This window comes from Narcine bancroftii, chromosome 11 (genome assembly GCF_036971445.1).
Source record: "Narcine bancroftii isolate sNarBan1 chromosome 11, sNarBan1.hap1, whole genome shotgun sequence".
In the NCBI taxonomy this organism is placed as follows: Eukaryota; Metazoa; Chordata; class Chondrichthyes; order Torpediniformes; family Narcinidae; genus Narcine; species Narcine bancroftii.
Window position 1 is genome coordinate 48,367,740 of NC_091479.1, and position 72,089 is coordinate 48,439,828.

Genomic DNA, 72,089 nt, shown 5'->3' on the forward strand with positions numbered 1-72,089 from the left:
AGACAATAGTCTATTCAACCTTAACGTCAATTCAGTTAACACCAACTTGTGAAATCTCCAGTGGTGTTCTTCACAACTTCTGCAAAGTCACTGTGGATATAAATTCTTCAGTATTTCAAATAAGATCTGCTTTAAAGTGTGTGTGTATGTACATAACCTGCTCTATGTTTCCCAATTTTTCTCCCAAAAATATTTCTATATATTCTGTCACATGCCCAACAGGAGATCTCTCTCTGACCAATAGGTGACCACCATATGCAGGCCATTTGAGTCCACGTTGGTCGCCAGGGTTAACTGGCCCAACCTGTCCCCCATCCCTTTTAGTCACTGCCTGAAGGTACTGGGGATCTGGTTTGGAGGGGTTGAGGCATGCACTAAGAATTGAACAGAGCAATCATTAAGGTCCTCCAAAAATGGTCATTGTGACTTTTGACCAACAGGTGACTTCTCTCTGACCAATATGTGACCCTTGACCAACAGATAACCCTTGACCAAGTGACCCACTGCATATCCAAGCGAAAACCTTTCCCTCACCCAAAGGGGGCCCCTGACCAACAGGTGACTATGACCTGCCAACAGGTGACCCCGGATCCACCTTTGAGCCTGCCCTGACCGACAGGTGGCCCATAACCAACAGGTGACTCCTGATCCACAGAAGACACCTTGCTAACCCACAGGTGGCCCCTGACCCACAGGTGATTCCTTCCTGATCAATAGATGAATCCTTCCTGACTAACACGTGACTTTTCACCAAACAGAACTCTCCCTGGCCAAAAGGTGACACCTGACCTGCAGGTCACCTCTTCCTGACCAGCAGGTAACCCTTGACCAACAGGTAACTAACTACTCCTTGACCAACACATGCCCTGTCCTGACCTAGATGACCACTTGACCAACAGATGACCTCTCCCTAACCAATTCGTGACCATTGTCCAGCAGGTGACAACCTGACCAACTGACAACCACTCTCTGAATAACAGGTTACCCCTGATGAACAGATCACCTCTCCCTGACCAACAGGTGACCACGGAACAACGGGTGACCCCTGAACAACACATGACTTCTGAAGAACACGTACCCTTCAAAAACATACTGGGATGTAGGTCAATGGGGTGTAAGGACTTGTAGGACCGAATTGGTGGCCTGTTACAATTCTGTTTGTCTAATTATATAAATTAAAGAAAAACAGGTGACCCCCTCCCCAAGAGTTAACTCTCCCTGAGCAACAGAGTGAGGAGTCTGAGGAGATTTGAGATGTCACCAAAGACTTGTCAATTTCTACCGGTTGCATCACCTGAGCTGCCAATACACAAGACAAGAAAAGGCAACAGAATGTTGTGAACTCAGCCAGTGCCACCATGGGCATTAGTCCCCACTGCATCGAGGACATCTACAAGAGGCGGTGTCTGCAGAAACCAGACTCTATCCTCAAGGACCCCACCCCAGCCTGTGTCAACTTCTCACTGCTACCATTGGGATGGAGGTACAGAAGCCTGATGAACAGCCAACAGCACAAGGACAGCTTCTTCTCCTCTGTCCACAATAGCCCGATAGCTGTTTCATGAACACTGTTCTTGAAGCTTGGGTTGGGGGGAGGGGGTGTCAGGCAGAAGGTTTGTGAACTACGACCACCTGCAACCTTGAGGCATGGCCTTGTGACCCTCGCTCTGCCAGTGCTGTCAGGCGTGGGGTTGCCCGTGGTTGGAGCATGCTGGGAGCAGCACCGTGCATGCTGGGAGCAGTGTCAGGCATTCTAAGGGCAACAAAGTGCCGACTGTGATGTCTATTTTTGTGAGAATAGCCTTCTACTCAAAACAGAGATGCTGCATGAGGGAGAGTTGACTGTTGAAGTGGTCTGTCAGTTGTCACCTCAGTGGCTGGCATATTCAAAGTGTTTTATTCTGTGTAACAAGGCAATAAACTGATAACATCTATGAAGAGGCCAACAGTATTGTGAGCCAGCATCATTTCAAAGCCTCTGGTTCCTTCTGGTTGCCTTGCCGACTCCTGATAAATATTTTTACAGGATGCAACTTCATCCACTTCTGAGTGGTTCCCTCAATTCCAGATCTCTCAAGGTTGCCCTTGCAGGTTGATAGGATCGTTCAGAAGGCTTATGGTATTCTGGCCTTCATTAGTTGGAGATTGAGATCAAGAGTTGAGAGGTCACGTTACAGCTCGAGAAAACTGGTTAGACCACAATTAGAATATTGTGTTCAGTTCTGGTTTCCTTATTACTGGAAGCTTTGGAGAGGGTAAATGTAAATGTTTCACTATCATCATGTAACACTACATTTAGAATGTAAAATACATGAAATTCTTTAACTTTTTTCTACCGGAAGGCGGACAGAGTGTTGCCCATTTCTCCAGCGCCCCTCAGAATCCTACAGCACCGGGTGTCCCTAGGCAGTCTCCCCTCCAAGTCCTGACCAGTCCTGAGCCTGCTTCGCTTCCAAGATCAGGCAATATCAGGCGTATTCAGGTTATTAGGGTGCAGAGAAGATTTATAGGAGGTTGCCTGAACTGAAAAATGAGGCAAGCTTAACAGAGCTAGGGCTTTTCCCTTTGGAGTGAAGAAGGATAAGTGGTGACAATAGAGTCCTACAAGATTATGAGGGCATTGGTAGGGTGGACAGGCGGCAACATTTTCCTGGGGTGAGAGGAGCAAATACCAGAAGACAGAGAGGTGTTAATGAGACTCTTTCTCAGAAAGGATGTGATGTTGTTGGAGATGGTGCAGAGATTTACTACGATGATTCCTGGAATGCAGGGGCTGGCGTATGAGGAACATTTGGCACCACAAGGGTTGTATATGTTGCAGTATAGGTGAATCTCATAGAGATCTTTTGAATATTGAAAGATTTTAATAGAGAGAATGCAGATTAGATGTTTTCCTTGATAGGTGAATTGAGGACAAGGGTCATCGTCTTAAAATTAGAAATTATTCATAGAGGAGGAACTTCTTTCGTCAGAGGGTCGTGGATCTGTGGAACTCACAGCCGCACAAGGCAGTGGAGGCCAGATCACGAGGAGAATTTAAATAGGAAATAGATAAGTATCTCATTAGTAAGGGTATCAGGGACCTGGGAAAAAGGCTGGAAATCAGGTGTTCAGCTGAGTGTAGAGTCATGGAACAGACTGGATGGGCCTAGTGACCTGCTTCTGTCCCTTGTGATCAGATTTCCGAATGTTCAACGAACCATAGACACGATCTCATATTCTCTTCTTTTGAAAATGTAATTTATAGCAATATTTGCGCCTATGATACTGCTGTGGAACAATAAATTGCGTGAAATGTTCATGAGAATAAATTCGGATCTGGATTCTGCATTGTTCCAAAACAAGGTCTAATTAATAGAGTAGAGATACATGCTCCATTTGTGTCTGGTGGACTTTGCTTATTGTTGTACACTACTCTGATCTGGAATGATGGATGCCAGTGTAAGTTTGTTGTCTGTCTCAGTTGCTATTGTATGTGTGTGTCGTCAACTTCCAAAATGGCTATCCCCATGGTTTGCACGCAGTCGCCGTCAGAGTTGACGTTAACCATATCCATCGTGCTCGGGCCCCCACTATGGTATTTTCCACGACGAGAAATGGGGCCAAAGGTGACACAATCCAAGTTGGCGATGGCCGTTGTTCACATGAAGCACTGGAAGGGTAAGATCTGGCCCTACGCACTTATGCTTAGTGTCCCTTTCTTCCGCAGCTGAAACTGGCTGCGCTTCTGGCATGTCATCTCTTTCATGGATGCTTTATCTGGGAGTGAGATGGGTAGAAGTTGGGGAATATCTTTGATAGGGTTAGACCATAAGATTTAATGCATGCAGTTACCAGCTTCTGGAGTTCTGTTTTGATTTTCAGAGAGATTTTGTGACCCTTTAGGCTGTGAAGTTTCTGCTGCATTTCAGTCAATGGAAATCATTTCTAGACTGGACTGGGGCTGTGCCAACAGAGAGGCTGGGTCGAGAGGAACTGTTCGCCCTGGAATGACAGAGGCTGGGGGGTGATTTGAGAGAGGCTTGGAAAATAGAAAGGACATGTGCCAAGCATAGAGAAATGTAATGTATTAATATGAACGTTACAGTCTGGTGTCCCATGACACACTTGACTCCAATCACACCCAATTAACCTGCCAACGCTGTATGTTTCGGAGGGTGGGAGGAAACCGGAGCACCTGGCAAAAACTCACGCAGGTCATGGGGAGAAAGTACAAACCCTTCACACCCCAACCAGGGAACACAACACAAACTCTGCCCACGTCACTCTTCACTCTGTCCTTTCATTTACACTTGTGGCTGCTCTCACTCAATCCCTCTGCTCATTAAACAGTTCTCCTGTCCCATTTCAGATTCAAGATTCCTTTGTTGTAATATGGCACGAGATTTGCTTTAATCTGTCCTAATTCGCACCACCCAGCACACACTCTTTTCTCGCTGCTACCATCAGGAAAGAGGTATTGGTGCCACAAGCCCTGCACCACCAGGTTCAGGAACAGCTGCTCCCCCTCCACCATCAGACTCTTCAACCACAAACTCAATCAGGGATTCATTTAAGGTCTCTCAATTGTGCACTTTATTGAGTTTTTCTTTTATTCTCTCTGTATTGCAGTTTGTTTACATTTATTATTTGCTTACAGTTAGAACCATAGAACACTGCAGCACAGAAAACAGGCTGTTCAGCCCTTCTAGTCTGTTCCAAAATATTATTCTGCTGGTCCCATTGACCTGCACTGAGTCCATAACCCTCCAGACCTCTCCCATCTGTGAATCTATTCAATTTATTCAAGAGTGAGCAGGCATTCACCTTATCAGTTGGCAGTTCGTTCCACACTCCCACCACTTTCTGAGTTCCCCCTAATGTTCCCCAAATTCCTTTCTCCTTTCACCCTAAAGCCATGTCCTCTCGTAATCTGTGGAAAGAGCCGACTCTCATTTACTGTCTATTCCCCAGAATTTTGTAAACCTCGATCAAATCTCTCCTCATTCTTCGACGCTACAAGGAATAAAGTCCTAACCTGTTTAATCTTTCCCTATAACTCAACTCCTGAAGACCTGGCAACGTCCTAGAAAATCTTCTCTGCCCTCTATCAATCTTACTGATATCCTTCCTGTAGTTAGACGACCCAGAACTGCACACAATACTCCAAATTTGACCTCTCCAACATCTGATACAACCTCATCATAACTTCCCAACTCCTCGATCAATACTTTGATTTATGAAGGCCAAGATGCCAAAGCTTTCTTTACAACCTTTAGTTCTTTATATGAGAACATTGAGTCCAGTTGTGTTTGCAGGACCAATAAGTGGTAATTCTGCCTGACCCACAACAAAAATGATCTGAGGGTTGTATGTGATGTCATGTATGTACTCGGACAATAATTCTGAAATCTGAATGTTCCGGAGACTGGGGCTTTGAATTAAAGGAGAGGTTGGATAGACTGGGACTGTTCTCCTTCGAGTGTAGGAGGCTGAGGGGGACCTCAAAGATCTTGAAATCTTATGTTAATTCGCCTTTTTTCCCCAACAGGTAAAATCAGAGGACATAGATTTAAATTGAGAGGGGAAAGATTTAAAAAGGACCTGAGGGGCATCATTTTCACCCAGAGGGCGGCGGGGCAAGTGGAACGAGCTGTCAGAGGAAGTGGTAAAGCCGGGGACTATTGTAATGTTTTAAGGACATTTACCCAGGTACAGATTCACAGGGATATGGGCCAAATGCAGGTGAATGGGACCAGTTGAAGAGGACAACTTGGGTTTCAGGGTCGAGCTGGTCTGAAGGGTCGGTCTCTGTGGATTACAATTCCATGAGTCTCTGATATCAGTGACTGCACAATCTCTTCCATAGAAAACTCCAGCAGAACAACAGGCCTTTTGGCCCTTTTAGTCTGTGCTGAACTATTATTTTATACAGATCAAACTGACCTGCACCTAGCCTAGAACATAGCCTTCTCATCAAGGTACAAGCCCTAAGTTTTATTAACTATTAAAATCAAGCCGGCATTCACCACTTCAGCTGGCAGTTGGTTCCATTCTCCCACCACTCTCTGTGTGAAGAAGTTCCCCCCAAATGTTCCCTTTCAACATTTCACCTTTCATACTTGATCCATGCCCTCTGGTTCTTATCTCACCTTAATTCAGTGGATAAAAAGCCTGCTTGCATTTGTTCCATCTACATCGCTCAGAATTCTGTGTCCATGTAAGTAGAACAGTGCAGCGGAAGCGTGCTGGGCCCACAACCCAGAGGGCGATGGATCTAGATATTCTTTGGGTGCCATGGTTGGCTTAGCAGTTATCACAACTCTTTTCATCGCCAGCGATTGGGCCCAGGGTTCAAATCACGTGCTATCTGCAAAAAGTTTATACTGTGAGAGATTATGCTATATTTTATATTGGTTATGGATAATCATGTTGAGGAACTTTGGGGGACATCCGATGCGCTCTAGTATTTGCCAAAGCCCTTTCCTGCTCACGGTGTCGAAGGCTTTGGTGAGGTCAACAAAGGTGATGTAGAGTCCTTTGTTTTGTTCTCTGCACTTTTCTTGGAGCTGTCTGAGGGCAAAGACCATGTCAGTGGTTCCTCTGTTAGCGCGAAAGCCGCACTGTGATTCTGGGAGAATATTCTCAGCGACACTAGGTATTATTCTATTTAGTAGAATCCTAGCGAAGATTTTGCCTGCAATGGAGAGCAACGTGATTCCCCTGTAGTTTGAGCAGTCTGATTTCTCGCCTTTGTTTTTGTACAGGGTGATGATGGTGGCATCACGAAGATCCTGAGGCAGTTTACCTTGGTCCCAACAAAGCTTGAAAAACTCATGCAGTTTGGCATGCAGAGTTTTGCCGCCAGCCTTCCAGACTTCTGGGGGGATTCCATCCATACCTGCTGCTTTGCCACTTTTCAGTTGTTCGATTGCCTTATATGTCTCATCCAGGGTGGGAACCTCATCCAGCTCTAGCCTTAGGGGCTGTTGAGGGAGCTGGAGCAGGGCGGAATCTTGGACTGAGCGGTTGGTACTGAAAAGAGATTGGAAGTGTTCTGACCATCGGTTGAGGATGGAGATCTTGTCGCTGAGGAGGACTTTGCCGTCTGAGCTGCGCAGCGGGCTTTGGACTTGGGGTGAGGGGCCGTACACAGCCTTTAGAGCCTCGTAGAAACCCCTGAAGTCGCCAATGTCCGCGCTGAGCTGTGTTCGTTTGGCGAGGCTAGTCCACCACTCATTTTGGATCTCCCGGAGTTTGCGCTGAAGATGGCTGCATGCGCGACGGAAGGCTTGTTTCTTCTCTGGACAGGACGGCTTTGTAAGGTGAGCCTGGTGGGCAGCTCGCTTCTTTGCCAGCAGCTCCTGGATTTCCTGGCTGTTTTCGTCAAACCAGTCCTTGTTTTTCCTGGAGGAGAAGCCCAGTACCTCTTCAGTGGATTGCAGTATGGTAGTCTTCAACTGATCCCAGAGGGTTTCAGGGGACGGGTCCGTGAGGCGGGTTGCAACGTCGAGCTTTGCTTTGAGGTTTGCCTGGAAGTTTCCTCTCGCTTCGTCTGACTGCAGTTTTCCAACATTGAACCTCTTTCTGGGGGCTTTATTGTTCCTGGGCTTTGGCTTGAAGTGAAGGTTGAGCTTGCAGCGAACCAGCCGGTGGTCAGTGCACGAAAACCAACAAGGTCGGGTCAGATACAGCAATGAGCTCTCTGAACCCTTCTCCATTAACAATGGCGTGAAGCAAGGCTGTGTTCTCGCACCAACCCTCTTTTCTATCTTCTTCAGCATGATGCTGAACCAAGCCATGAAAGACCCCAACAATGAAGACGCTGTTTACATCCGGTACCGCACGGATGGCAGTCTCTTCAATCTGAGGCGCCTGCAAGCTCACACCAAGACACAAGAGAAACTTGTCCGTGAACTACTCTTTGCAGATGATGCCGCTTTAGTTGCCCATTCAGAGCCAGCTCTTCAGCGCTTGACGTCCTGCTTTGCGGAAACTGCCAAAATGTTTGGCCTGGAAGTCAGCCTGAAGAAAACTGAGGTCCTCCATCAGCCAGCTCCCCACCATGACTACCAGCCCCCCCACATCTCCATCGGGCACACAAAACTCAAAACGGTCAACCAGTTTACCTATCTCGGCTGCACCATTTCATCAGATGCAAGGATCGACAATGAGATAGACAACAGACTCGCCAAGGCAAATAGCGCCTTTGGAAGACTACACAAAAGAGTCTGGAAAAACAACCAACTGAAAAACCTCACAAAGATAAGCGTATACAGAGCCGTTGTCATACCCACACTCCTGTTCGGCTCCGAATCATGGGTCCTCTACCGGCACCACCTACGGCTCCTAGAACGCTTCCACCAGCGTTGTCTCCGCTCCATCCTCAACATCCATTGGAGCGCTCACACCCCTAACGTCGAGGTACTCGAGATGGCAGAGGTCGACAGCATCGAGTCCACGCTGCTGAAGATCCAGCTGCGCTGGATGGGTCACGTCTCCAGAATGGAGGACCATCGCCTTCCCAAGATCGTATTATATGGCGAGCTCTCCACTGGCCACCGTGACAGAGGTGCACCAAAGAAAAGGTACAAGGACTGCCTAAAGAAATCTCTTGGTGCCTGCCACATTGACCACCGCCAGTGGGCTGATAACGCCTCAAACCGTGCATCTTGGCGCCTCACAGTTTGGCGGGCAGCAGCCTCCTTTGAAGAAGACCGCAGAGCCCACCTCACTGACAAAAGGCAAAGGAGGAAAAACCCAACACCCAACCCCAACCAACCAATTTTCCCTTGCAACCGCTGCAATCGTGTCTGCCTGTCCCGCATCGGACTGGTCAGCCACAAACGAGCCTGCAGCTGACGTGGACTTTTTACCCCCTCCATAAATCTTCGTCCGCGAAGCCAAGCCAAAGAAAGAAAAAAAGATATTGGTTATAGATATGTTTTAAAATGAGATAAATTGTGGCAGGTTTTTTAGTGGAGGTCACATACAAACACTTCAAAACAGACCTCATTTAAAATGCCAGAGCTCTCCTCAAGGCAGACAGTCCAGGCTCCGGGTGCCTTTGCAAAACTTTGAAGAATGACTATAAGGATTTCACAAGTACGGGTTAATTCGAACTGCTGTGGAGTGATGGATTATTGTTTTGGAAAGCAGCAGATGAACAAACTCAGAGGATTAGCTCTGGTGCCGCAGTCTGAGTGCAGTTGGCTGTTCTCAGATGTGGTTTTTTCTCTGTGAGAGAGTAAGGGGGAGAGAGAGAGAGAGAGAGAGAGAGAGAGAGAGAGAGAGAGAGAGAGAGAGAGAGAGAGAGTGATTGGAAGATGGGTTGGGAGTCCTGACTTCAGCCTGGTCAAAGCCCTTGTGGTCCACACAAGAGGAGATGTCTGGCTGTATAATGTTTCACTTGAAATAAGGGAAACATAAAAGGAACAGTGTGGTGACCTGTCTGATGATACGCTGCAGTACCTAACTCGGCCACTAGGTGGCGTAGAGACTCGGCACCCGGCCTAATGACATCCATCTCTCTCTCTCTCTCTCTCTCTCTCTCTCCCCCTCCCTCTCTCTCACGACCCCCGGGACCACTGTAAACACAGCAAGCAGCCAACTAGATCTTTATGTGAGTGAAATCAAGCTGTGTGGCCCCAAACACTATTGTGCCTGTGTTTTCCTTTGGTGCATCCTGCCACAATTTTTTCCACTCACATAAAATTTGGGTGATCACACCCAAGCACGACGAGGAGATCGAGGAGGAGGTCAAGCCTTTCATGGTTCAGATGTGTGCGAGCCCCCCTCCCCCAAACCTGGTGGAGTTTGGCTCAGACACAGGGATGAGAGTGAGGACGCCAGACCCTCAGTGGACATCTACCAGGTAACGCCAGTCACCAGGGAGTCCCACATCCATCAGTGGAAGCGACAGTCCCCAGCCCCAGCACAATCGGGGCACTTAGAAATGAATCAACGGCAGCACTGGATGCTATGGCCGGAAAGCCTGGAACTAGACCCCTGAGACCCTTGCATACGCACGCATTTCAGTCACTGCAGACATTGTTTCCTGAATCACAGTCACGTGCTGATGCCCACTGCCCACCCAGAAGACCTTTTCATGCAGCTGGTGGCCCAGCTGGGAGACCTCCTGTACACATTAGTCCAGAACTGCGCCTCATACAGGGAGGCTATGGACATGCTCCAGTCCCACTATCTCCAAGGGGGAGGTGAAGTTCACACGAGACACTGTCTCCTAACCAGAAGACAGCAACCAGGGGAGTCCTTCCGGGATTTCATGCTCTCAGTAAGAGCCCCAGCACGGGCATACAACTTCTGTGCTAGAATACCACAGCAAATAGCACAGGACCTGATGAGGGACACTCTGGTGGCAGGAGTCCGGTCAAACAAAATCCGCCAGCGGCTATTAGAACAAAGCACGGTGTCCCTGGAAGAGACTGTTAGGGTGGCAAAGGCAATGGGAGACGGCTAGAAACAACCTTGGGGAATACCTTCCCAACCACAGCGCCAAGCACATCATTCCAACTCTGCTAGATTCGCTGACACCCCGCCAAGATCGGGCCAAGAATATGGAGATGACAACGGCTCCAGTTCTGTGGCCAAAACCCCCACCCCTAGGACGCTGCCCAGCAATAGACGCGGACTGCTCGAAATGTAGAAAACAAAGGCATTATGCTCGGGTCTGCAGGAGCCCATGGGCGACCACCAAGACACAATGTCATGTAAATAGGCAGCAGGATAGCTCTGGTTCTTCCCCAGGTCAGCCAGGAAGGAATGTCATGTGCACCCAGAGGGAGCAGCTACCTTGAACCTTGGATCCAGAGGAGGAACGCCACCATGACGGAGATCTCGAGGAGACTGAGGAGAGCACAATGGATTCCCTGCGGATCAATCAGATGAGTCCACACAATTTGTCAGAGGCTACAGTCTCTGTGCAGCAGTGACTGTGACACGAGGTACAAAATGGGAAGATGGACTTCAGACTGAGTCTGATACTGTGACACGAGGTTCAGAGTGGGGAGAAGGGTCAACGGTGATGTATGGTAGAATGAGGCAGACACTGTGAAACCGGGTAAACAGTGGGGGGAGGATTTAGCAGTGATATACGGTAGACTGAGGTAGATATTGTGACACCGTGTTCGGGAGAAGGTTTATCAGTGATGTAAGATAAACAGGGGCAGATACTGTGACAACAGGTTCACAGTTGGAAAGAGTTTTAACGGTGATACACAGGAGACTGAGGCAGATACTGTGAGACAGGATTCACAGTAGTGTGAAGGTTTAACAGTGATATACAATAAACTGTAAACCGAACACCCAACCCCAACCAACCAATTTTCCCCTGCAACCGCTGCAACCGTGTCTGCCTGTCCCGCATCGGACTTGTCAGCCACAAACGAGCCTGCAGCTGACGTGGACATTTACCCCCTCCATAAATCTTCGTCCGCGAAGCCAAGCCAAAGACAATAAACTGTGACATATACTGTAACACCAGGTTCGTAGAGGGTAGAAGTTTTATTTTTGATGTGACAGTCGATTGAGGCAAATAGTGTGACATCGGGTTCACAGTCATGAGAAGGTATAACATTGCAGTTTGAGACACTATATCAGATATTGTGAAAACAGGTACACAGTGGAGAGAAGGTTTAATGGTGATATACGGTAAATTGAGACAGGTAATGTGACCCTGGGTTCACAGTAATGAAAGGTTTAATAGTAATTGACGAAAAACAGTGTCAGATACCATACACCCAGGTTCATGGTGGGGAGATGGTTAAATGGTGATGTATGGCAGACTGAGGCAGATACTGTTACACTGTGTTCACAGTGGGGAGAAGGTTTATCAGTGATGTGCAGTGGAGTGAGACAGAAACTGTGACACCGGGTTCAGAGCAATACAAAGGTTAAACAGTGATGAACATAAAACTTTGGCATATACTGTGACACCAGGATCAAAGTGGGGACTAAGTTTAATGGTGATACACAGGAGACTGAGGCTGAAAGAGTTACATCAGGTTCACAGTGGGGAGAGGGTTTAACGTTGTGTGCTGAGACAAATACTGTGACACCGGGTTCAGTGCAAAGAAAAGGTTTAACAGTGATGTACGATAAACTGTGGCAGATACTGTGAAACCAGTTTAAAATGGAGAGAAGGTTTATCAGTGATACAAAATAAACTCTGGCATATATACTTATATATGGGTCACAGTGAGTAGAAGCTTTAACAGTGATGTACGGTGGACTGTGACGGATACTGTGAAACCGGGTTCACATTTGTGAGACGGTTTAACAGTGAGGTTCAATGAACTGTGGCAGGTACTGTGACACCGGGTTCACAGTGCGGAGGAGGTTTCAAGGTGACACGTGATACATTGTTGCAGATACAGAGACACAGACTTAACAGTGGGGAGAGATTTTAATGGTGATTTTCGGGAGATTGAGGCAGATATTATTTCACCGGGTTCACAGTAGGGAGAAGTTTTAACGTGGTGTATGGTTGACTGAGGTAGATACTGTGACACCAGGTTCACAGTCGGGTGAAGGTTTAACGGTGATGTGCGGTAGAAAGAGGCAGATACTGTGAAACTGGGTAAACAGTGGGGAGAGGATTTAGCGGTGATATACAGTAGACTGAGGTAGATATTGTGACACCTTGTTCGGGAGAAGGTTTATCAGTAATGTAAGATAAACAGTGGCAGATACTGTGACAACAGGTTCACAGTGGGAAGGGTTTAACAGTGATACACAGGAGAGTGAGACAGATACTGATACACAGGGTTCACAGTAGGGAGACAGTTTAAAGGTGATTTTCGGTAGTTTGAGACTGATACTATGACACAGGATTCACACTAGTGAGAAGGTTTAACAGTGATGTACGGTAAATGTTGGCAGATACCATGAAAATGAGTTCACAGAAGTGAGAAGGTTTAATAGTGATGTATGATTAACTGTGGCTGATACTGTGACAGCAGTTTCAGAGTTGGGAGAAGGTTTAATGGTGATGTATGGCAGACTGAGGCAGAAAGAGTTACATTGGGATCTCAGTGGGGTGAAGGTTTACCAGTGATGAATGATAAACTGTGGCAGAAACTCTGAAAACAAGTTTCCGGTGGAGATAAGGTTTAACGGTGATGTGAGATAAAGTGTGGCAGATCCTGAGACACCAGGTTAACAGAGGTGAGAATGTTTAATGGTGATGTATTATTGACTTAGGCAGGTACTCAGACTCCAGGCTTACAGTAGTGAGAAGGTTTAATGGTGATGTACGGCAGACTGAGGAAGATACTGATACACCAGGTTCACAAGGCTGCACCATTTCATCGGATGCAAGGATCGACAACGAGATAGACAACAGACTCACCAAGGCAAATAGTGCCTTTGGAAGACTACACAAAAGAGTCTGGAAAAACAACCAACTGAAAAACCTCACAAAGATTAGTGTATACAGAGTCGTGGTCATACCCACACTCCTGTTTGGCTCTGAATCATGGGTCTTCTACCGGCATCACCTATGGCTCCTAGAACGCTTCCACCAGCGTTGTCTCCGCTCCATCCTCAACATTTATTGGAGCAACTTCATCTCCAACATCGAAGTACTCGAGATGGCAGAGGCCGACATCATCGAATCCACACTGCTGAAGATCAAACTGCGCTGGGTAGGTCACGTCTCCAGAATGGAGGACCATCGCCTTCCCAAGATCTTGTTATATGGCGAGCTCTCCACTGGCCACCAAGACAGAGGTGCACCAAACAAGAGGTACAAGGACTTCCTAAAGAAATCTCTTGGTGCCTGCCACATTGACCACCGCCAGTGGGCTGATATCGCCTCAAACCATGCATCTTGGTGCCCCACAGTTCGGCGGGCAGCAACCTTCTTTGAAGAAGACCGCAGAGCCCACCTCACTGACAAAAGACAAAGGAGGAAAAACCCAACACCCAACCCCAACCAACCAATTTTCCCTTGCAACCGCTGCAATCGTGTCTGCCTGTCCCGCATCGGACTTGTCAGCCACAAACGAGCCTGCAGCTGACGTGGACATTACCCCTTCATAAATCTTCATCCGCGAAGCCAAGCCAAAGAAGAAGACAATAAACTACAACAGATGCTGTGGCATCAGGTCAACAGTGGGGAAAAGGTTTAACAGTGATGTACGATATAATGTGGCAAATGTGGATTCACAGTTGAGAGATAGATCAACGATGATATACGGTAGACTGAGGCAGATACTGTGATGCAGTGTTCACAGTGGAGAGGTGGTTCATCAGTGATGTACGATATACTGTGGCAGATACTGTAACACTGGGTTCACAGCCATGAGAAAGGTTAACAGTGATGTAAAATAAACGACAGCAGATGCTGTGGCATCAGGTCAACAATGGGGAAAAGGTTTAATGGTGATGTACGATATAATGTGGCAAATACTGTGTCACTGGATTAACAGTTGAGAGATAGATCAACGGTGATGTACGGTAGACTGAGCCAGATACTGTGACACCAGTTACACAGTGGGGAGAAAGTTTAACAGTAATATACAGTAGACAGAGGCAGGTACTGTGACACCGAGTTCACAGTAGTGAGAAGGTTTAAGAGTGATGTACAATAAACTGTGGCAGATACTGTGACACCAGGTTCACAGTGCGGAGGCGGTTTAATGGTGTCACGCAATACGTTGTTGCAGGTACAGTGACACAGAGTTCACAGTGGAGAGAAATTTTAATGGTGATTTTCTGGAGACTGAGGCAGATATTATTTCACTGGGTTCACAGTAGGGAGAAGGTTTATCAGTGATGTATGATTGACTGAGGTAGATACTGTGATACCAGGTTTACGGTGGGGAGAAGGTTTAATGGTGCTGCACAGTCGACTGAGGCAGATACTGTGAGACAGGATTCACAGTAGTGCGAAGGTTTAACAGTGATATACAATAAACTGTGTCATATACTGTGACACCAGTTTCATGGAGTGGAGAAGGTTTAATAGTTGTGTAAGAAAAACTGCAACAGATACAGTGACACCGGGTTCATCGAGGGTAGAATTTTATTTTTGATGTGACAGTAGACCACAGTGGGGAGAAAACAGTGATGAACTGTGTCAGATACTGTGACACCAGGTTCACAGTAGGGAGAAGTTTTAACAGTGATGAACTGTGTCAGATACTGTGACACCAGGTTCACAGTGGGGAGAAGGTTTAACAGTGATGAACTGTGTCAGATACTGTGACACCAGGTTCACAGAGGGGAGAAGGTTTAACAGTGATGAACTGTGTCAGATACTGTGACACCAGGTTCACAGAGGGGAGAAGGTTTAACAGTGATGAACTGTGTCAGATACTGTGACACCAGGTTCACAGTGGGGAGAAGGTTTAACAGTGATGAACTGTGTCAGATACTGTGACACAAGGTTCACAGTGGGGAGAAGGTTTAACAGTGATGAACTGTGTCAGATACTGTGACACCAGGTTCACAGTGAGGAGAAGGATTAACGGTGATGTACAGTTGACTGAGGCAGATAATGTCACAGTGGGGAGAATGTTTAACAGTAATGTATGTTAGACTTTGGCAGATAATGTGACATTGAATTAACACTAGTGAGAAGGTTTAACAGTGATTTACGATAAGCTGTGACAGATACTGTGACACCATGTTCACCACTGTAGGAAGAAGGTTTAACGATGATGTGAAATGAACTGTGGTAGATAAATTGACACCAGGTTCACAGTGGGGAGAGGTTTAAAAGTGATGTATGGAAGAATGAGGCAGATACTGTGACCCCAATTTCACAGTGGGGATCAGGTTTAACAGTGATGAACGATAAACTGTGTCAGATATTGTGACATTTGAACAGTCAAATACGATAAACTGTTTGATACTGTGACACCAGGTTTAGTGGTTTAAAGGGGGAGAAGGTTTAACAATGATGTATGGTAGACTGAGGCAGATACTAAGATTATGGCTTCACAACAGTGAGAAGTTTTAACAGTAATGTACAATAAACTGTGGAAGATACTGTGACACTGGGTACACAGCACTGAGAAGGTTTAACAGTAATGTACAATCCTTGGGTCGTAGGTTTTATATCAGAGTATCCTTCTCCTATGCAGGTTGCTTAACCGGGCTGGAGAGGCCTGCCTCCCTTCTTAGGCCGAACGATACCTGGGGATCCACGGCCGCTGTCCTCAGTCATGGGGTGGAGCGCCCTGGGCTCAGCCTGATTGCTCTATGCTTCCAATCTATATTGGCTCTGCTTCGTGTTCCAGGCATTAAATGAGCAAGATGGCAGGGCCGGGGCCGCCGCCTCCTTCTCTCTGCCCGGACCGGGGCCTCCGCCTGCTTCTCTCTGCCGAGGCCGGGGCCACCGCCTCCACCTCCATTCTGCCTGGACCGGGGCCGCCACCTTCCCTCTGCCCGGACTGGGGCTGCCGCCTTTCCCTGTGCCTGGACCAGGGCCGCCGCTTTGCACTGCACCCGGACCAGGGCCTCTGCCTGTTTCCTCTCTGCCGAGGCCGGGGCCGTTGCCTCCTCCTCCCCTCTACCCGGACTGGGGCCACCTTCTTCTCTCTGCCCGGACCGGGGCCTCTGCCTGCTTCTCTCTGCCGAGGCCGGGGCCACCACCTCCACCTCCCCTCTGCCTGGACTGGGGCCGCCACCTTCCCTCTGCCCGGACCGGGGCCGCCGCCTTTCCCAGCGCCTGGACCAGGGCCGCCGCCTTTCATTACACTCGGACCGGGGCCTCCTCCTGTTTCCTCTCTGCCGAGACCGGGGCTGTCGCCTCCTCCTCCCCTCTTCCCGGACTGGGGCCGCCGCCTTCCCTCAGCCCGGACTGGGGCCGCCGCCTTTCCTCTGCCCTGACCGAGGCTCCCGCCTCTTTACCTCTGCCTGAACCGGGGCCTCTGCCAGCTTTCCCTCTGCCAAGGCCAGGGCCGCCGCCTCCTCCTCCCCTCTTCCCAGACTGGGGCCGCCGCCTTCCCTGTGCCCGGACCGGGGCCGTTACCTCCTTCCCGGCACAGGGAAGGTTTTAAGGCCAAACAAACTGCTTTACCTGCACGGACAGCCGCACGGGCGCCGCCATCGAACCATGGGTGTAAAGGGTGGGGCCAGTACTGCACACACTGCACTCCACCTAAAAGCTCCTTTGCGCAGGCCCGAGGACATGTCCACGGACTCCCACTCAAAAGATGCACACAAGCTCAAGCTAGCATGCTGGAACATCAGAACCATGCTAGACAAGGCTGACAGCCACCGACCTGAACGTCGGTCTGCCCTCATCGCTCAAGAACTCCTCAGACTTGGCATTGACATAGCCGCTCTCAGCGAAGTCCGCCTTGCAGATGCAGGCAGCCTCCAAGAATGTGGCGCAGGCTACACACTCTACTGGTCAGGCAAGCCTATGGCTGAATGACGCCTATCTGGTGTAGGCTTCATGGTCAAGAACTCCATTACCTCCAAACTCAGAAACCTCCTAACAGGCCACTCTGACTGGATCGGGTCCATGCGACTCCCCCTTCAAAACAAGCGACGCATCACCCTCATCGGGGTCTATGCTCCAACCCTCCAGGCGGAGCCAGCAGAAAAGGACAAGTTCGACACTGATCTGCGCAACCTCATCCAACACACCCCTACAGCCGACAAGGTTGTCATCCTTGGCGACTTCAACGCTCGCATCGGCAAAGACTCAGAAACCTGGCCAGGAATCCTGGGCAAGCATGGTGTCGGCAAGTGCCATGACAATGAGCACCTCCTGTTGGAGCTCTGCTCAGAACAGTGGCTTGTCATTACGAACACCCTTTTCCAGCAGAGGGACAGCCTGAAGTCTACCTGGATGGATCCCGGATCCAAACACTGGCACCTCCTGGACTACGTCTTGGTGCGAGAAAGAGACAAACAAGATGTGCTCCACACCAGGGTCATGCCCAGCACGGTATGCCACACTGACCACCGGCTTGTCCGCTGCAAGTTCAACCTTCGCTTCAAGCCAAAGTTCAGGAAGAGTAGAGCTCCCAAAAAGAGGTTCAATGTTGGAAACCTGCAGTGAGACGAGGTGAGAGGAAACTTCCAGGCAAACCTACAAGCAAAGCTTGAGGGTGCAAACTGCCTAATGGACACATCCCCTGAAACCCTCTGGGATCAGCTGAAAACGGCCATACTGCAATCCACTGAAGAGGTACTGGGCTTCTCCTCCAGGAAAAAACAAGGACTGGTTTGATGAAAACAACCAGGAAATCCTGGAGCTGCTGGCAAAGAAGCGAGCTGCCCACCAGGCTCACCTTGCAAAGCCATCCTGGCCAGGAAAAAAATGAGCCTTCTGTCTCACATGCAGCCATCTTCAGCGCAAACTCCGGGAGATCCAAATTGAGTGGTGGACTTGCCTCGCCAAACAAACCCAGCTTTGCGCTGACATTGGTGACATCAGGGGTTTTTATGAGGCTCTAAAGGCTGTGTACGGCCCCTCACCCCAAGTCCAAAGCCCACTGTGCAGTTCAGACAGCAAAGTCCTCCTCAGCGACAAGATCTCCATCCTCAACCGATGGTCAGAACATTTCCAATCTCTTTTCAGTGCCAACCGCTCAGTCCAAGAATCTGCCCTGCTCCAGCTCCCTCAACTGCCCTTAAGGCTGGAGCTAGATGAATTCCCTACCCAGGAAGAGACATGTAAGACAATTAAACAACTGAAAAATGGCAAAGGAGCAGGTATTGACGGAATCCCCCCAGAGGTCTTGAAGGCTGGCGGCAAAACCCTGCATGCCAAACTGCATGAGTTTTTCAAGCTCTGCTGGGATCAAGGAAAGCTTCCCCAGGACCTTCGTGATGCCATCATCATCACCCTGTACAAAAACAAAGGCGAGAAATCAGACTGCTCAAACTACAGGGGAATCACGCTGCTCTCCATTGCAGGCAAAATCTTCGCTAGGATTCTCCTTAATAGAATAATACCCAGTCTCGCCAAAAATGTCCTCCCAGAATCACAGTGTGGCTTTTGCACAAACAGAGGAACTACTGACATGGTCTTTGCCCTCAGACAGCTCCAAGAAAAGTGCAGAGAACAAAACAAAGGACTCTACATCACCTTCATTGACCTCACCAAAGCATTCAACACCATGAGTAGGAAAGGGCTTTGGCAAATACTAGAGCGCCTCGGATGCCCCCCTAAGTTCATCAACATGGTTATCCAACTGCACGAAAACCAACAAGGTTGGGTCAGATACAGCAATGAGCTCTCCGAACCCTTCTCCATTGACATCGGCTTGAAGCAAGGCTGCGTCCTTGCACCAACCCTCTTTACTATCTTCTTCAACATGATGCTGAAACAAGCCATGAAAGAACTCAACAACGAAGACGCTGATTACATCCGGTACCGCACAGATGGCAGTCCCTTCAATCTGAGGCGCCTGCAAGCTCACATCAAGATACAAGAGCAACTTTTCCGTGAACTACTGTTTGCAGACGATGCTGCTTTAGTTGCCCATTCAGAGCCAGCTCTCCAGCGCATGACGTCCTGTTTTGCGGAAACTGCCAAAATGTTTGGCCTGGAAGTCAGCCTGAAGAAAACTGAGGTCCTCCATCACCCAGCTCCCCACCATGACTACCAGCACCCCACCCCACATCTCCATCGGGTACACAGAACTCAAAACGATCAACCAGTTTACCTATCTCGGCTGCATCATTTCATCTGATGCAAGGATTGACAATGAGATAGACAACAGACTCGCCAAGGCAAATAGCGCCTTTAGAAGACTACACAAAAGAGTCTGGAAAAACAACCACCTGAAAAACCCCACAAAGATTAGCGTATACAGAGCCGTTGTCATACCCACACTCCTGTTCGGCTCTGAATCATGGGTCTTCTACCGGCATTACCTACGGCTCCTTGAATGTTTCCACCAGCGTTATCTCCACACCATCCTCAACATTCATTGGAGTGACTTCATCACCAACATCTAAGTACTCAAGATAGCAGCGTCCGAAAGCATCGAATCCACGCTGCTGAATATCCAACTGCGCTGGGTAGGTCACGTCTCCAGAATGGAGGACCATCGCCTTCCCAAGATCGTGTTATATGGTGAGCTCTCCACTGGCCACCGAAACAGAGGTGCACCAAAGAAGAGGTACAAGGACTGCCTAAAGAAATCTCTTGGTACCTGCCACATGGACCACCGCCAGTGGGCTGATATCGCCTCAAACCGTGCATCTTGGTGCCTCACAGTTTGGCGGGCAGCAACCTCCGTTGAAGAAGACCGCAGAGCCCACCTCACTGTCAAAAGAAAAAGGAGGAAAAACCCAACACCCAACCCCAACCAACCAATTTTTCATTGCAACCGCTGCAACCGTGTCTGCCTGTCCCGCTTCGGACTTGTCAGTTACAATAAACTGTGGCAGGTACTGTAACACCAGGATCACTGTGGGGAGAATATTTAACATTGATGTACAAAGACTGAGGCAGATACTGTGACACTTGATTCACAAGGGGGAGAAAGTTTATCAGTGGTGTACGCTAAACTGTGGAAGATACTGTGACACCGAGTTCACATTAGTGAGAAGGTTTAACAGTGATGTACAATAAACTGTGGCAGGTACTGTTACACCAGGTTCACAGTGCGTAGAAAGTTTAATGGTGATGTACAGTAGACTCAGGCAGATACTGTGACCCTGGGTTTACAGTACAGGGAATGTTTAAAAGTGATGTACAATAAAATGTGGCAGATATTGTGAAACCAGGTTCACAGGGGGAAGAATGTTTAAAAGTGATCCACATTACACTATTGCAGATACATTTACCCTGGGTTCAGAGTAGGGAGGAGATTTAAGGGTGATGTATGGGAGACTGAGGTAGATACTGTGACACTAGGTTTACAGTGGGGAGAATGTTAAACAGTGCTGGACGGTAGACTGAAGCAAATACTATTACACCAGGTTCACAGTGGGGAGAAGGTTTAACGCTGATGTACTATAGACTGAGGCAGAAACTATGAGACAGGATTCACATTCGTGAGAAGGTTTAACAGTGATGTATGATTAACTGTGTCAGATACTTTGACATCAGGTTCATATTGGGGAGAACGTTTAACGATGATATATGTTGGAGGGAGGCAGATACTGTGACACCAGGCTCATTGTTTTGTTCATTTATCTTAATTATAACATTTAAGATTTATTATTAATTATAACAGCCATCTTCAGCGCAAACTCCGGGAGATCCAAAATGAGTGGTGGACTAGCCTCGCCAAACGAACCCAGCTCAGTGCGGACATTGGCGACTTCAGGGGTTTCTACGAGGCTCTAAAGGCTATGTACGGCCCCTCACCCCAAGTCCAAAGCCCGCTGCGCAGCTCAGACGGCAAAGTCCTCCTCAGTGACAAGATCTCCATCCTCAACTGATGGTCAGAACACTTCCAAACTCTTTTCAGTGCCAACCGCTCAGTCCAAGATTCCGCCCTGCTCCAGCTCCCTCAACAGCCCCTAAGGCTAGAGCTGGATGAGGTTCCCACCCTGGATGAGACATATAAGGCAATCGAACAACTGAAAAGTGGCAAAGCAGCAGGTATGGATGGAATCCCCCGAGAAGTCTGGAAGGCTGGCGGCAAAACTCTGCATGCCAAACTGCATGAGTTTTTCAAGCTTTGTTGGGACCAAGGTAAACTGCCTCAGGATCTTCGTGATGCCACCATCATCACCCTGTACAAAAACAAAGGCGAGAAATCAGACTGCTCAGACTACAGGGGAATCACGTTGCTCTCCATTGCAGGCAAAATCTTCGCTAGGATTCTACTAAATAGAATAATACCTAGTGTCGCCGAGAATATTCTCCCAGAATCACAGTGCGGCTTTCGCACAAACAGAGGAACTACTGACATGGTCTTTGCCCTCAGACAGCTCCAAGAAAAGTGCAGAGAACAAAACAAAGGACTCTACATCACCTTTGTTGACCTCACCAAAGCCTTCGACACCGTGAGCAGGAAAGGGCTTTGGCAAATACTAGAGCGCATCGGATGTCCCCCAAAGTTCCTCAACATGATTATCCAACTGCACGAAAACCAACAAGGTCGGATCAGATACAGCAATGAGCTCTCTGAACCCTTCTCCATTAACAATGGCGTGAAGCAAGGCTGTGTTCTCGCACCAACCCTCTTTTCAATCTTCTTCAGCATGATGCTGAACCATGCCATGAAAGACCCCAACAATGAAGACGCTGTTTACATCCAGTACCGCACGGATGGCAGTCTCTTCAATCTGAGGCGCCTGCAAGCTCACACCAAGACACAAGAGAAACTTGTCCGTGAACTACTCTTTGCAGACGATGCCGCTTTAGTTGCCCATTCAGAGCCAGCTCTTCAGCGCTTGACGTCCTGCTTTGCGGAAACTGCCAAAATGTTTGGCCTGGAAGTCAGCCTGAAGAAAACTGAGGTCCTCCATCAGCCAGCTCCCCACCATGACTACCAGCTCCCCCACATCTCCATCGGGCACACAAAACTCAAAACGGTCAACCAGTTTACCTATCTCGGCTGCACCATTTCATCAGATGCAAGGATCGACAATGAGATAGACAACAGACTCGCCAAGGCAAATAGCGCCTTTGGAAGACTACACAAAAGAGTCTGGAAAAACAACCAACTGAAAAACCTCACAAAGATAAGCGTATACAGAGCCGTTGTCATACCCACACTCCTGTTCGGCTCCGAATCATGGGTCCTCTACCGGCACCACCTACGGCTCCTAGAACTCTTCCACCAGCGTTGTCTCCGCTCCATCCTCAACATCCATTGCAGCGCTTACATCCCTAACGTCGAAGTACTCGAGATGGCAGAGGTCGACAGCATCGAGTCCACGCTGCTGAAGATCCACCTGCGCTGGATGGGTCACGTCTCCAGAATGGAGGACCATCGCCTTCCCAAGATCGTGTTATATGGTGAGCTCTCCACTGGCCACCGTGACAGAGGTGCACCAAAGAAAAGGTACAAGGACTGCCTAAAGAAATCTCTTGGTGCCTGCCACATTGACCACCGCCAGTGGGGTGATAACGCCTCAAACCGTGCATCTTGGCGCATCACAGTTTGGCGGGCAGCAACCTCCTTTGAAGAAGACCGCAGAGCCCACCTCACTGACAAAAGGCAAAGGAGGAAAAACCCAACACCCAACCCCAACCAACCAATTTTCCCCTGCAACCGCTGCAATCGTGTCTGCCTGTCCCACATCGGACTTGTCAGCCACAAACGAGCCTGCAGCTGACGTGGACTTTTTACCCCCTCCATAAATCTTCGTCCGCGAAGCCAAGCCAAAAAAGATAGACTGAGGCAGAAACTATGAGACAGGATTCATTTTCGTGAGAAGGTTTAACAGTGATGTACGATTAACTGTGTCAGATACTTTGACATCAGGTTCATATTGGGGAGAAGGTTTAACGATGATATATGTTAGAGGGAGGCAGATACTGTGACACCAGGCTCATTGTTTTGTTCATTTATCTTAATTATAACATTTAATTTATATCTCCATTTTTTTTGTGGCAACTTCCAAACATTCCATAAACTTCAATTCTAATCAGATTTTGTTCATTTAATAGGTCACCACTAATAGCCCAAATCATTTGGTCTCTTAAGTACACAGCACAAAATTAAATTCTTTACCTGGGTTTGGTTCAACGGCACTTCAGTCTCCTTCATTATTTTTTCAGTCCCTCGTTTTGTGCTTTCTGCTTTGCCCAGCCGATTCGCCAAATGAGCTTCCAACTCTGTCTTCTCAGCTTGACCCAACATCTCCTCTGTAAACTTAAGCAAACCAAGAAGATCAAAGTTAAAATTTTCATATTTGCATTTTCAAAAACAAAATGCTGTGAGTTGCAGTTTCACATCATAATCCCACTTGCTAAACTTGCAAGCAACTACACCACATCTTACAGCTGGAAAATTGCAAGAAAACTGCTTGGTTAAAGCAAAGATTCCACCCAATCACCCCATTAAAGGCCTCCAAGTTAACAACAGATAGCAACCTGAAAGTTAAATACAAAGATCTGTAGCAGGAATATTAACAGGGTTTTAAAAAAAATCATGTACATTATTGAAAGAAAACTCCTGAGGGAACACCAGGCTCTTGTTGAACAATTCCTGTTGTATTCCTCAAAATGGTTTGAATCTTGATTTCAAGCAGAGTCATTTGGTGAGATTGTTGGTCATGAAAAAACCCTGCCCACACATTCCCTTAAATACCTGCAAAGTCCTGGCTCAGTTCTGCTCCATGCTAAAGCTATCAGAGCTTTTCTGAAGAGATAACGGACTTCAGATCCTGGTACATTGAGTCAAAAACACCCTAATGTTTCCCTGAACAACACACCTCTCTCTGAAAAACGACAAGAACCTTCCTGAGCAGTGCTCATTTACCTTTCAAGAACCAAAACCTGGTGAACTTTATGCATATATTTTATATATATAATATATAATATATATATAAATATATATATATATATATATATATGTTAAATTCTGTACACAGTATAAGAATGGCCTGCAACCAGTGAACTTGGAGGAATGAGAAGTGATATTGGACTGTGAACCAAAGAACTTTTCTGAACTTACACACACATTACACACACGTGCACTGAGAATTAGAAGGGGTGTAAGTTAAGTAAATTAAGTTAAAGTATTAAAATAGTGATCAGTTAAAGTGTAAATCGTGTTCATGTTTAAAGATAATTAAAATCAGCTTTTGTTTAAGTCACCATTCTTGGTGAATATCTATTGCTGCTGTGTTTTGGGATCCTTTGGTCATCTTTTGAAAATTATTAATTGACTTTTCAATAATTATTGTAAATATTAACAAGACATAATATCATTTAACTGTTGTGTTTGTGTCGTTGGAGAATTCCCTTTCCATTCAATCAAAATTAGAGTTTTGGGTGCCGTATTTGAGAAAAGATGTGCTGGTGTTGGAGAAGGTCAGCGATGATTTACTGGAATGATATCAGGAATGAAAGGGTTAGTGTATGAGGAACAATTGTCGACTCTTCGACTGTACTAGTTGGAGTACAGAAGGATAAGAAGGACCTCAGCGGCATTTCAAATGCTGGAAGGCCTCGACATAGTACATATGACAAAGATATTTCCCATGGTAGGAGATTCTAGAACAAGGGACATAATTTCAGGATAAAAGGGTGTCAATTTAAAACAGATGTGGAAACATTTATTTTGTCAGTGGGTCGTGAATCTGTGGAACTGAGGTCATTGGGTGTATTTCAGGCAGAGATTGACAGGTATTTGATTCGTCAAGGAATCAAGGGTTAAGGGGAGAGAGCTGGGCAGTGGGGGCTGAGTGGAAGAATGGTTGAACAGACTCAATGGGCCTACCTGCCCTTGTATCTTGTGATCTATATCCTGCGGAAGACCAAGACAACCCTCCTCTTGTATTCCATTATCAGAAAACAGTCTGCATCATGAGCTTATGTCATGTGAACCCATTTATTATTGAATCCCATGATACAAGTGACCCAATGCAAATTCTGCATTGAGAGGACTACAGCTTCCTCATTTTAAAAATTGTTTTCAAGTAGCTCAAATGAGATTTCTTGCTTCTTTTTTTGAAAGGGATAAATTGCCATCAAATAAAATAGGAGAGAGAAAGCAGATGAATTTCTATACGTGGGATTCAAAATTAAAGGTTGGTGATAAAAATACACTATTGTTGAAACATATGATTAATATATGGAATAAAATAAATGATGAAATTGGTGTAAGTGGATGTACATCACCCAGAATGGCTTTGATTCAAAATCCTCCTATCTTTTTCCAAGGATCATCAATTTCTGGACAGCTGGTTTCGAAAGGGAATTATAAATGTTGAAGATTGTTATGAAAGGGGTCAATTAATGTCATTTGAACAACTGAGAAATAAATATCGCATAACCCATCGCAATCTTTTTTGCTATTTCCAACTAAGAGCATATTTGAACGATAAGATAGGATCAACCATGTGGTACTGAAATAGAAATTCCTTATAAAGGAATTTACTTCGATGATGTCCTCTTTATTACAAGTAGGAACTTTTAAACGAGGAGTTCATAAGTCGAGACAAAGGTGGGAAGTGGATCTGAATATTTTAATTGATTGGCAAATAAGGGAAGGTCCATATCAGGATCTCAATGTAAGATATAAATTAGTTCAGTATAATTCTTTTTACACCCGTAACGTAGCATATGTCAGAAAGGATTTTATCTGAAAGCTGCACCTGGAGTCAGGTGACTCAGGCAGTTGGATTTAAAAAGCTCAACAGGAAGCTGATTTGGGAATAGAGATCACGTGATCCAGAGGAGTTGTATTAATTCACTTCAACTCAGCATTTTGGATCGATTGACCAGAGTTCCACACTGCAACAGCAGTGAGGAAGGAATTCGCAACTAGATTTTCTTCTGCAGTTACTTCTTACACCAGAGAAATTGAATAGAAAAAAAAATGAAATCAGAATTATCAGATCAATGTTTGAGGTGTGGTGAAGATGTAGCAACTTTCTTGCATACAACTTAGCTTTGTCTTAATGCAAGATCTTTTTGGGGAGAATTACAAATTTTTTGGAACAAGTTATAGGAGCTGTTTTTCCACAAAATCCAACCTTATTTTTATTAGGAAATATTGAAGGAACAAGGCCCAAATTAAAACTATTAAAGTATCAATTGAAATTTGTTTAATTAATGTTAGCGGTGATGAGGAAATGTATTGCATTTATTGGATATCAGATATAATTTTAGGGATGCCAAGATGACATGCAAAAATTCAAAGTTGTATCCTTTAGAAAAAATTACTTAAAGCTTGAGAAATATATACTCTATGCTTTTGCAAATTTGGCACCTGAATATTCAAATATTAGGCTTCAATTTGTAAAAATGCCCTTTCAATCCCTCTAGACATGCGAGATTCTCCTCTAAGTTGTAAAATTTTTATTTAGATGTGTTAGATTTCCTCGCCACCACGAACTCTGGAGAAGCGGAGGACCAACACAGGGGACCAGAAAACAGGAAGACCACACACCATCAACATCTGAGAAGCAGAGGATTCATTCCACGGGGCAGTGACCATGGAAGCAGAACAGTGAGGGGTCCTGCATCTGTAGGACCAACATATCTGTCAGGCTGTTGGTAATTTGAGGAGAGAAACCCACGCAGGCTATGGGCTTCTGGAGAAAGCAGTCAAGGAACTCACACTAGGCTGTGGATTGCTAGAGACGGTTTCTAAACCGGCTAAAAGGGTATCAGGTATCAGACTTGGGATACGAGTTGGTGCTAAATGGTTCCTAATTGTGTCAGAGGTTCAAAACTGGAGCTTGCATTGCCAATGACTTGGATGGTCTGTGACCATTGAAAGAGAATCCACAGACCCTCAGTGACTTGGCCCAGGGCTTGGGATAGTGGGGTGGTGGGGTGGGGAGAGAGAGAGCACGACTATCTTTTGCTTCTTTCTCTCACTGCAAAAGGCATGTCAGGCAATTTCTACCAATGGTGAATGTCTGCCTTAAAGCAGGAAAAAAACAATTTTGTGTGATATGACACTTTTAAATTACATGACAGTAAATTGTCTCCTGAAATAGAGATAGAGGTTCAAGTTTCAAACTATTACAAACTCCACTCACCAGAGCTACCTAGATTATACCTCTTCCCATTTTTTTTTTTGCAAGGACACCATTGATTTTATCACAACTCTTCTGCTGCATCTGTCCTGTGACAGATTATATATTTTACATTGTATATAGATATGTTTTTGAAAGAGATGGATTGTAGGAGTCGTGGAGGTTACAAACAAACACAAACACTTCACAAAACAGCTTATAAAAATTGCAAGAGCTTTGCTGAGAGTGAGTCATGCAGGCGCCGAGAGCCTTTGCAAAGGCAAAACAAGGAGACTGCTTTGCTATAATTTCAAAATTAGGTATAAATGGATTATTGTTTTTAAAGCAACAGATGAATGGACTCAGAAGTTTGGGTCAGGTGCAGTCATCTGGCTGGTTCCAGTTTGCGGTTCTAAGGTCATGTGGTTTTGCAAGCAGAGAGGAGAGGCCAAATAGGCTTTTTTTCTAAAAGAGAGAGAGAGATGGCAAGCTGACATCTTGTTGAAACCCCATTTTGAAGACGGGTTGTGAGTTCTCAGTTCAGCCTGTTGAAAAACCTTGTTGTCCATACAAGAGGAAATGGCTGGCTAGAAATGGTGTTTCACCTGAAATAAGGGAGAAAAAGGAACTCAATGGTGACCTGCAGAAGAGATTATCATTTGGAAAACTCTGATGGGGCTAGTTTCTTTGGCAAGTCCCCAAAGTGAATGATCACAGCGAATGAGATTTTGTGTGTCCAATGAGCAAGAAATCCCTCTCTGAAACCAATAGGTGCCTTCCAGGAGCGTAAACGTTTACTTTTAAGCACCAGAGCTTGGTGAAAATTCATAAATGTTGAACCTGTGCACAGTATAAGAATTGATAGACACCGGTGAACTTGGAGTTGTGTCAAAGAACTTTATACATATTAAATACACCTGCACTTAGAATTGGAAGGGAGCAATGTAAGGCTGTTAAGTTAATAGAGATAAGTTAAAGTTTGAATCTGTTTTTTTGTTTAAAGAAATTTAAAAATGTTTGTTTAAATAACCATTTGTCTTAATGATTTACTATTGCTGCTAGGTTTTGGGGTCCTCTGGGCCGGTAACAGTCCCAGGATGAGGTCTTCTACTCCAGGACACCCAAAATGTCTTATTTCTTCAATAAATGCAGATACCCCCATACTGTATTTGATAAAGCCTACACCCTTATCTCCAATTCTTTTTCTGCCCTTCCCCCACCTGCTCTCTGGCAGAACAAGGACAGAATCCCTCAGGTTTCTCACTTACCACCCATCAGCTGCCACATCTGACACGTTATCCTTGAATACTTCCAACTTCAGCACCATCCTCTAACCTGTTACATCTAACCCGCTCCACTCATATCCTCTTTTCACAGGGGCACGTCTTTCTGTGACTCCCTTGATGGCACTTCCCTCTCCACCCATCACCACCTCATGTAGTCCCCATTGGAACTGCAGAAATTGCCAAACTTGTCCCTACATCTCCTTTCACCTCCATCCAAGGTCACAATCAGACCTTCGAGGTGAGGCAGTGTTTCACATGCATCCCATCCTACCTAATCTACTATATTTGGTAGACTCAGTTGACCTCGATACCAACAAGACCAAATACAGACTGGGTGGCCATTTTGCTAAACACCTGTGCTCTGTGGATCGAAACTTGAGCTTCCTGTGGCCTAACATATCAATTCTCGAACCCTTCCAGCAACATGTCTGTTGGCCCCATCCTTCGCCAGGGTGAGGGCAAACAAACTTATAGAAAACACATTATATTCCTCCTGGGGAGCCTTAAAGTCTACAGCATGAACACGAATGTTTCTAATTTAAGCAGCCACTCACCTCTGTCTGATTTCACTGTTTCCATCTCTTGATCTACTGCCCATTTCAATATATTTACTCCTTTAAGGTAGAAGAGTTGACAGTGGTGTTTTCCCCATAGAGCTTAACTTTGAACAACTGGCAAAATTAAGTGGCAGTTGTTGCAGAATGAATGGTGTTATTGTTCAAAATCTGCCTGTGGTCGAAAGTATTCTTGGACTGAATAGACATCTGGGCCAAATGGCTATTTAAGGACAATCTGTACATGATTGTATATCCTAAAGTACAATGACTACTTCTATCCACTAAAGATTGTTAAAGAGCAAGAATAGACAATACAATCACATAAAATTCCCATCCATACAGCACACGTATTAATACACAAAACAATCACACCTCCTTATTGGTCAGGAAGTGCCTACACTTCCAAAGGAGACTGAGGAGGTCAAGGCCAACAGCTCTATTCCTGAGATTTTACAGGAGTGCAGTTGAGTCTCCTGTCTGGCTGCATCATTCGATGGTCTAGTAGCTGGCAAGCATCAGACAGGAATGATGCAAAGAGTTGTGAGTATCACTGGGGTCTCCCTTTCTCCTGTAGGTGACATTTACTGGGAGTCTTGTTCAAATAGGGCTCAAGGAATTGTAAAAAGACCATTTCCATCCAATGCACAGCATATTTAACCAGGTCCTTCATCAAAATCAGGACCGCCAGGCTGGGTAATAGTTTCTTCCCACAGGCTGTGAGATGGATGAAAAGTATCCTGTAAGTACAATAATCATCCAAAATATTTATATATGTAGCAGCTACTTCGATAGAGCTACTAAAGCAATACACACACACACACACGCACACACACACACACACATACACACACACCAGGTTAGTCAACACAAGATTGCTTTATTCAGACTTTACAGGCTTATTTTATTTACAGCGTGTCCCGGGCTCCATGGGACATCATTATGTATTTGCTGCCGATCCACGGGACCGCAGGTTTGTATTAAGCCCTGTGAGTGTCCCGCACCTTCTGTCAGGAGAATCCACAGATCAATGTGTCGTTCCTCGGCATGCAGCACCACGCGAGGATGGTCAATTAAATGGACGCCTGTTTGTCTTATGATTTCACACGCCCGCCAAAGAACCGTGCCCACTCAGCCCATTACACAGCTGCTACCCGCCCCCCAAGAACCATTACCAGAAACTAAAGCACCTGCTGCATGCACCTTAGGTGGACGCCCTCGCCGTCTGTGCAGGGGGCACTGAATGGGTGAAGTGGGATCTACATGGGCAGGCTTGAGTCTGTCCACATGAAACAGCTACAATGTCCCCCAATGTCCATAGTATACACAACCCCATCCTTCTTCACCACACGACAATGGCCCTCATATGGTCGTAACGGTATTCGTGGGACCTGTCTGCACACAAAAACAAAATCAGTGTCCAGGAGTGATGGGGGTACATTCTGTTTAGAGGTTCCATGCCAGTGGGTAGGAAAAGGTGATCGCAACACCACGTCGAAACTGTGGAAGAACGTTCAGATCAGAGTTGGTTGTGAAATGAATGTCCCAAGAAACTGTAAGGACTGTACCATAAACCAACTCTTCGGACAATGCAAACATGTCTTCCTTTGGAGCCGGGCGCACTCCCAATAGAACCCATGGCAACTCATCGACCTAATTTAGACCGGTGAATCGGGCCTTCAGTTGCCGGTGGAAACGTTCCACAAGGCCGTTGGACTGTGGGTGAATTGTGTTCTGCGGACTGAAGTAATTGTGGGTCGGGAAACCAAATCTAGCCATCCAATTGATGATGAATGTTCTGGCCCTTGTCTCAGTGTCACTGGATGGCAATGGGATGGCCTCTGGCTAGCGCATGAAACGTTCTATGACTGTTAGAATCTATCTCATGTTTTGAGATACTGGCAATGGTCCGAGCAGGTTCACTTGAATGTGTTACAACAACCTGTGTACTGCCAGGAAAGGTTGAAGAGGTGCCTTAGTGTGGCACTGAATTTTGACAGTCTGGCAGGAGGTACATGTGCAGACACATTGCGCAATGCCTTTTTTCAGACCATGCCATAAATATTTATTTGACATGAGCTTGACAGATGTTCTGATGGACGGATGAGACAAGCTGTGCATCTGGTCAAAAAGGCATTGCCTCCAAGATGGCGGAATCACTGGTCTAGTGTAGCCCAAAGACATGTCACAAAGTAAGGTTGGCAGCCCAGTTGTGCTGCCACCTGCTGTATATCCAGGTTAGTCATGGCCGTACTGTATGCCTGAACATCGGGGTCCATTGCCTGGACACTGGCTAATTCCGGAATATCAATGTCACCCTGAATATGATATACAGTCAGTCTGATCAGCATATTCGTGACGCCATTGTTTTTACCAGAAATATAGTGCACATCCATGGAATAATTCTGAATTGTATGACAGTGACCCTGCTGTCTTGCCGACCATGGATCCGTTATTTTGATGAAGGCAAAAACGAGTGGCTGGTGGTCTGTGAACACAGTGAAATACTGACCCTCCAAAACAAATCGGAAGTGCCGTGTCGCTTGATACAATGCACTGTATTTCATCTCCAATGGCTATAGATGTCGGCTAAAGAACGCGAGGGGTTGGCAATGGCCATCAACGTACTGCTCAACAACCACACCCAGGGCCGTACTCGAGGCATCAGAACTAAATGTCAAGGAAGTGTCGGGGTTAGGATGGGGGAGCATTGCTGCATTGACTAAAGCATCTTGAGCATCACAAATTCAACCTCTGTTGTCCAGGGAACGTCCCTGTGCTTTGTGGTGAGGATCGGAAACCGTGGGCAAAGAATGTCAGCAGCTGCTAGAATGAACCGGTGATGGAAGTTTCTCCTGCCCAAGAATTTCTGCAGGCCCTGATCCGTGGTAGGTGTTGGAAAAGCAGGGACTGCCTTTACCTTGCTGGATAAGGGAAAGACACCATTGGCTGTGATCTTGTGTCCCAGGAAGCTGATGGTGGACTTGCCAAATTGACATTTGCTAGGGTTGATGGGAAGACCAAATTCCCCCAGCCCTTGGAACAGGCGGAGTAAATGCAGTTGGTGATATCCTGACTGGCTATGAGGACATTATCCAAGTAGTTGTCAGGGAACTCTAAATCTCTGCCCAAAGTGCCTATCAGCTGCTGGCAGGTTTGAACGGCATTCTTCAACCCAAATGGCATCCTATGAAATTCAAAAAGCCTGCGCAGTTTATCAGGTGGAAGAGGACGAGTCCTGGTGTAACTCGGCAGGCCTGAAGTGTCTATGTAATGGGACACACCCTGGGCCATTTAGGAGGGATTGAAATTTGGTGAGAGAGTACAGGGAAATTCATTGAGGAGAGCAGCATGTGCATCTTTGTGCAGGGTCTGGACCCTGAGATGGGAAACACTCCCTTTGCTGCAGACCAGTGGGTATGTTTGAAAAGTGGTACATGAACCAATTTCCTCCACCTCACATCTACTAGAAAGTCACGGGACCTTAAAAAATCTGCACCCATAATGGGCTGTGTAATGGAAGCCAATACACAATTCCAATGGAATGTCACACCTCCTATCCAAATCGTGACTCGTCGTGTGCCAAAGCAGGGAATTTTCATCCCATTTGCTGTTTGAAGAGCCAGGTGTTGTTATTTCTGTGTTTTTTTATTTCAAAATAGGTTGGGTGGGAGCAAACGGACCTCAGCACTTGTGTCTACACGAAACTTGTGCTTACCAGTGTCGTCTTGAAGACACAATGGGCCCGTACTTGTGCCAGATGCCGAGGCCATTAATGGTAGCCGGGTTTTTCATTTCCTACCTTTTTTCTGTAATAGGTACATGCAGGACACATTTATGGGCTTTTATCCCCATTGGCGATGGTAAAAACAGCATTCTCGCCGCCCATCAGTGTGTTCATCCTTCTTTGACTGAACTGTAGATACAGGAGGCTCATAGGAAATGGGATATAGATCTGCTGCAAAAACAGTCTGGACGTGAGCAGACTCTTGCATTGGAGTATAATGGAGCCTATCAGCCTCCCGCGCTACATGGAAATCCATGTTAATGATTGGTATTGCGACACGACCTGGGAGTTTGGACAGGAATTGAGTCTCAAAAAGTATACAATGAGAATGACCATCTGCTAATGCAACCATCTCATTCATTAGATCGGATAGATTCCTCTCACCCGAGCCCTCCATATTTAAAAGCCGCAAGCTGCGCTCATGTCTAATCAATTCCAGTGTGTCCAGGAGAAATTGGCTAAACCTAGTGTACTGGTTTTCCACCAGGGGATTGGCAACAAATTCTCTTACTTGAGATCCTGTAGCAGCGTCCAATGCACCTACTATGTACCAGAATGTCATGTCCTCTGCCATTATGCCACAACACAAAACTAGGTTTCAGCCTGATTAAGTTATACACAAGGTTGATGGGTCCAGAAAGGAGGCAAGTGAAGTCCTAACATCGATTGGGAAACAGAGTCAGTGAGAGGTCAGGATGGCTTAGAGTTTAGATAACGTGTTCAGGACTGCATTTTGCAGCAGCATGTGGAGATGTCCACGAGATGGGGTCAGTGTTCGATCTGTGGGAAGAGAATGAAATGGGGCAGGTGGCGGAGGTGAGCGTTAGGGAGAACATCAGATCCAGTGATCATGGGTCCTTTAGATTTAGCTTAATTATGGAAGGGGATAGGTCGGGTTCAAAGTTGAAGATCTTCGAGTGGGGGTAGGCCAGATTTGAAGAAATGAGAAGAGATTTGCAGAGAGTTGTGTGGGCTGATCTTTTAGTCGAAAATGATCTAGAAGAAAATTGGAGGGTATTTAAAAGTGAGATTTTGAGAGTAAGGGATCTTCATGTTCCAGATCGGCCGAAAGGCAAGACTCCAAGGAAGCCGTGGTTTTCTAGAAAAATTAGGAACGGTTCAGGATAAGAGGGAGGCCCATGCTAAATATAAGAAACAAAAGATTGATCCTTACTTAGATTGCAGAAAGAACCTCAAAAGGGAAATTAGAAAGGCAAAAAGATGGTATAAGGTGTCAATAGCTAATAAGGTGAATGTGAATCACGAGGGTTTTTACAGATACATGAACAGTGAAAGGAGGTTGAAGGATAGAGTAGGTCCACTGGAAAATGCTAACGGTGGGCGATGTGTATGTCAAGAGCTGTATGAGATGGGGAAGATATTGAACAATTTTTTTTCTCTTCTCTATTCACGAGGGAAAGGGACACTGGACTATGTGAGATAAATGAGATGAATGCTTTAGTTATGGAAAGGATAAGGACTATTAAAGAGAGGGTTTTGGATCTTCCAGGGTCAATGGAGGTGGATAAGTCTCCTGGTCCTAATGGTACTTTTCTCAGGACGTTAAAGGAGGTCAGGGAGCAAATAGCCGGGGCTCTGATGGTGATTTTACAAAGATCACTGGAAGTGGGTGTGGTGTTGCGGGATTGGAGGGTTGCAAATGTAGTTCTGCTGTTTTAAAAAGAGCTCAAGGTGTTGGCCAAATAATTATCGGCCAATAAGTTTGAGTTTGGTGGTGGCAAAAGTTATGGAGGGTATTCTTCAAGATAGTATGTACAAATATCTGGATAGGCAGGGAGGGATCAGGGGCACCCAGCATGGGTTTGTGAAGGGAAAATCATGTTCGATGAATCTTGTTGAATTTTTTGATGAGAAAAGTAGATCAGGTGATGAGATCTATTTGAAATTTAGTAAGGCTTTTGATAATGTTCCGCATGTAAAGTTAGTTCGGAAGGTTCAGTCACTAGGGATTAATAGATAGTGAGATGGGTTCAGAGGTGGCTGTGAAACAGACAGCAGAAAGTCATGGTGGACAACTGTCTGTCAGGATGGAAGCCTGTGACGAGCAGTGTGCCTCAGGGATCGGTGCTGAGTCCCCTGTTGTTTATCATTTATATTCATGATTTGGATGAGGGGGTGGTTAATTGGGTGAGAAAATATGCAGAAGATACGAAAATAGTGAGGAAGGTTTTCTTGGTTTGTTTGGAATAGTAGACTGAAAGATGCCAGATGGATTTTAATGTTGACAAATACAGTTAAGGGGAATGAAGAAGAACAGGGGGATCTTGGAGTTATGGTACATGGTTCACTGAGGTTGGATTCCCATGTAGACAGGGCATGCTGGCCTTCATAAATCCTAGCCTAGTCTAGAGTATAGCTGTTTAAGGCATTGGTGAGGCCAAGTTTGGAGAATTGTGTTCAGTTCTGATCTCCATTTATTGGAAGGATATAGATAAGGTGGAAAGGGTGCAGAGAAGATTTACAAAAATGTTGCCTGACTAACAACATCAAGAGCACAGAGAAGGATTAAGGAGATTGCGACTTTATTCATTAGAATGTAGATGGTTGAAGGGGGTTATGAGAGAGGTATTTAAAATTTTGAAGGGAATAGATAGACTAGATATGAGTAGAGTCTTTCCCCTGAGGGCAGGGGAGGTTGGAACAAGAGGGCATGAGTTAAGGGTAAGGAGTAAAGCTTTAGGAGAAATGTTGGAGGATGCTTCTTCACTCAGAGAGTGGTGGCAGAATGGAATGATCTTCCAGAAGAGATAATTGCAGCAGTGTCCATTCTGTGACTTAAGAGAAGGTTGGATGTGTACATGTATATGAAGGGGTTGGAGGGATATGGGCAGAGTGTGGGAGGGGGAAACTAGTGGAGTTGTTCATGTGAACTGGCACGGACTCGAAGGGCCGATATGGCCTGCTACCGTGCTGTAAACTGTCATATGGGTATAGTGTGCCGGGCTCCACGGGACAAGGTGGGACATCATTAAGAGTTTGCTGCCAGCAGGTTTAAATTAAGCCATGTGAGTATCCCGCGCTTTCTGGCCCATGTATCAAGGACTTCTCCGAGAGGCGGAGTCTCAAGAAAACAACCTCTATCCTCAGGGACCCTCACCACCCAGACCAGGCCTTCTTCACACTGTGATCACCAGGAAAACAGGTCCAGGAGCCTGAAGATGAACACCCAAAGGTACAAACATAGCTTCTCCCCCACTGCCATCAGATTTCCGAATGGACAAGGAAACACAGTCACTCTCACTTACTCTTCATTTTGCACAAATGAATTTCTTTTTTTAAAATGTAATTTAGAACAATATTTGCACCTGTTTTGTTGCCACAATATGACAAATTTTGAGACATGTTCATCACAAAAAAATTTAATTCTGAACACTGTGCATACATCAGAAAACAATCATAGCTCCAAAATCAATTTGAAAAGATTAATGAACAATTTCCATGCACCCTCCACTTTTACGTCTATTTTTCTAAATTCACTCCATGATCGAGACATCTCAACTTAACCCAACCCACATTTCTTCTCCCATTCAAAGCACTCAGTAATACACCAAGAAAGTAAAATAAAATCTCAATGCTGGAAATACTCAGCAGGTCATCTACTGGAAAAATAATCGGAGTTAAAACATTCAGGTCGATAACCTTTCACTGGGATTCTGAAAGATGATCAAACAAACTTGATTCTCTTTGCTGAGAAAAAGAAGAGGAGAAATAACAAACTGAATACGTGGGATGAAAAGCCCGAGCAGCAGAAATGGCAGTGGTGCTGGATGAGTGGAGTCGACTCGCTGATCAGCACATCTGTCTGGTTGGAGGGGGAAAGGATAAACAAGACAAACATGATGCCGTCACTGTGAGGTTCAATACGACAGCTGCAGAGAATCTGAAATGAAGGAATGGTGAAAATATTTGTTTTGGATCAATGTGACAAAATTTGACCTGACAAAAGAAAACAAAATTGCTTTGTTCTGCCAGAACTCTCTAGATCAAGGGGCACAATAAAATAGTCCAGAAGCCAACATTATGAAATTGAACAGCCAAGTTATAGAAATCGGCAGCAAGAGATAAAACACAGTTGCATAATTCCATGAAAGTGGTGTCACAGGACGACAGGGATCTAAAGCCAGCTTTTGTCATCTTGGCCTTCATTAATTAACAAAAAGAAAATAGGAGTTGGGAAGTTATGGTGAGGTTGTATAAGATGATGGTGAGGTCAAATTTGGAGTATTGTGTGCAGTTCTGGTCACCTAGCTACAGGAAGGGTAGTAAGATTGAAAGAGTGCAGAGAAGATTTACTTAGACACTGCCAGGTCTTCAGGAGTTGAGCTGAGGGAAAGGTTGAACAGGTTGGGTCTTTATTAATTGGAATGTCGAAAAAGAGTAAGAGATTGCTTAAAATGGCACATGAATGAGAAAAAAGGCTGAGAAAGTTTGCTGTCGACCCAATTGTGTCGGAAAAATTTTCCTTGAGAAAAATTGTCATTGGCCCATTTCCTCTGGAGTTATGAAACCACGCACAGAACAAGTCAATGATGTACGATTAAAACAGTGGTTTTCAAACTTTTTCTTTCCAATCATATACCACATTAAGTAATCCCTTACTAACAGAGCACTTCTGGCACAGGGATTAAGTGGAATATGATCCGGGGGGTGGGGGTGGGGGTGTGGAGGAGGAGTTTGAAAATCACTACTTGAGATGAAAAGGTTTCTCCATCTCCATTTTGAGCAGATATACTTTTATTCTGAGGTTGTGCCCACTGGTCCTAAACTCTCCCACTACTGGCAAAATTATTTCTATCCAGCCCTTTCACTATTCATTGGATTTCAATGAGGTCCTGCCTCATTCTTCTAAACTCGGGCGAGTCCAGGCCCAGAACCATCAAATGCTCCTCAAACATTATTCTTCTCATCCCCAGAATCATTCTTGTAAACCACCTCTGGGCCATCACATCCTCTCTTAGAAATGGGGCCTAAAATTGCTCACAACACTTACGAGATCAGGACAACCAGAAGGTGGTCACGTGAGGGAAGACAGCTGCAGGACTGCCTAGAGTCCGTGGATTGGATGGTGTTCAAGGAGTCAACTGAGAGGGGGGAGGGAGGGTGGTTGTGGCAAGATGGCATAGGAAAAAGACATGAGAAGACATCTTTCCCTGACTGAACTGTTCAATACTCGAACTGTAGTGACTTCTTTGACTTTATCAATGTTTTGAACAGTAATTTACTACAGTAGGATTCTGGAAATGAAGAAAGGGAATAAACAGTGTTGGGCACGACCAGGTGGCCCAATAATCACAGAGACAAAGGCCCAATAATCACAGAGACAAAGACTGAGGGGAACGATAGGCTTTATTAAACACAACAGTGCAGGCACCTGGGTCCAAGTGAGGGAAGTGAAGGGATGGAAGATGTGGGTCGACCTTCATGGCCTGGGTGACAGGGGTGGAGTCCAGGAGAGGATGACATCAGGGGGTGGGGGTGGATCAGCCCATGCCTGTACTGGTCAGTACATACAACACCATATCAAAACAAGCAACTTAGAAAAAACCTAGTTTTTCAACCTGTGAAAAGTGCAGAAGAAGCAAGGCCAACCTCCCAGAAGGAACCTCGGGATCAGTTAGACATGGATCCGAAGCCTCAACATGTAAGTCAGGACCAGCTGGAATAAACGTCTGCATTCTCTGCACATCCGGAGATGCAAGATAGCGCCGAGATCTTTGGCTGGGCCAGGAGGAGTGCAAGCATGGAATTCGACACCAGCCGGGCTTGACGAAGGAGAGTGTGGGGGGGGGGGGGTGAGTGCCCGAATGCAAGCACGTTTCCGGGAAGGGGTCTGCCTGTATGCAGCGGCACATCTGGAGATGCTCTCACTTGCAGGAAATTCTGGATCCGATCCACAGTCCGACTGCCAGGTATGAGGTGGAAGGGAAGAGGTGGAGGAGGACAACTCAGAGGGTCAAGAAGAAGAAGAGCAAGAATGACTACTTGCTGCAGTTGGACTCAATGAAGGGAGGCCTAAGGCTTGAAGAACATCTCCTTCTCCAATGAAAGCTGTTGTTTCACCACAGACACCTTCCCCAGACTTCAAGGCCCCTGTAACAGGGATGGAAGTCAACCTCATGCCTATAGAACTGATCCAACCAAATGAAAAGATGATGTCTTCTGTGAACTAAGGTTTTGAAACTTTAAATGATCAATTTGCTGTTATGGAGGAAATAAATGGCTGGTATGTGTGAAGAAATTACATTTATTCAAGTTGATATTAATAAGAGCTTAACAGCAGTAGACACTGGACAAGTTCAATTTAAGAGAATAGAAGTTTTTATTGACTGTGAGGACCATTATGCGGAGAGAATGGATCATATTGAGGATTTATTTCCAGGCTGGGATGTCCAGAAGAGAGATTTGTTATAAACATTGATTCATTGGAAAATCAAAGTTGTCGTAATAACATTAAGAGAGTTGGTCTGCCGGAAGATATTGAAGGTTCAGATCTTGTAAAATTATTTTTGGAAAAGGATTCCAGAGATATTGGGAGTTGAATTTTTTTAGATCGGGCTCAGAGGCCTTTAAGGAGAAAACCTTTTCCAGGTTAAATATCAAGAGCGGTTCTTTTAAGATGTTTGCAATATCAGGATAGAGAAATGAATTTGCGGCTTGTAGTTCAGAAAGCTCGCCTTGATCAAAGCCCTACGATGTATCAAGGAAATAGGGTTTTATTTGATGCTGATTTAAGTCAGGAGATTATTAAGTGATGGAAAGAGTTTAATCTGGTCAAAGCAGTGCTGTGGAAGAAAGGGTATAAGTTTACTTTCGGTATCCGACGATATTTAAGGTGATTTATGGGCCAGATCAGTCTCAATGTTTTGAGAGTCCTTATGGTGCATTAACTTTTGTGAATTCCTTCCCTGATTTGAAGGAATCGATGGGGAAAATGCCTGAGGTTAAGATTGGGAAGGGAACGGGGAAAAGAATTGGAATCAGAATCGGTGAGTGATGTTTGAAAGATACATTGAATGTAAGAGGAATCTTAAGAGAGGAATTAGGAAAGCTAAAAGAAGGTACGAGAAAACTATGGCAAGCAGGGTGAAAACTAATCCAAAAGAGTTCTACAAATATGTTAATGGTAAGAGGAAAGCTCGAGACAAAATTGGTCCCTTAGAAAATCAGAGTGGAAAACTGTGTGTGGAACCTAGAGAAACGGGGGAGATATTGAACAGTTTCTTTTCTTCGGTATTCACTAAGGAGAAGGATATTGGGAGATGTGGGATAAAAAAAGCAAATTGGGTAAATATGGGGAATATAGAGATTGCAAAAGGTGTAGTTTTAAGGCTTTTGAAGAATATAAAGGTGGATAAGTCTCCGGGACCAGATGGGATCTTCCCCAGGACATTGAGAGAAGTGAAGGAGGAAATAGCAGAGGCTCTGGCGGTAATTTTTCAAATGTCATTAGGTATGGGGATAGTGCCGGAGGATTGGCGCATTGCGCATGTGGTTCCGTTATTTAAAAAGGGTTCAAGGAGGAAGCCTGGCAACTATCGGCCTGTAAGTTTGACGTCTGTGGGAGGTAAATTAATGGAGAAAATTCTTAGAGATAGTACTTATAAACATCTGGATAGACAGGGTCTGATCAGGAGCACTCAACATGGATTTGTGGGAGGAAGGTCATGTTTGACCAATCTGATTGAATTTTTTGAAGAGGTGACTAGGAATGTGGATGAGGGTAGCGCAGTGGATGTTGTCTATATGGACTTCAGTAAGGCCTTCGATAAGGTACCACATGGAAGGTTAGTTAGGAAGGTGCAGTCTTTAGGAATAAATTTTGAGATAGTCAAATGGATTGAACATTGGCTGAAAGGGAGAGGCCAGAGAGTGGTAGTGGATAATTGTCTGTCAGGTTGGAGGCCGGTGACCAGTGGTGTCCCTCAAGGATCTGTATTGGGCCCATTGTTGTTCGTTATATACATTAATGATCTAGATGATGGGGTGGTGAATTGGATTAGTAAATATGCAGACGATACTAAGATAGGTGGAATAGTGGATAATGAAGAAGGTTTTCAAGGAGTGCAGAGGGATTTGGGCTGCTTAGAAAAGTGGGCTGAAAAATGGCAGATGGAATTTAATGCTGATAAGTGTGAGGTGCTTCATTTTGGTAAGAAGAATCAGAATAGGACATATGTGGTAAATGGGAGAGCATTGAGGAATACAGAAGAGCAGAAAGATTTAGGAGTGACAGTACATCGTTCCCTGAAGGTAGAAAGTCACGTGAATAGGGTGGTGAAGAAGGCTTTTAGTATGCTGGCCTTTATCAATCATTGCATGGAATATAGGAGTTGGGAGGTGATGTTGAGATTGTATAAGACGTTGGTGCGGCCTAATTTGGAGTTCTGTGTGCAGTTCTGGTCGCCTAATTATAGGAAGGATATAAACAGAGTGGAGAGAGTGCAGAGAAGGTTTACCAGAATGTTGCCTGGGTTTAAGCATCTGGAGTATGGGGAGAGATTGGGTCTTTATTCTTTGGAGCGTAGAAGGTTGAGAGGGGATATGATAGAAGTATTTAAGATTATGAAAGGGATAGACAGAATGGATGTGGATAGACTATTTCCGTTAAGAGGAGGAAAGTTTAAAACAAGAGGACATGAGTTAAGAATTAAGGGGCAGAGGTTTAGAGGTAACATGAGGGGGAACTTCTTTACTCAGAGAGTGGTAGCTGTGTGGAATGATCTTCCGGGAGAAATAGTGGCGGCGGAGTCAATTGTATTATTTAAGAAAAGGTTGGACAGGTATATGGATGAGAGGAAGATGGAGGGTTATGGGCATTGTGCAGGGAGGTGGGATTAGAAAGGGGTGTTTGGTTCGGTGCGGACTAGAAGGGCCTAATGGCCTGTTTCCATGCTGTAATTGTTATCTTATGTTATGTTATGTTGAAGATGAAGCTCAAGCTCAATGTGGGTGTTATCACTGGGATGACTGATGGGTTTTAATGTTCGGTTGGGGGCTGATGGTCGTCTCTGCTACTTCTAAAGTCATCTGCCACTTGTGGAATTAACTGCACCTGGTTCACAGAGGGGGGGTCTGACTCTTGAACTCTTATGTTTTTATAGTGTTTTCTTATTGTTTCAAAGGTGGGGGGGTGTTGGGATTTTTTTATATATATAGTTGTAATTGCTGTGTGAAGTGTCAATCTCAGGAGGAAATTAAGTTATGGCTCATTTAAATTTTGCGATCTTTAATGATAAATGACTTAATAATCCGATTGAAAGGAAGGAAATATTAAAGAAAATGAAGGTTGATCTTGCTTTTTTGCAACAAACTCATTTGTCTGAGAAAGAACATATGAAATTGAAAAGAGATTGGGTAGGACATGTTTTTCATCTCCATTTAATTCGAAAGCTCGAGGTGTTGATACTTTGGTTCATAAGAAAATACCGTTTCAGTTGGAATCATTCTCTGCCACATCATTTTCTCGAAGACAATCAAGATAACTGACCTGTTCATGGAGCACTGTGCCTGGACTCAGATTCACAAACTCATCTGGCAAGGTCAGCATACACCCATAGACAAGCTCTACCACTAAACATCCATGATCTGCCCTAACAGCAGTAGGCACGCAAAGGAGAACCATGGCCAAACGTTCGCTCCATGGAGATGCATCACCACCTGCTTTCGATTGTCAATGGAAACGCTCAAAGAAGCTGTTCGCCTGAAATGCTCAGCAGTAATTCAGGTTGTGCCAAGAGGATCAGTGAGAGCTCGGACCAATACCAACTCGAACTGAGACCCTCAATCTGTTGTTATAGTGCCCAGAACACCAAAAGATGGAATCCACAAAAGCACAGGCATTTGTCTCTGCAGAGATGCCAATGTTAGGAATTTCATCCTGCCACCTGGTAGTCCAGTCCTCACACGTGAGCAGATTTGTACATTGCCGAGATGGCGGAAGTGGACCTTGCAAGCCACAAGGTGCACGTGCTGGAAATGGGAATCCAAAACAACAAAATCCCCCAGCTTGAATTTCATGTGCCTGGAGACTTTAGGGTGTTGACCCAGCAAGCGAGTCCTTGCCGATAATCCAACATTCTGTTTAACATAAAGCCAGGTAAAATGTTCCTTAACCAGTTTGATTGATGTTCTTCTACCAGGAAGAGATAGATTGTGAAGAGAAAATCTCCTGCCTCATAGCCACCACACAAACGGCCGAGTCCTTCCTGTTGGGGGAAAAACATCACAGGCCAACTTTTCACCTGATTCATCCAGCGTCACATCTTGAAGATGGAGACCAGAGTTGATCTGGTTTCACCGGATGAAATCGGGATCAATGTGCCGTGCATGAGTCATGGCACTGAAATCGATGGCAGTAGTTGTATGTAATGTCGTGCCTGAATAGAGCACCAGCCACAGCATTCACTTTTCATCAGATATGCTGTGTGTCTGATGAAAATTGTAGGATGAAGTCCGAGTGCTGATTCTCTCTGGGCAAGTAGAGATGTGTGCTTCTACTTGCAGTATGCAGAAGAGGCTGGTGGTCTGTACAAATGGTCAAATAATGACCTTCCAATAAAAAGCTGAAATATCGAATTGGAAATTGGGATTCATGAGAGAATGACAAAGAAATTTATTTCAAAATTGTATCTTCTATTTCAAGAGGAATCTCCAAACCCAGACTTGATTAAATCAAAAGAAAGATGGGAATTGGATTTGGGAACTGAAATTGACCCTTTTTGCTTGTCTGACATTTGTTGGGACAGTAATTAATGTTTTCGATAGATTAGTTAATTACAAATTTATTCATCAATTATATTTAATGCAACATCAATTAATTTATTCCTAATTTTTCAAATTCATGTTTTAGATGTGGCACAGAAATTGGTACATTTATACATTGTCTCTGGAGATGTCTCAAGGTGACATCATTTTGGAAAGATGTGGCCAAGTTTTTGCAACAAATTATAATAATGTTTATCATTAACACCTGAGCTTTTACTTTTGGGAAATGTATATGATTTGGAAGCCGAATTCAAGTTCTTAAAAAAAAACATTAATTATTTTTATAAATTGCATTGGAAATGGCCTGGAGATGTATAACAATTCCATGGAAATCTGAATCCCATCTTAAAATTGATCATGGGGAAATGCAAAATTGTATTCCCTTAGCAAAGGTGACTAATAATATTAGAACTGGGTATGTTACATAATTCAAAATATGGAAACCATATTTAAAAATAGGTTTATATATCTAATGTATTCACTTCTCCACCCCACCACCACTTTTCATTAATCTTAATGGTTGAACCTTATCATGTTGGTCTAATTCTAATATTTTATTAATATCCTGCCTTTCCTTTTGGGAAGGAATAGTTATCACAGGAGCTTCGCACCTAGATCTGCATTTTTTTCTTTTATACTTTTATCTCTTCTCACTTTTATGTGCAGTACAAAATTTATTTTTTATTCTATTTTGATAATTGTAAGTATCATTTGGATATGATTCTATTATTATATTGAACTGCATACAAAACTATAAATATTTTTTTAAATGCTGAAATGTTTCACTGCCAGATAGATAGCTAAGAGTTCTTGCCCAATTGTACGATACTTTGCCTGAGCTGGTGACCGCTTGGCTGAAAAAAAAATGCCAGAGGTTCTAATTGCCCACAGACTCGTTGTTCGAACACTGCTCCCCACAGCACTGACAGATGCATCTGTGATAAGAGAGCAAGGTCTTGCGCATTTGATGTACAACCTTAGTGACATTTGTAAGAACAGTGTTCACATCATGGAAAGCATAAACAGCATGGTCTCCCAAAGATAATGTCTTTTTGAAGCATACATCAGAGCCTTTGAGTCATTCAGCAGTAGGTGCTGTGGCATTCACATAGACCCTGCCTTTATACCATGGCTTATTGCATGTCTGCACACCATTACGATGGGGTCACGAGGCGAGGAAAACACTTGAGCAAGGCTTGGAAAGGGCAGGAGCCAGGTTGAAGGCTTGTCAAACAGCAGATGGCATTGGAAGGACAACAAATGCAGCTCACTTGCATTCAAGAGCTGCAGTCCACACAACAGCATTTTTTTTCCAAATACATCACTGAAAAATGTGACAAGAAATCCACTCCCAAAAAGGAATTTGCCACATTTACAACTGAAAATCCGCCCAAAACGATTGTGAAGCTGAAATGAAATGTGAGTGACCTCTGGCCATGTTTGAATAAGAGAATCATTTGTCACTGAAAGAACACATGACATATTAGAAAGTCTATGTTTCTCATGGGTTGGAGGGACAGGCACCACTCCAAAGTGACAGATAGTTTTGGAGTTTTACATAGAGATGTCAAACTAATAACCTACTCTAACAACTGCCAAGAATTATTCCATTTTTCTCAGTTGCCTTCAATAAACTCTCTCAAATGAGAACAAGATCTCAAGGCAAAGGACAGAACCAGGCCACAAGTCCCATCGAGTCTGCTCCATAAACCGACACGAAACCACTCTGCACTCCTTCCAATTTCTGGACTTTTCCCATATCCCTTAATGCCCTTACCAATGAGATACTTGTCTATTTCTTGTTTTAAATATGCCCAGTGATCTGGCTTCCACTGCTGTATGAGGCAGCGGTTCCACAGATCCATGACCCTCTGGCTAAAGAAGTTCTTCCTAATCTCTGTTTTATATGGATAACCTCTAATTTTCTTGTCCTCGATTCACCAAACAAGGGAACCATCTTACCCGCATCCACCCTATCTAAACCTTTCAATATACAAAATGCCTCCATGAGATAACTTCTTTAATTTCCTGTACTCCACTGAATTCTTCACTACCAATTTCACCTGGTCATTAACTTTTAGGTTTCCTTGCACAAGGACACCCAGGTCTCTTTGCACATCCAATGTCTGAATTTTCATCCCATCCAAATAGTATACTTCCTGTTTATTTCCACTGCCAAAATGTACAACTGTACATTTCTCGGTGTTAAATCTCATCTGCCATCATTTTGCCCAGTTTCCTAATCTGTTTATATCCTTCTGCAACTTTACGGTTTCTTCACTTCCTACTCTGTCCCCTATCTTGGTGACCTCCGCAAATTTGGCCACAAAACCATTTAAACCACAATCCAAATCATTAATTTCTTTTTACTTGGAATATATCTATCCTGCATTCATTTTATTACTGCCACATGCCATTCCAGAATCGATCATTACTGAACCTGAACATATTTATTGTGATGAACATCTTCTAATAAATGTTCTGGGTTTAATATTTTTAAATCTTGTTGTGGTTCCTCTTCATCACCTCTTTGCAAGTTGAATTCACAAAATTTTCCATATATTTTTTCAGCAATAATTCTGTGGTACAGAGGATTACTCATCTTTCCTAGAGGTTAAAAGTTGCATTTTGATTTTCTTGTCTCAACTGAACATTGTACAAGGTGAAGGCTGATTAAAGTGGATTCAGTAACGATGGCCTTCAAATTTTGCATTATTGCTATGGCTACACAGCTTGAATGATAAACTGGTGTTTCTACAGGGAATTAACTCATGGAAATGTTCTAAATACATTCACTGGAGATAGACCTCTGTGAAAAGTTTACTGCCCATTGGCAACAATCCTTGAAAAGAGATGAATCATCACCCAACAGAGCAGCCCAGGAATAGGCCATTTGGTGAACAATGTCTGTGGTGACCATGATGCTCATTTAAATTAATCCCATCTGTCAGCACATGGTCCAAACACATCACCCATTCCCTCTTGTTCATGTGCCCAACCAAATGCCTCTTAAATCGTGGCGATTTCACCACTATCCTGGCAGCGTGGGCCAGACCCCCAGCACACTGTGCAAAAACCTGCCTCGCTTCTCTCCTTTTCCCCTCTCATGTTCAATATAAGCATCGTAGTATTTTTACATTTCCTACGGGGGGGGGGGGGGGGAAGAAGACATCGACCTTCTCCAGGACTATAATAATTAGATAAATTTCAACCAGGTCATCTTTCAGCCTCTAAGGCTCCAGAGAAAACTATCCACATTGCCACTTTCAAGGAGCTCGCGCTTGCACCCCAAGATCCCTCATTGCAACACTACTACAAGTCCTCTCAAAGTGCAAGACACTTGTCCAGATTAAACTCCATCTGCCATTTCTCTGCCCACATTAATAAGTCATCTGGTTTGGAAGGGATAATATGAGGGGAACTGGGTGGATCAACAGGTCAGAGAGAAAAACATGGGGGGGGGTGGGTGGGCAGGTTACATGAACTTGGAAAATTCCATATTCATACCATCGATTCACAAATGCAATAAGAGATGGTTCCTCTGTATTTGACCTCACCCAGACAATGGAGGAGGCAGAAGACAAAGGTCAGTATGGGAATGGAATGGAACTTAATACAGCTTGTGACCATGAGCCAAGATGGCCATTGTGATCAAAGTGGAGGTGCTCAGCCAATCTGTCATTTACTCTGCATTGGGTTTCCTGCCACAGAGGGCACGGACATGGTTGGAGTAGGTTGCTTCGAAACTTTACCCTGCATGAGAATCCCTGGATGGTGTTAACTGATGTAGATTGCAGGAGAAAATGCCCGAGGATGGGGAGGAATTAGGAGTCTGTAATTATTTGAAAGATCTTACTGCAAGATTCATCACCAACGAGGAGGAAAGCAGCTTCAGTCTATTCTCCCTCTCAGAAAGATTTATGTAATAAACAAAACAATCTTTCAGTACAGCCAGAGGCAAAAGGGCTCTTAATTTAGTCTTACAATCAACAGACTTTGAAGTTAACCAGTGTAAATGACTCAAAATTCAATTCGAGATTCACTTCTGGTGGAAATATAAGAGCCAGTGGCTTGCTTAATCAGATTAGTCTTATTCTGAGTTTCCATTTCTACTTTCACACCATCAAATGCAAGCCTCAGTTGTTGATCCCCAACTATTTTCTATCCTTACCCACTTTGCAACTACACCTACCTGAAATTGGGACAAACAACAGCTAATTTTTCCATGTATAAATCATATACAAAATAATTTACAAACATTTTCACATCACTGTAGCCACTGATTGCTAAGTTGTGCCCATCAGAAAATTGCACCAACCACTACAGGGTGCTATTTACCTTGGTGTTACTGACTCTTTTCCAGTGTTACTTGCAGACATAATGACATATTCAACATGCACAATATTTCTTTTCTTACTGACCAGAACTATAAAGCATTGTGTAAAAAAGAGAAAAGCTCAAGTCAACCAGGATATACAAACTCCAGACTGCAATGTTGCTGTGCACATTTGCTACATTATTGAAGTCTCACAGAGCTTACAACAGATATTCAAAGTCAAGCAATAACAGAAATATCAGAATATTACAGCACGGTACAAGCCCTTTGGCCCACGATGTGTTGATCTTGATATTTCTAATAAAAAAATAATACCCTGTAGCAGCTACTGCGGTAGATGCTATTCAATAAAGGCAAACACACACAAAGGTAGTCAACTCAAGACTGGTTTATTGCAGACATACACAGACCTTTTATTCCCTGCCTGTCAATGAGAATATTAGTGAAAACATTCTGGTCCACAAGATCAGCTGGTTAACGCTACGAGCCAATAGCGCCCCATGCCTTTCAGCAGGGGCTTCATCTTATCCACTCACTGTACTTTGGTGCCCAGCGCTGTTAGCCCGTGATGTGTCAGGTATGTCTGGGACCTGATGGTGGTGGTTCGTAATACCGTGCTATGCGTCCGCTACAACCCTGTTTTTCTTTCCCTGTATGCCTGTCTCAGAGTCTCTTAAATGCTCCTTTCGTGATATTGTAATAGATAAATATATTTGGAGAATTTGGTAATATTTGGAATTTTGGTAAGATTTCGAGTAGGTTGCATACACATACACACATACATTTTAAAACATCTTATTTGAAAGACTGAAGAAATATTGAAGATCTCTGGAGAATGTTATTCACATTCACAAGTAGCTGTTAATCAAACTGATGTCATAAAATGAATGACCATTGTTTGGAAATGGAGCCACGATGACTAAAAGTACATTTCTGCAGGGTGCTTACAGGAAAGTTCTGCCTACGTTTTGTTTATCTAACAATAGCTTGAGCAGAAGAAAGAACTCCTGTTGTTTCAAATAAGAGAAATAGAACTCTGTAGTAGCTTTGAGAAAGAAGTTACCATCTGGAAAACCCTCACGGGGCAAGGTTCATCAGTGAGACATTGAGGTGACTAATGGTGGTTCTTCAGTTGTGGAAATCCTGGAACAACAAATCTCTCTAAAAACCCTACAAGAACAATCCTGAGCAGTAAACATTTACCTTTCGAGCACCAAAACCTTGTGAAATTTAGACACATTCAATTCTGTGCACAGCAGAAGAATTACCTGCACCAGAAAACTTGGAAGAAGGAGAAGTGAGATTGAACTGTGAACCAAAGAACTTTTCTTAAATTTATACACATTACAAACATGTTCGCTTAGAATTAGAAAGGGGTTAATTTGGGTTAGTTAAGAATAGAGTTAAGTTAAATTTTCATTCTATTTTCATGATTAAATTTGATTAAAAATAACTTCTGTTTTAAAAACCAATTGTCTTGGTGAATGACTATTGCTTCTAGGTTTTGGGATCCTTTGGGCTTGTAACAATATCTTCTTTGATAATGACATTGGGCCTGTTTAAAGTAGGAAATGGCTTCTACCAGCAGGAGTTTCTATTTGCGGAAAATATTGATAGGTGGCTGGCCACATACGTTTCCTAAAAATGAATACCCTCTCCCTCCCTAAACCACATTCAGCCCAGTGACATCTTTCTGCATTGTCTTCCTGGGACCACCAAGGACCTGATCCATTTCCCATCTCTCCTTGCAATGCCAATATGGCAGTTGCCATTAAGAACTGACAAATCACTTTTTAATTAAGCAAGCAAGATGAAAATCATCCTGACATACCGCTTAAAAAAGAGTCAACAAACCTTCCTAATTATATTACTTCATTTTTATTTCGATTCCCATGGGGCATTAGTAAAAAAATTATGAGTAAAATCATGATCCCTGTTGATGAAAACCCATAACATTCAATGTTACACATATAATCTAGGAAGAATTCTGTAATAAAGGTGAATGAAACATTGAAAGAATTTCCCCCTTTAAAACATTGAGATTGTAGCGTACCAAGTGAGGAAAAAAAGCCAAATCACTGCAACACTTGGAGAGTCCAAGATGGCACAGACTCCCCTTCACTACCAAGAAGGAGCCCGCGCTTAGCACCAGGTATGGGCTTAGGAGCCCTACACTTCTGCGTAGTTGCCAGCCGGCCAGAGAGTGATGCAACAATGTCACTGCTGGAAGTCAGGGGTACATCACCAGAAGTAGTCGGGCAAGCGAGCAGAGGTGGGGAATTTAAAACAGTAAAGCCAGTCTTTGTTTTACACTCACCTTGGGTGTCTCTTTATTTGGTAGCGCTGCTGCAGCGGACGCTGCAAATCGATAACTTCTTACTTGCTGCAACCAAACAGGTCTGCAAGATACACCAACCTAAGCAGAAAACATGACCAGAAATCCCAAAGATCATAAATTCAAAAGGATTGGTGAAATCTTTACTCTGCATTGTTAACACCAAAGTCCCTATATTTTTCAAGGCATTCAGACAAGTAACTGTGAATCATCACATTTTAGACAAATGGTACGTCAGGATCAGAAGGATTGGAGCATTATTGTTCAAGTGACACAACTTTAAAAAATAACATCTAACTTGATGAAGAAGGTGATGCTACAACAGGAAAAACGGATGGAATCAGACACATTCTATGAGCATTGGGAAGCAAAGAAAAAAGGATTGGTTTTCCATCCCTTCCTAAGCGACCCAATGACCCCGACAGGTCCTCCCCGACTTGCGACCGTAGTGGAGTCAGATCCCACAATGGACGCAAGTCGGAGTTTTGCCCCCGTTCGAGGAGCCCTGAAGTCTCTATTTTTAATAGAGAAGTCTCTATAAGTCTCTAAATAGGCTCTATTTTTAAAATCAAATGATTTGACAAACGCGAACAGAGACACAGGGCACGTAAAACCGAAAATGTGCGGATTGACTCAGCGCCTCGGGGTCCATCGGCTGGGGGCAGCCATCTTAATATCTGTGCGCATGCGCCAGTCGTCAGTTGGGTTCGCTTTGTTGCCCTGTCGGCACATCCAAATCAGTCGCACATGCGCGAACTCACCACGCATGCGCCAACCAGACTTGCCAAGCTCCTGCCCCTGCCCCCGCCCCCTCCCTCTGCAAGTTACCTCGCGGCCTCCGGCCTCGCCCTGTCGGCGCCATCAGGCCTCGCACCGACTCCTCGGCTCCACTCAAACACCTCGCCGGTACCGGCCACTCCTGGGTGGGGCCCAGTGGGCTGCTGGTCGCCCGTTTTCCCTGGACCGCGCGGCTGACGATGATCCCGGCGCCGTCGCCAACTTCTTCTCTTTAGCGCCCGCGGCGACGCGATGGATCCCGAGCAGACGACGACGACGCCAACGTCCCGCCTCCCCACTGCACGAGCCAATCAGCCCGCGAACCTGCCCATCAATCCAACCCGACTTCAGCGTCCAATCAAATAGCAGCCCCTCCGAATCATCCCATTGGCTGGCGCATCTGAAGCAACCAATCAGTGAGCGAGCGAACACACAGGTGCACTCAATCAGCTTTGCAAGACAGAAGACAGGCAGTCGAAGGAGCAGGAGCCCCTTCGGCCCTTCCATTTCCAACTACCCCAACAACAATCAAATCCTTAGATTTCATAAGATCACTTTGTCCTGGCTCCAGGATTCCTCTGATCTGAAGAAATACAAGGGAGACTATTTATTCTCAATCTTTCCTTCAAATTAATTACTGCTTCCAATTTAATGTCTGTTACTTTTTTCAAAGTATCTGCATCTCAGTTCGATGCATCTGATCCCTCTACGAATGTGTATGACAGTAAACTCATCACATGTCCATGGATCCCAATTTTAAATGAACCTTCAACAGGGTAGAGAATTCCAAGGATATTACATTTTCATTGAAGACATTAAAGTCCAAGCAGCTGATCGGTTATTGGGAAATTGTGACACTTGGTGTTCGGCTCCTTTGCATGATCCTATCTCGATCCGTGCTGCTGTGTCCCCTCATAATGTTGTAATGCCATCTTCCTTTTTTCCAATGAGAAAGAGATCCATATTCAAACGTTCCTTCTATCACCCGGTTAAAACATCCCAGAAACAAATCTGATAATATTTGTGCACTTCTCATTCTTCAGATAAGGAAACTGGACACATGATTCCCGATGTAAGATGAGCAAGACCATTCGATGTGAAATTGGATTGTGCGCGCTACTGTGAAGGGTGGAAAGAAGGACACACACTCAAGAAATCAAAGTTAAAGACTCCTTTATTACACTGACAGCTCTACTTCTATTCTCTTCCCGCTGCTGTCGACTGGAATTGTGTCATATCAGCGCCGGCCTCCAATTAGTCAGTATTCCTGTCCTTGTTGGTTACTGTTGTGTGGGTTGTCCCCTAGGTCGAAAATTGTTGGTCCCTGTTGACTCTGCGTGGTCATCAGGTTCGTCAGTCATCTTGTGTACAGGGAGGATCCCAGTTAGCATGATCCCCCACCTCCCCAGAACCAGTGATTCTGTTCGCTGCTTTTCGTCGCCTATATCTGCGTCGTGGGGGCTGAGTGGAGACCAATTTGCTGGCTTGAGGTGGTCGATGGTTAAAGTCTCTTGCTTCGCACCAATATCCAGCACACTTACCGTGAAGTGTGGAATGAACGATACACACCCAAGAAGTCGAAGTCGAAGACTGGTTTGTTGAACTGGCAGCTCTGCTTATATGCTCTCCCACTGCTGAGGACAGGTCTTTTGAGACGGCAGAGCCAGCCTCGGATTGGTGGGTGTTCCTGCCATTGCTTATTGCTTCCCGCCGTGCAGGATGTCACCTGGGATGAAGGTTGATGGTTCTCGAGGGATCTGCTCAGTCACCGTGTTTGTGAGCCGTAACAACCATATATTGTGGAAGAATATGGAGCCCATATTTACAAAGGGTGGGTATGAATATTTAAATGAAACTCTGACATTCCCTTTCTCCTTAAGGCCTCAGTTTATGAAAAGGAACATTAAAGTAATCAGCGCTCCTGTTTGGGGGGTCCCTTGTCCTCATTTTTCTTCTTTTTTCCTTTCGCACGGGGATAGAGGGGGGATGGGGTGGTTTATGGGGGGCGGGGCGGAATTTCTTTATTCTTTCTTTTAACATGTATTTATATTTGATTTGTATTATTATTAATTGTGTGAATTCTTTGTGGATTTATAAATTATTTTTTTAAATTATCAGAGGTCATTCCACGGGACGTAAAGTGGCCTAGAGCAACACTGGGGACACCCTCCTGCCCCCCACCACCCCAAATATCAATGTGATCCACTACGATCATTGACAAAATCATCGAGGACCCCTTCACCCGGCCAACAGCATCATCCAGCTATTCCCGTCGGGAAAGAGATCCAGGACTTTCAGAGCCGGTAACACCAGGCCCAGGAACAGCCTCTTCCTCAAAGCAGGGAGAATGTGGAATGATTGATGAGCTGCTCATACAAATACTCCTCAACTCTGCTATTTATTCAACAATATTGAGTTATTTTTCTGGACGTGCTCCACATGTATCATTTGTCTGTTGTATGAGGGCTTGGTTGTGTGTTTGCGTGTGTTTATCCCAAGAACGCTGTTTCATCAGGTCGTTCTTGTGCTATCTAAGGGTAATAAATTTGACCTTGTACTTTGGAGTGGGTGCAGAAGAGATTTCCTGGATCGGAGAAAGTATCTCATGAAGTAAAGTTGACTGAGTAGGGCTTTTCTCATCCCACTACCACCACCCACCCCCCACCACTCAGCAAAATTGACTTTATTCACAAATTATTTCCAAAGAGGAAGACCGTTCCAAGTCTTTTCTCCTCCTCCTGTTGTATCCAGATATTCCCTTCACTGCACATTGCTGCATACGTCTCTGTTTACCTTCATTGCCACCACTTTGATACCGTGTGGTTAGTGCCCCCCTCTGCTGTTGGAGGAGTTCCCCTTGGTCTCAGCCTCTCAATACCCGGTAATGAGAGAGTTATGATCCATCCCCATAGTGCCTTCGTTTTGGCTGTGCCAAGCCTCCATCCATCCCTCAGCATGTACTTCTGTAGCCTGGAATGTGCCAGTCGGCAGCGTACCCTCCCCAACATCTCCTCTTGCTGAAAGACCGACAGGTTTAACATAGAACACGAGAGTACAGTACAAGCACTTCGGCCCTCGATGTTATGCCGACCAATGTATTCCAACCAAAATAAAAATAACTAACCCCTTCCTCCCTCATAACCCTCCATTCGTCTTTCATCCATGTGACTCAGAGACTCTTAAATGCCCCAAAGGTTTCAGCCTTCACCACCACCCCAGTTCTTGGGCTCGTCCTATGTCCCTGACCTGGTAGGCATACACTGAATCCCCTCCCCTTGTCACCCTCCTGCTGCCCCCACCCCGAGCCAGAGGTGAAGGTGATTTGTCAGCCAGGGAGCAGATCCGGGAGATGAACCTCAACTGCATCGAATTCAGGTTCCCGCAGATCAAAGCAGGTCCATGGGCCAAGGTGAGTGACCCGATGGCGAACTGGAGCTCCAGGGGTGGTCTCCTTCCTCTGGCTCCATCCCCAATACTGTCCCCTGTCACCCACCAGGCCCATCCCCAAATCCCCCATCTCCTACCAGGCCCGTCCCCAAACACCTCCCCCTGCTGAGATTGTCCCCAAATCCCTCCTCCTGCTGAGATCGTCCCCAAAACCCTGTTCACCACCGGGCCTGTCAATAAAGTCCCTATCCCCCACCAGTCCCGTCCCCAAAGCCTCTGTCCCCCACTGGGCCCGTCCCCAATGCTCCGCCCATTGCTTGGACTGTCCACAGAGCCCCTGTCTCCCACCAGTGGCTTAAACAAGCCACTGTCCCCCAACATGCCCAGCCCGTCCCCGCAGCCCCACCCTAAATGGCCTGCAACCAAAGGCCCATTCCCCATCAGGTCTGTCCTCCCACCAGACCCGTTCCCTCACTGGGACCCTCTCCAATCGATCACCCATCACAACTACCCCACCCCAGTTCTTGAACCTCCCCCTTCCCCACCCACAGGCCTTGGAATATGAGCTGCTCCTGGGACACCCAGACAGTGGAGATGTGGGGAGGGCAGTGGTCCATCTCCTTCCTGGTGGCAGCATTCCATACGTTCACCAAGTTGGGGAATCCCCTGACCCTTGGCACTGGGTCAATTGACCCATCTGAGCCAGTCCTCTCCCCCCACCCTGGAGAATGTGGCCCAGTTCAGTTGGCTGCTATAGTACACACTGCCCTTCACCTCTTGTCCCAGGACTCCTGCTCCCACTTGTCCTTCAATGAGCTGTGTGACCACAGCCAGGAGCTTCCCCCTCCTCATTACCCTTGGCCCTGTGGGTGTGTGGCATGACGAGGGGGTTGTCGGTCATGGAATTGGGATAAGAAAGTTTGGTTGAAACCTGGGAAAGAGAGTGGTGATCAGCCGGCTGTGATCATCCAGTAAAGATTGTGTCAGGCATTGAAGACGGAGTCAATGCAGTCCCCTGCCGGGTCCATCCCCCACCGGGTCCATCTCCAAAACTTTCCTCCACCAGGTCGATCCTCAATATTATCCCTCGCCAGGACCATCCCCAATCACGTCTGCACTGGGTCCAACCCCAATACCGTCCCCAGCCGGATCTGTCCCAAATACAGTTCCCTGCCGGGTCCATCCCCAATCCTGTCCCTGCTGGGTCCACCAAATTCCCTTCAGCCGACAAGTCCGTCCCCAATCCATTCCCCCACTGCATCCATCCCTAATCTCTTCTCCCACTGGTTCCATCCCCAATTCTGTCCACCGCCGGATCAGTCCCCAATACCATCCCCATTGGATCCGTTCCCAATCGCATCACCAACGGGTCCATACAAAATCCAATCTCCTGTCGAGTCTGTCCACAATACCATTCCCAACATGGTCTGTCACTAATTCTTTTGTTCAACAGGTCCTCCCACAAACGCTGTTCCCCACTTGTCCCTCCCCAAAGCCCCTGACCCCTGCCTGGTCCATTCCCAAAGCCATTGTCCCTCACTGGCTGGTCCCCAAAGCTCCCGCCTCCCCACAAAACTCGTCCTGAAGCCCCAGCCCTCCCCTGGGCCTGTCCAAAAGGCCCATTCCCCATCATGTCTGTCCTCCCACTGCACCGATACTCTCAATTGGCCCATCTCAAATCGATCATGCATCAGAACTGCCTCACCCCAGTTCCTGAACATCCCCCTTCCCCCACCGACAGGCCTTGGAACCTGTGCTACTCCTAGGACCCCAAGACGGTGGAGATGTGGAGAGTGCAGTGGTCCAATCTCCTTGCCGGTGGCAGCATCCCAGACCTTCACTGAGCTGCTGAGTTCCCTGACCCTTTGCACTGGGACATCTGTCCCATCTGAGCCAGTCCTCTCGCTCTCCCCACACCCTGGAGACTGTGCCCCTGTACAGCTGGCTGCTACAGTACACATTGCTCTTCACCTCTTGCCTCAGGACTCCTGCTCTCACTTGTCCTTCGACAAGCTATGTGACTACAGCCTGGGCCTGCTCCCACCTCATTACACTGGGTCCTGTGGGTAAGTGGGTGGAACATGACAAGGGAGTTGTAGTTGGTGGAATTGGGATGAGAAAGTTTGGGTGAGAGCCAGGAAAGAGAGTGATGATCATCCGGCCAGTGAGAGGCAATGGGGACAGAGTCACTGGGGAGGGGTTAGAACCTCAGGGAAACAAGGGCACTGGATTTGGAAGCAATCACAGCTCATGGAAAGAAGGAGGAAGAACCCTGGGAATCATTGAGAGTGGCAAGGTTAGCGTCGCGGTTAGAACAACGCTGTTAAGGGGCCAGCGAGCCGGGTTCAAATTTGACACTGTCTCTGGGGAGTTGTACATTCTTCCTGTGTCTGCGTGCATTTCCACCAGTTGCTCCTGGTCCTTCCACCATTTAAAACGTACCGGGGGTTGTAGGTCATTGGTGTAATTGAGTGGTTGTGGCTCATAGGCTGAAAGGGCCTGTTCCCGGGCTGCATGTGTCAATCTAAAATTTCCATCTAAAATGATACTCCATCCTGTCATGAATTTTTTAAAGATTCAATTCAAGACTGGTCCAGATAGACAACTCCGAAACAGTCCTTTCAGCCCGTCTTTTCTGATGGCCAAGCTGCTTGCAAACAGTCCATATCCCTCTCAACCTTTTCATTCCACAGACCCATTCAACTCACATTACATTGTCAATCTCACGGCCTGTGGGAAGAAGTTATTTCCCTATCTGATAGCCTGATTTTGTTCCTCCATATCTCATTCCTGATGGTAGTGGGTCAAAGATGCTGTGTGCTGGATGTCTGCGGGTCTATTTACAGGCCCCATCCCTGGACAATCAGAGGCTCCTTGTCTCAAAGTCCCATCCATGTGACCTCTCACTCAGCTATCTCTGGTCGGTACACAACTACCCCCTCCTTACCTACCTCTACCAGTCCTTAGTATCCTCATGACAGTTCCAGGCACCTGTTATGTCGACCCTTGATGACCTGTGCCAGCTCTAATTTGGACACTGCCTCACCTAAAATATTGGAATAACCAGCGCCTTCTACCCTCGAGAGCCCGAGGGAATCCGCACCCTCAGCAGTGTCCTGTTGGTGCACCATCGAATGCCCTCCATCCCCCTTCCACGGGTTCCCTGCTGTTATCAGGCTCCTGGATGGACCCCACCCTGGCAAAACTATCCATATTTTCACTGATCCCTCTGTACTTCAACATTCCGTCCAGGGGTCAGGGTTGTGTTGTGGGACTGGTGGAGAAAAAAGCACCAATATCAGGAGACAGGGCGCAATGTAGAGACCCCCAGCTCTGTGAGATGGGGAACATTGCAGAGACTCCCAACTCCAGGACACAGGGACTAGCACAGAGACCCCCAGTTCTGGGAGAATGGCTGAGTTGTACACAAGTCTGGAAGTGGCTGGGCCCAGAAGTATACAATGCTATTTTCCAGGGTAAACTGGAACAAACGCGAGGCAATACACTTTGGTAAATCAGTCCACTGTCCTCTTCACAGTCAGATCTGACTACCTGAATGTGTCGGGGAACTGGCTTGGAGGGGCCGAGGCTTGCAACAAGAATTGGTCAGAGCCGATTGTAAAGGTTCACCAGAAATTGGGTCTGTGGGAATGACATTCCCTCTCAGTGATGGGGAAGAACCTGGTCATCAGGTGCAAGGTGCTCTCGGTACTGCTGCATGTGATGCAGGCGTGGCCCATCCCACACACCTCTGCCCTGGCTATTACTCACTGTTATATTTAACACCGGAAAAACTCAAAAAGTTTGGTCTTAGTAAGTCGGATTGCTGTTTCCGTTGTGACCAGATGGCTAATACTTTTTTGCATACTAAGACCAAACTTTTTGAGTTTTTCCAGTGTTAAATATAACTGATGTATAAAATTGTAATTAATCATTGCTAATCTAGCATTAACAAATTTCCTAATAGTATTCTGACAAATTTCCATCCAAGCTTCTTCAGCTATTATAAAACCTAAATCTTTTTCCCATTTCAACTTATCCTTATCCCAATCTTTTTTACTATCAATTTCTTGTAAAATACAATACAAATCAGATATATATCCCTTTTGTGGTATTGAAAGTACATATTCCTCAAAATCAGAATCAGGCGATAAAATCATATGTTGACCACATTTCTGTTTTACAAAAGATCTTAATTGATAATACACAAATACAGAGTTTCCACTAATACCGAATTTCCTTTGTAATTCATCAAAAGAACAAAAAAATCCCTCAGAAAAACAATCGGATAAATTTTTTATTCCCTTCCTTTCCCATTGTTTCAAAGTAATATTGGAGACTGTAAAAGGAACAAGTTGATTGTTATATAATGGCAATCGTCCAGACCATTTATTTTTGAGCCCCAATTTATTAAGTTTACTTCTCCATAAATGTAATAAATGCTTCAATATTGGGACATCATAAGTTCGTAATAAATTTTTATTCCATCGAAACAAAAACTCATGAGAAAATTTTTCTGAATTAACCGCCATTTCTATCTTTGCCCAACTGGGCGGATCATCCATATTCATTAATGCACTAAGAAATTTAAATTGAGCTGCTTCATAATAATGTTGAAAATTCGGTAATCTTAAACCTCCAAATTGAAAATCCCACATCAGCTTTCTCATCGCTACCCTCGGAAATTTTCCCTTCCATAAAAAGTCTCTAATTGCTTTATATAGATCGTTAAAAAATAAGGAATTGATTGAAACAAATATTGTATTCAGGGAAAAATATTCATTTTTATAGTATTAATGCTCCCTAATAGACTCAAAGGCAAATCCTTCCACCTAGTCAAATCTAATTTAATCCTTTTTATTAAAGGAAGATAATTAATTGAATATAAATCTTGAAATTCCGTATTAACATTAATTCCTAAATATTTAATTTGTGTAACGCACTTCAAATTTGTAATACTTTTATACATTGAATAATCATTTTTACAAATTGTTAAAATTTCACTTTTGGTCCAATTTACTTTATAACCAGATAATTGACCATAAATTTCTAAACCTTCTTGAATTGCTGGTAAAGAAATATCCGGATCCACCAAATATAATAAAACATCATCAGCAAATAGATTAATCTTATATTCCTCATTCAGAACTCTCATGCCTTTAACATTTTCATTTTGACGTATTAATTGTGCCAAAGGCTCAATAACTATAGCAAATAAAGCAGGTGACAATGGGCATCCTTGTCTGGGAGACATTATTAAATTAAAAGATTCTGAAATCTGCCCATTGACACCAATTCTGGCCTTCGGACTATTATATAAAGCTTTTATCAATCCAATAAATGAAGAACCAAAACAAAATTTCTCAAGTACTTTAAACAAAACTTCCATTCCACTCTATCAAAAGCCTTTTCTGCATCCAGCGAAACCACTATTGGATAATTCATCTGAGATTTAGATTTATTTATCAAAGTTATTAAATGCAAAATATTATCTGATGCATATCTATTTTTTATAAATCCCGTTTGATCACTATGTATTATTTTAGGCAAATATTGAGCTAATCGATTAGCCATAGGTTTTGCTACAATTTTATAATCTACATTTAACAACAATATTGGTCTATAAGAAGAAACCTATAAAGGAACTTTATCTTTTTTTGGTATAACTGTAATTATTGCATTGGAACAAGACTCGGGTAATCGAAAAGTGTCATAAATTTGTTGTAAAACATTCTTATATATAGGAAATATATCAGCATAAAAAGTTTTATAAAACTCTATAGAAAACCCATCTTCACCAGTGCCTTTCCATTTGGCATATCTCTTATTGCCGTTTCTATTTCCTTTTCTGTAAAGGATTTATCTAACTCCTGTCTATCTTCTTGATTCAATTGTGGAAATTTAATATTTTTCAAAAAAGAATCTATAGCATCCTCAGTTACATCTTTACATTCCGAAATATATAATTTTTTATAAAAATTACAAAATTCCTCATTAATTTCCTTTTGACTAAAAGTAATACCTGATTTCTTTCTAATTACTGCTATAATTCTAGATAATTGTTCCTTTTTTAACTGCCATGACAGAACTTTATGAGTTTTCTCACCCCATTCTTAAAATTTATCTTTAGTTCGGTTCATTAAACATTCAAACTGATAAGTTTGTAATTCATTATATTTAAATGTTAAATTAGTTAACTGATTCTTTTGCATTTCAGTAGCATTTTTAAAAAATTCTTTTTCAGTAACAGTTATCTTTTTCTCTAAATCTTCAATCTCTTAAATTCTCTCTTTCTTTACTTTAGAAGCATAACTAATAATTTGACCTCGGAAAAAAAGCTTTCATTGCATCCCATAAAACAAATTGACTGGAAACAGAATTAGTATTATTACTAATAAATACCTCAATTTGTTGTTTTAAATAACTAATAAATTCCGTTTTTTGCAGTATTGAATCTCCATCTTGGAGCTCTCTGAACATCCTGTGAACTCTGATATTCTAATAATAATGAATGGTCCGAAACCAGTCTTGCCTTATAATCCACAGATGTAACCCTATCCTGCAAATGTGCTGAAATTAAAAAATAATCAATTCTAGAAAAAGAATTATGTCGTGACGAATAAAAAGAAAAATCTTTCTCTGTAGGATTAAATCTTCGCCAAATATCAACTAAATTCAAATCTGACATCATATTAGTTACTTGAACTGCCATCTTCGATTTCTTAATTACTCTTGGATACTTGTCCAATAAAGGCTCCAATACCACATTCAAAAATCCCCCAATCATCACATTAGAATTTGATTGTCCAAGTAATAAAGACATATCGACAACAAAAGCTGTATCCTCAACATTCGGAGCATAAACATCAAGCAAAGTCCAAGTTTCATTAAAAATTGTACAGTTCAATTTTAATAATCTTCCACCATTTTTCTCTTCATTTTGTAACTGAAATGGTAAAGTCTTGTGCACCAAAATTGCCACTCCTTTTGCTTTTGAATTAAATGAAGAATAAAAAAACTTGTCCAACCCATTCACGTTTGAGTTTCAAATGTTCCTTATCTGTCAAATGAGTTTCCTGTAAAAAATCCACATCAACTTTTAATTTTCTTAAGTAAGCAAGTACTTTCTTACGTTTAATGGGATTATTTAAACCCAGGACATTAAAAGAAGCAAACTTCAATTTAGACATTCCTTACAACAACTCAACACAAGACAATAAAAGAAAGAACAAAAAGAAAAGAAAGAAAAAAAAGAAGAAAAGAAACCCCCAAAAGAAAAAAAACCCTTCCTCTTATTCCCTCGTAAAACTACAATCAAAAACAAATAAAAAAAAAAGAAAAAAAAATTATTTAAAAAAAGTAATAAAAAAAACTTCACTCCTTAACCCAAAAATTAAGAAAAAAAAAACAGGCAGGAGGTTACTACTACCCCCTCCTGTTTAAACTGCACAATGCGGTAACTCCCACAAAGCACTGGGTGTGAGATAACTCACAAGTAGCTGATGACTTCTGGAAAATAGTGCCCACCCTGTTCCCTCTCCCAACTCCCATTTCATATTAAACTATCATTAATGACTAAGATCTTCAAAAAAAAATTAAAAAAAAGATGTATTATTTTTTTAATCAATTTTATCACTTCGACCACCATTGTTTCCATTTCTTCTTGGAATCTGATTCCCATCTTGTATCTCCACTCTCTTTGGAGACCGAGGAGGACTACGTCGTTCTTGAAATTGTGTGATCGGTAAAGATTGAGCAAAGTCCATAGCTTCTTTAGGATTATCAAAAAACTTTGGCTGATATCCATCCTGAAAAATCTTCAATGCCGCAGGGTACCTAAAAGTTGCCTTGTATCCTTTTTTCCACAACAACTCTTTCACAGAATTAAATTCATGTCATTGAAACATAATTTCTTGACTCGCATCCGGATAAAAAAAAACACGATTATTCCGAACCATCAAAGGAGATCTATTTTGCTGAGCGTTTCTAATAGCCGCACATAAAATTGTCTCTCTATCACAATAATTTAAACAATGGACCAGAACAGGTCTCAGATTCTGCCCTGAAAAAGGTTTCCTTCTTAAAGCTCTGTGAGCACGTTCCAATATTAAACCTTAAGGGAACTTATCTTGCCCTAACACTCATGGAATCCATTTGGTAAAGAATTTTCTTAGATCTGGCCCTTCTATATCTTCTGGCAAACCAACAATTTTTACATTGTTCCGTCTAGATTGGTTCTCCAAATAATCAACTTTTTTTGCTAGATTTTTATTCTGAATCTGCAATGTTTCAATTGTTTTGTTTACATCTTGCAGTTGGTCTTGTACATCAACTAAACCTTGATCACACATATCAAGTCTTTCAGTGGTTTCAAGTTTAAATGCTCCGTAGTTGAGTATTGATATTCACCAATTCATTAAGCTTAGAATAGACCTGGGTCATAGAGCTACCGAGCTGTTTCATTGAAGAATACATCTTAAATTCAAGATTCTTAACAATCATATCAGCAAAAGTAGATTCAGACATGGTAGGATCCTGCTGTTTCTGAGAAACCAAAGGATCTTCTGTCCCTTCCCTTGGTTTAGCAGCCTTTCTTGCAGTATGGCTCCGTGTAGAAACTCCTGCCACAGCCCCCTCAGCAATATCAGGAGGCTGATAATCAGGGTTATCCTTATCCTTAAGCCATATGTCATCAAAAGCCTCCATTATATCCATACCTGGGGAAAATGTCATGACTGGTGGTGCATTTCGCAGCGTCACCGCTATATCAATCGGAGGTCGGCTCTTTAACTCTCCAGCTGGCAGCGCCCCAGCTGATTCAGCTGTCAATTTCTCGGTGACAGCACTCACAGCGGCCGTTGTCTGAAATACACGCACCCGGCCAGCCCTTTGTTCTAAAGGCTGCCGATTGCCATCTTTAGAGAGCCCTACCGGTACAGAGCGGAGCTCCAGTGCTGAATCCTGCATTTCTTCTCCTGGATCCATTCCACGCTGAGTCATGGCTTCTTGTAAACAGGTAGGCTCAGATAATTTCGGGAAATGTAATTTTTTAACAATCTGTTGGTGTTTTCTTTTACTTTTTTTTTAACAAATGTACCATTAGATATTAATTCAACATCTCTTACTATTTTAAAACTTTTTAAAGAATTTTAACAGGCACTTAGAAACAAAACAATAAATCAGAGTCAGGAGAGGACTGGAAGGCACGTCTGTTCCTAACGCCATCTTGCCACGCCCCCCCGGTTGGCAGGATATTTGTACTTACCAGCGTCGTCTTGAAGATACAATAGGCCAGTCGGTACTTGTGCCAGCTGCCAAGGCCCCAACTGGCAGCCGTTTTTTAAATTCCCTGCCTTTTTCCTCTAATAGATAAATGGCGGGACACATTTATGGGCTTTTTACCCCATTGGCGATGGTAAAAACACCATTCTCACCGCCTGTCCATGCATTCATCCTTCTTTAACTGAACTGTAGAAATAGGAGGCTTGTAGGACACAGGAGATGGATCTACTGATCAAAGCGGCTGTTTGTGAGCAGATGCTTGCATTGCAGTATGATCAAGCCTGTCAGCCTCCCACGCTACATCATGGAGATGGCAGAAATCCATGTTAACGATTGGTATTGCGACACGACCCGGGAGTTTGGACAGGAATAGAATCTCAAAAAGTAAACAATAAGAAAGGCCATCTGCTAATATGAGCATCTCATTCATTAGATCAGATGGATCCCTGTCACTCAGGCCCTCCATATTTAAAAGCTCATGTCTAGTCAATTCCATGAGAAATAGGCAGAACCTGGTTTAACTGCAGCCGTGGTGGCAGCTGCTGCAGTCGTTGTGTCCATGATCACTGGAGATTCAAGCTTCGGCTGAATCTTGCATTCGGGGGGTCACCATTTCTGGCGGAAACTTCAGTACACCTACTAAAGTCATATACATACCCACGTTAATCAACACAAGACTGCTTTATTCAAACTTTACAGACTTCTTTTATATTCCGCATTACTTGTCAGGGAAGATATTACCGCGGTGCTCAGGCAAGAGACTGGAGGTCTCATCGAGGAAGGCAGTGTGGGCAAAACTAAAAAATAAGAAGGGTGAGGTTACTATTATAGGGGTACATTATAGTCTGGCAAATGGGAAGGGAGAACTTGAAGAGAAAATGTGCAAGGAATTAGCTGACATCTGCAGTAGGAATAGGGTGGTGTGGGTTGGGGATTTCAATTTTCCTAACATCGATTGGGAAACACAGTCAGTGGGAGGGCAGGATGGCTTAGAGATCATGGGTCCATTAGCTTTAGTTTAATTATAGAAGGGGATAGGTCAGGTTCAAAGTCAAAGGTCTTCGAGTGGGGGAAGGCCGCATTTGAAGAAATGAGATTTGCAGAGAGTTGTGTGGGCTGATCTTTTTGCCGGAAAGGATGTAGAGGAAAATTGGAGGGTATTAAAAGGTGAGATTTTGAGAGTACAGGATCATTATGTTCCAGTCTGGCTGAAAGGCAAGACCAAAAGTTCAAGGGTTTTCTTCGAGATAGTATGTACAAATATCTGGATAGCACCCAGCATGCGTTTGTGAAAGGAAATTCACGTTTGACAAACCTTGAGTTTTTTGAAGAGGTGACAAGAAAAATGGATGAAGGTAGGGCGGTTGACGTGATCTCTTTGGATCTTAGTTAGGCTTTTGATAAAGTTCCGCATGCAAGGTTAGTTAGAAAGTTTCAGTCACTAGGGATTAATACAGAGATAGTGAGATGGGTTGAGAGGTGGCTGTAAGATAGACAGCAGAGAGTCAGGATGGAAGCCTGTGATGAGAGGTGTGCCTCAGGGATCGGTGCTGGGTCTCGTTGTTTATCATTTATATTCATGATTTGGATGAGGGGATGGTTAATTGGGTAAGCAAATATGCAGATGATACAAAAATAGGGGGAGAGATGGATAGTGAGGAAGGTTTTCTTGGATTACAGGATTTGGTTTGTTTGGAAAAGTGGACTGAAAGATGGCAGATGAAATTTAATGTTGACAAGTGTGAGCTGCTGCATTCCGGAAAAAAATAACCAAAATAAGACATATGCAGTTTAGGGGAGGGCGTTGAGGAATGCAGAGGAACAGAGGGATCTTGGAGTTATGGTACAGAGTTCATTGAAGGTGGATTCCCAGGTAGACAGGGTGGTTAAGAAGGCACATGGCAAACTGGCCTTCATCCATATGTACATGGATACGAGAGGGTTGGAGGGATATGGACGGAGAGTGGTGGGGGGGAACTAGTGAGTTGTTCAAGTGAACCGGCGCGAACTCAAAGGGCCGATATGGCCTGTTTCCATGCTGTAAACTGTTAAATGGTTAAATGTGCCTGGCTCCATGAGACATGGTGAGACATCATTAAGAGTTTGCTATCGATCCATGGGACCAGCAGGTTTAAATTAAGCCCTGTGAATGTCCTGTACCTACCTGCAGGAAACTCCACAGATCAACATGCCATTCCTCGGCATGCAGCACCATGTGCGTGTGATCCATTAAATGGGTGAGTACCCAGCTGTCTGTTTTATGGTTTTGCACGACGTCGGAGAACTGTGTCAGCGACGGTTCACAATGTGGGCTGTGCGCCCTCTTGGCCCACTACATATATTTATTTAGATTATTCATGTGGTCATTACATGCTGCACATTGTGTGTTTTTGTGCAGGCACCATGGTAGTTTTGTCGGGTTGCAGATGTACGACCAAGTGCATCACTCCATAGATTCACAGAACATTACAGCACCGATACAGGCCCTTAAGCTTTTCTAGTCTGTGCCAAACTCTTATTCTGCCTCGTCCCATTGACAAGCATCCAGTCCATCGCCCTCCATCCCCCTTCTATCCCAAATTCTTCAATGCTAACATTGAGCTCACATTTCCTCATGCAGCTGGCAGCTTGTTCCACTCTCCCACCACCTTGCGTGGAGAAGTTCCCGCTCCTGTTTCCCCTAAACTTTTCCCCATTCATCCTTTGCCCATGTATTAAGGACTTCTCCAAGAGGTGGAGTCTCAAGAAAACAACCTCTATCCTCAAGGACCCTCACCACCCAGGCCAGGCATTCTTCACCCTGCTATCACTAGGGAAACAGGTCCAGGAGCCTCAAGATGAACACCCAATGGTACAAACGCAGCTTCTCCCCTTCTGCCATCAGATTTCTGAATGGACAAGGAACCACAGATACTCCCTCACTTATTCTTCATTTTGCACAAATGGATTTCTTTTTTTAAAATGTAATTTAGAACAATATTTGCCCCTATATTGCTGCTACAAAACGACAAATATTGTGACATATTCATCACAATAAATTTTTAATTCTGAACACTGCGCGTACATCAGAAAACAATCATAGCTCAAAAAACAATTTCAAAAGATGAATTAACTATTTCCATGCACCCTTCCCTTTTATGTCTATTTTTCTCAACCCACTCCATGATCGAGACATCTCCACTTAACCCAACCCACATTTCTTCTCCTATTCAAAGTACTCAGTAATACACAAAGGCAATAAAATAAAAACTCAATGCTGAAAATACTCAGCGGGTCATCTACTGGAAAAATAATCGGAGTTAAAACCTTCAGGTCGATAACCTTTCACTGGGATTCAGAAAGATGATCAAATAAACCTGATTCTCTTTGCTGAGAAAAAGAAGAGGGGAAATAACAAACTGAATACGTGGGATGAAAAGCCCGAGCAGCAGAAATGGCAGTGGTGCTGGATGAGTGAAGTCGACTCGTTGATCAGCACATCTGTCTGGATGGAGGGGTAAAGGATAAACAAGACGAACATGATGTCGTCACTGGGAGGTACAATACGACAGCTGCAGAGAATCTGAAATGAAGGAATGGTGAAAATACTTGTTTTTGGATCAATGTGACAAAATTTGACCTGATAAAAGAAAACAAAATCGTTTTGCTCTGTCAGAATTCTCTAGATCAAGGGGCACAATAAAATAGTTCAGAAGCCAACATTACGAAATTGAACAGTGAAGTTAAAGAAATCGGCAGCAAGGGATAAAGCAGAGTTACATAACTCCCTGAAAATGGTAATAAATATGAAGGAAAGTTTGATAATAAATAGTCTCCCTTGCAGTTGGGGTACAATGTGTTTCTTGAGATCAGAGGAATCCTGGAGCCAGGACAAAGAGATCTTATGAAACCCAAGGATTTGATTGAGTTGTTGGGCTAGTTGGATGTGGAAGGGCTGAAGGGTCTCCTGCTCCCTCCACTGCCTCTGTTTTCTGTATTGCGATGCTGATTGGGTGCGCCTGTGTGTTTGCTCGCTCGCTGATTGGTTGCTTCAGTTGCGCAAGCCAATGGGTTGATTCGGTGTGTCCGCTATTGGATTGGACGCTGAAGTCAGGTTGGATTGATGGGCGAATTCATGGGCTGATTGGCTCTTGCTGTGAGGAGGCGGGATGTTGGCGGCGTCGTCTGCTCGGAAGGAAGACAGGGTTCTAAAGACATCTTTTGTCATCTTGGCCTTTATTAATTAACATACTGAAAATAGGAGTTGGGAAGTTATGGTGAGGTTGTATAAGATGTTGGTGAGGCCACATTTGGAGTATTGTGTGCAGTTCTGGTCGCCTAGCTACAGGAAGGGTATTAGTAAGATTGAAAGAGTGCAGAGAAGATTTACTAGGAAGCTGCCAGGTCTTCAGGAGTTGAGCTATGGGAAAGGTTGAACAGGCTGGGAATTTATTCCTTGGAGTGTCGAAAAATGAGTAAGAGATTGCTTAAAGTGGAATAAGAATGGAAAAAAGGCTGAGAAAGACTGCTGGAGACCCAATTGTGAAGGAAATATTTTGCTTGAGAAAAATTGTCATTGGTCTATTTCCTCTGGAGTTATGAAACCACGCACAGAACAAATCAATGAGATACGATTAAAAAAGTGGTTTTCAAACTTTCTTTCTACTCACATCCCACTTTAAATAATCCTTTACTAACAGAGTACTTCTGGCATAGGGATTAAGTAAAATATGAGCGGGGAAGGGGGGGTGGGGGGAGTTTGAAAATCACTTCTCTCGATGAAAAGGTTTCTCCATCTCCGTTCTAAGCAGACATCCTTTTATTCTGAGGTTGTGCCAACTGGTCCTAAACTCTCCCACTACTGGCAAAATCCTCTCTATCAAGCCCTTTCACTATTCGTAAGATTTCAATGAGGTCCTGCCTCATCCTTCTAAACTCGAGCAAGTTCAGGCCCAGAGCCATCAAATGCTTCTCAAACATTATTCCTCTCATCCCCAGGATCATTCTTGTAAACCACCTCTGGGCCATCACATCCTCTCTTAGAAATGGGGCCTAAAATTGATCATAACACTTACGAGACCAGGACAACCAGAAGGTGGTCGCGTGAGGTGAAGACAGCTGCAGGACTGCCTCAAGTCGTGTGTATTGAATGGTGTTTAAGAACTCAGCTGAGGAACTGAATGGCTGCACCAGGACCATTGAAAACTTTATCAAAACAGCTGTGGACGAGGGTGTCCCCACCAAATTGTTCAGGGGATTTTCTCAACCAGAAATCCTGGATGAACAACAATATCTGGAAACTGCTGAGAGCCAGATCACAGGCATTTGAGTTTGGAGATACAGATACACAAGGAGCCAATACGAACCATGGAAAGCCATCTCGCAGGTGGTGGAGATTCAGCATGAGAATGGAAACAACAAAGGATACCCATCAGCTGTGACAGGGGCCTAAATGTCATAAAGTGCTGCAAAAACAAATCTGGTGCAGTGGGAGGCGGCAAAGCCTCACTCCACATGAACTCAATGCCTTCTACACCTGATATGACCACTAGTACAGGGAAAAACCATCACAAATCCCCCCTCCCCCACTACATCTCTTGATGATCTGCTGCTATCAGTAACCAAAGATGACAACATGGGTTGCCATCAGGATAGTGAATCAAAGGAAAGGATCAAGCCTGGATGGAGAACCCAGCAGAGGACTGATAACCTGTGTTGACCAACTGGCCATGGATATCTTCAACATCTCACTCCGACAGGGAGTGGCACCCACCTGTTTCAAATCGGCATCAAACATACCAGTTCCAAAGAGTGGGGTAACCTGCCTAAATGATGATTAATGAGTGACACTCACATCCAGTGATGAGGTGGATTGAGGGGATGGTGTTGAAGTACATCAACTCCTGTCCAAGGGGCGACATGGATCGATTCCAATTTACCAGACCTATGGCAGATGCCATCTTCACTGGCTCTGCCAAAACCCTGAAACACCCAGAAGACAAAGGTGAATCCATCAGAATGCTCTTTATTGACTAGAGTCTGGCATTCTATACCATTCTCCCATCAAAGCTGATGAGCAAACTCCAAAGTCCTGGGACTCCATAACATACTGTGCAATTGGATCCAGAATTTCTTCATCTCCAGACCCCAATTAGTGTGGATTGGCAAGAACAACTCTTCCAAAATCTCCATTAGCTCCCAAACTCCAGAGGGTTGCATATTTCACCCCTGCTCGACTTGCTTTACATCTACAGCTGCATGGCTTGGTATGACGACATCATCTACAAATTCTCTGACGATAGCACAGTCATGAGCTGCATGAGGAATGGCAACGAGTCAGCATTCAGGAGGGAGATTGAAAGCGGGGTTCAATCATGGACCAACAACAACCTCGCACTCAATGCCACCAAAACCAAGGAGATGATTGTCGACTGTAGGAAGAAAAAAGGATGGACATTGCCTGAATTGGAATGGTTTTGGTTTTAATACACACACACACACACACACACACACACATATTTGTGCAGAGTGGAGTTAGAGTGAAGTAAAAAGTGTTGTTATTAATCTTTACCAATGAAAATTATTGTTTGAAGATGCCATTGTCCTGTGAATTATCATGGACCATTTTGTGCAAATATTAATCTTTAAAGTTACAATAGTTTATATATATTATCAAGTTATTTTGTGGGTTGGATTCAGGGTCCGCTCACAATCCTTTGAGATGCCAGAAGGCAAGCGATGTACGGAGATGAAACGTCTGCTCATTCTGCATCTGAAACCGAAAGAGGAAAACCTTCATGATGGTCCTTGAGTTACTGGAGTGTTTGCTTTATTAAAAACGGAAGAATTTGTGTCGTCAGGAAAGACAGCTGATCAAATCGAGAGACCATCTGTTGATTATCTGTGTTCTTAAAATTGAAACTAAGTCAATAGAGTGCTGAGAGATGGCAGCTGTTCGAATAAGCGAGTTCTTGATTCAAGTACCTGCACAGACAGGCTGGAGTCCATTGGCTCATGATTCATACTTTTGAAGAGGTTGAATGGACTTCAAAGGCAGAAATGATGGCACGTGTCATGGGATGAGCTATTCTGGAGAAACATTACAAATGAGAGGCAGAAGATGTTGTCCATGCTGTGGGGAAGAGAGGATTGAAGATACAGTCGTCAGAGAAGGTACAGTTACATCGTCTTCTCCTTTCACCAGGAGTAACAAGTGGATTTTGAAGGAGGAAGACCATTTCTAACCGTCTCTTTGAGATCAAGAGAGCAGCCTCGTTGTGACCATGGAAATGGCCACTTTTGATGAATATAGCCAAAGTAATCTTGCATTTGCAACATAACCATTTTTAAATGGTGACTTAGTTCAGCCCTTGACTGAGTTGATGAAATCTTGGTGGAAGAAAATAGCCACTCCACTGTCTCTTTGAAAGACAACAGATTCATCATGTGGAACAGATTCTGAAATCTCCCTGCAAGAGAGGAAAATAATCTCTCGCAGAGTAAGTTTCAGAGCAATGTTTCTTCATCCAAGAAATTCAGAGCAGTTTGAAAGAGGACCGATGACGAGGTTTTGAAATCCTTCAGTTGCTTTTGCCACAATTTAAAGAAATCGACATGGTGTCAAACGACTCAAATCCAGATACAACCCTTCACAAATTGAGCTCTTCCAGCTCCATTGGGTTCAACCAGCGAAAGATGAGGGGGTAAAGCCACAGGGTTAGAGAGAGTCAGCAGGTCAAACAGACATAGAGCAAAGAGAAAGAGACATCAAACACATTGTGGGTTTGTCCCTTCATCAAAGAAAGATGAGGAAGAGAAGGTCAGAAATGGGACCATTAAATTGTGGGGATGGAGGGCAGGAGGAAGCCAACACACACAGAGAGGGGACTTGGGTACCTGGGGCAAACAGGGGGGTTCCCTCCCCCCGCCCTGCTCCCCCGCCGGCCCCTCTCCCCCGCCGGCCCCTCTCCCCCGCCGGCCCCTCTCCCCCCTGCCCTTCTTCCCCTGCCCTCCC

General features: G+C 44.4%; 1 long non-coding RNA gene across 1 annotated transcript; it reads right to left on the minus strand.

Annotated features, from left to right (window-relative positions):
* Positions 1-23,627: 23,627 nt before the first annotated feature.
* On the minus strand, positions 23,628-51,734 carry LOC138745347 (uncharacterized). Its single transcript, XR_011346200.1, has 3 exons — positions 51,479-51,734; positions 50,633-50,731; positions 23,628-23,747 (listed from the first exon to the last, which is right to left on the minus strand). It is a non-coding gene; the product is annotated as an uncharacterized lncRNA (long non-coding RNA).
* Between the last annotated feature and the right edge of the window lie 20,355 nt (positions 51,735-72,089).